Source organism: Sphaerodactylus townsendi, linkage group LG17, assembly GCF_021028975.2.
Source record: "Sphaerodactylus townsendi isolate TG3544 linkage group LG17, MPM_Stown_v2.3, whole genome shotgun sequence".
NCBI classification, from domain to species: Eukaryota; Metazoa; Chordata; class Lepidosauria; order Squamata; family Sphaerodactylidae; genus Sphaerodactylus; species Sphaerodactylus townsendi.
In genome coordinates this window covers 2,722,841-2,792,973 of record NC_059441.1, presented here as the reverse complement: position 1 = coordinate 2,792,973, position 70,133 = coordinate 2,722,841, and the positions used below count along the sequence as shown (strand labels likewise).

Here is a 70,133-nt window from a genome sequence, read left to right as displayed (position 1 = left end):
CCCCCACCCCCCCCCCCCCCCACCCCCCCCCCCCCCCACCCCCCCCCCCCCCCACCCCCCCCCCCCCCCACCCCCCCCCCCCCCCACCCCCCCCCCCCCCCACCCCCCCCCCCCCCCACCCCCCCCCCCCCCCACCCCCCCCCCCCCCCACCCCCCCCCCCCCCCACCCCCCCCCCCCCCCACCCCCCCCCCCCCCCACCCCCCCCCCCCCCCACCCCCCCCCCCCCCCACCCCCCCCCCCCCCCACCCCCCCCCCCCCCCACCCCCCCCCCCCCCCACCCCCCCCCCCCCCCACCCCCCCCCCCCCCCACCCCCCCCCCCCCCCACCCCCCCCCCCCCCCACCCCCCCCCCCCCCCACCCCCCCCCCCCCCCACCCCCCCCCCCCCCCACCCCCCCCCCCCCCCACCCCCCCCCCCCCCCACCCCCCCCCCCCCCCACCCCCCCCCCCCCCCACCCCCCCCCCCCCCCACCCCCCCCCCCCCCCACCCCCCCCCCCCCCCACCCCCCCCCCCCCCCACCCCCCCCCCCCCCCACCCCCCCCCCCCCCCACCCCCCCCCCCCCCCACCCCCCCCCCCCCCCACCCCCCCCCCCCCCCACCCCCCCCCCCCCCCACCCCCCCCCCCCCCCACCCCCCCCCCCCCCCACCCCCCCCCCCCCCCACCCCCCCCCCCCCCCACCCCCCCCCCCCCCCACCCCCCCCCCCCCCCACCCCCCCCCCCCCCCACCCCCCCCCCCCCCCACCCCCCCCCCCCCCCACCCCCCCCCCCCCCCACCCCCCCCCCCCCCCACCCCCCCCCCCCCCCACCCCCCCCCCCCCCCACCCCCCCCCCCCCCCACCCCCCCCCCCCCCCACCCCCCCCCCCCCCCACCCCCCCCCCCCCCCACCCCCCCCCCCCCCCACCCCCCCCCCCCCCCACCCCCCCCCCCCCCCACCCCCCCCCCCCCCCACCCCCCCCCCCCCCCACCCCCCCCCCCCCCCACCCCCCCCCCCCCCCACCCCCCCCCCCCCCCACCCCCCCCCCCCCCCACCCCCCCCCCCCCCCACCCCCCCCCCCCCCCACCCCCCCCCCCCCCCACCCCCCCCCCCCCCCACCCCCCCCCCCCCCCACCCCCCCCCCCCCCCACCCCCCCCCCCCCCCACCCCCCCCCCCCCCCACCCCCCCCCCCCCCCACCCCCCCCCCCCCCCACCCCCCCCCCCCCCCACCCCCCCCCCCCCCCACCCCCCCCCCCCCCCACCCCCCCCCCCCCCCACCCCCCCCCCCCCCCACCCCCCCCCCCCCCCACCCCCCCCCCCCCCCACCCCCCCCCCCCCCCACCCCCCCCCCCCCCCACCCCCCCCCCCCCCCACCCCCCCCCCCCCCCACCCCCCCCCCCCCCCACCCCCCCCCCCCCCCACCCCCCCCCCCCCCCACCCCCCCCCCCCCCCACCCCCCCCCCCCCCCACCCCCCCCCCCCCCCACCCCCCCCCCCCCCCACCCCCCCCCCCCCCCACCCCCCCCCCCCCCCACCCCCCCCCCCCCCCACCCCCCCCCCCCCCCACCCCCCCCCCCCCCCACCCCCCCCCCCCCCCACCCCCCCCCCCCCCCACCCCCCCCCCCCCCCACCCCCCCCCCCCCCCACCCCCCCCCCCCCCCACCCCCCCCCCCCCCCACCCCCCCCCCCCCCCACCCCCCCCCCCCCCCACCCCCCCCCCCCCCCACCCCCCCCCCCCCCCACCCCCCCCCCCCCCCACCCCCCCCCCCCCCCACCCCCCCCCCCCCCCACCCCCCCCCCCCCCCACCCCCCCCCCCCCCCACCCCCCCCCCCCCCCACCCCCCCCCCCCCCCACCCCCCCCCCCCCCCACCCCCCCCCCCCCCCACCCCCCCCCCCCCCCACCCCCCCCCCCCCCCACCCCCCCCCCCCCCCACCCCCCCCCCCCCCCACCCCCCCCCCCCCCCACCCCCCCCCCCCCCCACCCCCCCCCCCCCCCACCCCCCCCCCCCCCCACCCCCCCCCCCCCCCACCCCCCCCCCCCCCCACCCCCCCCCCCCCCCACCCCCCCCCCCCCCCACCCCCCCCCCCCCCCACCCCCCCCCCCCCCCACCCCCCCCCCCCCCCACCCCCCCCCCCCCCCACCCCCCCCCCCCCCCACCCCCCCCCCCCCCCACCCCCCCCCCCCCCCACCCCCCCCCCCCCCCACCCCCCCCCCCCCCCACCCCCCCCCCCCCCCACCCCCCCCCCCCCCCACCCCCCCCCCCCCCCACCCCCCCCCCCCCCCACCCCCCCCCCCCCCCACCCCCCCCCCCCCCCACCCCCCCCCCCCCCCACCCCCCCCCCCCCCCACCCCCCCCCCCCCCCACCCCCCCCCCCCCCCACCCCCCCCCCCCCCCACCCCCCCCCCCCCCCACCCCCCCCCCCCCCCACCCCCCCCCCCCCCCACCCCCCCCCCCCCCCACCCCCCCCCCCCCCCACCCCCCCCCCCCCCCACCCCCCCCCCCCCCCACCCCCCCCCCCCCCCACCCCCCCCCCCCCCCACCCCCCCCCCCCCCCACCCCCCCCCCCCCCCACCCCCCCCCCCCCCCACCCCCCCCCCCCCCCACCCCCCCCCCCCCCCACCCCCCCCCCCCCCCACCCCCCCCCCCCCCCACCCCCCCCCCCCCCCACCCCCCCCCCCCCCCACCCCCCCCCCCCCCCACCCCCCCCCCCCCCCACCCCCCCCCCCCCCCACCCCCCCCCCCCCCCACCCCCCCCCCCCCCCACCCCCCCCCCCCCCCACCCCCCCCCCCCCCCACCCCCCCCCCCCCCCACCCCCCCCCCCCCCCACCCCCCCCCCCCCCCACCCCCCCCCCCCCCCACCCCCCCCCCCCCCCACCCCCCCCCCCCCCCACCCCCCCCCCCCCCCACCCCCCCCCCCCCCCACCCCCCCCCCCCCCCACCCCCCCCCCCCCCCACCCCCCCCCCCCCCCACCCCCCCCCCCCCCCACCCCCCCCCCCCCCCACCCCCCCCCCCCCCCACCCCCCCCCCCCCCCACCCCCCCCCCCCCCCACCCCCCCCCCCCCCCACCCCCCCCCCCCCCCACCCCCCCCCCCCCCCACCCCCCCCCCCCCCCACCCCCCCCCCCCCCCACCCCCCCCCCCCCCCACCCCCCCCCCCCCCCACCCCCCCCCCCCCCCACCCCCCCCCCCCCCCACCCCCCCCCCCCCCCACCCCCCCCCCCCCCCACCCCCCCCCCCCCCCACCCCCCCCCCCCCCCACCCCCCCCCCCCCCCACCCCCCCCCCCCCCCACCCCCCCCCCCCCCCACCCCCCCCCCCCCCCACCCCCCCCCCCCCCCACCCCCCCCCCCCCCCACCCCCCCCCCCCCCCACCCCCCCCCCCCCCCACCCCCCCCCCCCCCCACCCCCCCCCCCCCCCACCCCCCCCCCCCCCCACCCCCCCCCCCCCCCACCCCCCCCCCCCCCCACCCCCCCCCCCCCCCACCCCCCCCCCCCCCCACCCCCCCCCCCCCCCACCCCCCCCCCCCCCCACCCCCCCCCCCCCCCACCCCCCCCCCCCCCCACCCCCCCCCCCCCCCACCCCCCCCCCCCCCCACCCCCCCCCCCCCCCACCCCCCCCCCCCCCCACCCCCCCCCCCCCCCACCCCCCCCCCCCCCCACCCCCCCCCCCCCCCACCCCCCCCCCCCCCCACCCCCCCCCCCCCCCACCCCCCCCCCCCCCCACCCCCCCCCCCCCCCACCCCCCCCCCCCCCCACCCCCCCCCCCCCCCACCCCCCCCCCCCCCCACCCCCCCCCCCCCCCACCCCCCCCCCCCCCCACCCCCCCCCCCCCCCACCCCCCCCCCCCCCCACCCCCCCCCCCCCCCACCCCCCCCCCCCCCCACCCCCCCCCCCCCCCACCCCCCCCCCCCCCCACCCCCCCCCCCCCCCACCCCCCCCCCCCCCCACCCCCCCCCCCCCCCACCCCCCCCCCCCCCCACCCCCCCCCCCCCCCACCCCCCCCCCCCCCCACCCCCCCCCCCCCCCACCCCCCCCCCCCCCCACCCCCCCCCCCCCCCACCCCCCCCCCCCCCCACCCCCCCCCCCCCCCACCCCCCCCCCCCCCCACCCCCCCCCCCCCCCACCCCCCCCCCCCCCCACCCCCCCCCCCCCCCACCCCCCCCCCCCCCCACCCCCCCCCCCCCCCACCCCCCCCCCCCCCCACCCCCCCCCCCCCCCACCCCCCCCCCCCCCCACCCCCCCCCCCCCCCACCCCCCCCCCCCCCCACCCCCCCCCCCCCCCACCCCCCCCCCCCCCCACCCCCCCCCCCCCCCACCCCCCCCCCCCCCCACCCCCCCCCCCCCCCACCCCCCCCCCCCCCCACCCCCCCCCCCCCCCACCCCCCCCCCCCCCCACCCCCCCCCCCCCCCACCCCCCCCCCCCCCCACCCCCCCCCCCCCCCACCCCCCCCCCCCCCCACCCCCCCCCCCCCCCACCCCCCCCCCCCCCCACCCCCCCCCCCCCCCACCCCCCCCCCCCCCCACCCCCCCCCCCCCCCACCCCCCCCCCCCCCCACCCCCCCCCCCCCCCACCCCCCCCCCCCCCCACCCCCCCCCCCCCCCACCCCCCCCCCCCCCCACCCCCCCCCCCCCCCACCCCCCCCCCCCCCCACCCCCCCCCCCCCCCACCCCCCCCCCCCCCCACCCCCCCCCCCCCCCACCCCCCCCCCCCCCCACCCCCCCCCCCCCCCACCCCCCCCCCCCCCCACCCCCCCCCCCCCCCACCCCCCCCCCCCCCCACCCCCCCCCCCCCCCACCCCCCCCCCCCCCCACCCCCCCCCCCCCCCACCCCCCCCCCCCCCCACCCCCCCCCCCCCCCACCCCCCCCCCCCCCCACCCCCCCCCCCCCCCACCCCCCCCCCCCCCCACCCCCCCCCCCCCCCACCCCCCCCCCCCCCCACCCCCCCCCCCCCCCACCCCCCCCCCCCCCCACCCCCCCCCCCCCCCACCCCCCCCCCCCCCCACCCCCCCCCCCCCCCACCCCCCCCCCCCCCCACCCCCCCCCCCCCCCACCCCCCCCCCCCCCCACCCCCCCCCCCCCCCACCCCCCCCCCCCCCCACCCCCCCCCCCCCCCACCCCCCCCCCCCCCCACCCCCCCCCCCCCCCACCCCCCCCCCCCCCCACCCCCCCCCCCCCCCACCCCCCCCCCCCCCCACCCCCCCCCCCCCCCACCCCCCCCCCCCCCCACCCCCCCCCCCCCCCACCCCCCCCCCCCCCCACCCCCCCCCCCCCCCACCCCCCCCCCCCCCCACCCCCCCCCCCCCCCACCCCCCCCCCCCCCCACCCCCCCCCCCCCCCACCCCCCCCCCCCCCCACCCCCCCCCCCCCCCACCCCCCCCCCCCCCCACCCCCCCCCCCCCCCACCCCCCCCCCCCCCCACCCCCCCCCCCCCCCACCCCCCCCCCCCCCCACCCCCCCCCCCCCCCACCCCCCCCCCCCCCCACCCCCCCCCCCCCCCACCCCCCCCCCCCCCCACCCCCCCCCCCCCCCACCCCCCCCCCCCCCCACCCCCCCCCCCCCCCACCCCCCCCCCCCCCCACCCCCCCCCCCCCCCACCCCCCCCCCCCCCCACCCCCCCCCCCCCCCACCCCCCCCCCCCCCCACCCCCCCCCCCCCCCACCCCCCCCCCCCCCCACCCCCCCCCCCCCCCACCCCCCCCCCCCCCCACCCCCCCCCCCCCCCACCCCCCCCCCCCCCCACCCCCCCCCCCCCCCACCCCCCCCCCCCCCCACCCCCCCCCCCCCCCACCCCCCCCCCCCCCCACCCCCCCCCCCCCCCACCCCCCCCCCCCCCCACCCCCCCCCCCCCCCACCCCCCCCCCCCCCCACCCCCCCCCCCCCCCACCCCCCCCCCCCCCCACCCCCCCCCCCCCCCACCCCCCCCCCCCCCCACCCCCCCCCCCCCCCACCCCCCCCCCCCCCCACCCCCCCCCCCCCCCACCCCCCCCCCCCCCCACCCCCCCCCCCCCCCACCCCCCCCCCCCCCCACCCCCCCCCCCCCCCACCCCCCCCCCCCCCCACCCCCCCCCCCCCCCACCCCCCCCCCCCCCCACCCCCCCCCCCCCCCACCCCCCCCCCCCCCCACCCCCCCCCCCCCCCACCCCCCCCCCCCCCCACCCCCCCCCCCCCCCACCCCCCCCCCCCCCCACCCCCCCCCCCCCCCACCCCCCCCCCCCCCCACCCCCCCCCCCCCCCACCCCCCCCCCCCCCCACCCCCCCCCCCCCCCACCCCCCCCCCCCCCCACCCCCCCCCCCCCCCACCCCCCCCCCCCCCCACCCCCCCCCCCCCCCACCCCCCCCCCCCCCCACCCCCCCCCCCCCCCACCCCCCCCCCCCCCCACCCCCCCCCCCCCCCACCCCCCCCCCCCCCCACCCCCCCCCCCCCCCACCCCCCCCCCCCCCCACCCCCCCCCCCCCCCACCCCCCCCCCCCCCCACCCCCCCCCCCCCCCACCCCCCCCCCCCCCCACCCCCCCCCCCCCCCACCCCCCCCCCCCCCCACCCCCCCCCCCCCCCACCCCCCCCCCCCCCCACCCCCCCCCCCCCCCACCCCCCCCCCCCCCCACCCCCCCCCCCCCCCACCCCCCCCCCCCCCCACCCCCCCCCCCCCCCACCCCCCCCCCCCCCCACCCCCCCCCCCCCCCACCCCCCCCCCCCCCCACCCCCCCCCCCCCCCACCCCCCCCCCCCCCCACCCCCCCCCCCCCCCACCCCCCCCCCCCCCCACCCCCCCCCCCCCCCACCCCCCCCCCCCCCCACCCCCCCCCCCCCCCACCCCCCCCCCCCCCCACCCCCCCCCCCCCCCACCCCCCCCCCCCCCCACCCCCCCCCCCCCCCACCCCCCCCCCCCCCCACCCCCCCCCCCCCCCACCCCCCCCCCCCCCCACCCCCCCCCCCCCCCACCCCCCCCCCCCCCCACCCCCCCCCCCCCCCACCCCCCCCCCCCCCCACCCCCCCCCCCCCCCACCCCCCCCCCCCCCCACCCCCCCCCCCCCCCACCCCCCCCCCCCCCCACCCCCCCCCCCCCCCACCCCCCCCCCCCCCCACCCCCCCCCCCCCCCACCCCCCCCCCCCCCCACCCCCCCCCCCCCCCACCCCCCCCCCCCCCCACCCCCCCCCCCCCCCACCCCCCCCCCCCCCCACCCCCCCCCCCCCCCACCCCCCCCCCCCCCCACCCCCCCCCCCCCCCACCCCCCCCCCCCCCCACCCCCCCCCCCCCCCACCCCCCCCCCCCCCCACCCCCCCCCCCCCCCACCCCCCCCCCCCCCCACCCCCCCCCCCCCCCACCCCCCCCCCCCCCCACCCCCCCCCCCCCCCACCCCCCCCCCCCCCCACCCCCCCCCCCCCCCACCCCCCCCCCCCCCCACCCCCCCCCCCCCCCACCCCCCCCCCCCCCCACCCCCCCCCCCCCCCACCCCCCCCCCCCCCCACCCCCCCCCCCCCCCACCCCCCCCCCCCCCCACCCCCCCCCCCCCCCACCCCCCCCCCCCCCCACCCCCCCCCCCCCCCACCCCCCCCCCCCCCCACCCCCCCCCCCCCCCACCCCCCCCCCCCCCCACCCCCCCCCCCCCCCACCCCCCCCCCCCCCCACCCCCCCCCCCCCCCACCCCCCCCCCCCCCCACCCCCCCCCCCCCCCACCCCCCCCCCCCCCCACCCCCCCCCCCCCCCACCCCCCCCCCCCCCCACCCCCCCCCCCCCCCACCCCCCCCCCCCCCCACCCCCCCCCCCCCCCACCCCCCCCCCCCCCCACCCCCCCCCCCCCCCACCCCCCCCCCCCCCCACCCCCCCCCCCCCCCACCCCCCCCCCCCCCCACCCCCCCCCCCCCCCACCCCCCCCCCCCCCCACCCCCCCCCCCCCCCACCCCCCCCCCCCCCCACCCCCCCCCCCCCCCACCCCCCCCCCCCCCCACCCCCCCCCCCCCCCACCCCCCCCCCCCCCCACCCCCCCCCCCCCCCACCCCCCCCCCCCCCCACCCCCCCCCCCCCCCACCCCCCCCCCCCCCCACCCCCCCCCCCCCCCACCCCCCCCCCCCCCCACCCCCCCCCCCCCCCACCCCCCCCCCCCCCCACCCCCCCCCCCCCCCACCCCCCCCCCCCCCCACCCCCCCCCCCCCCCACCCCCCCCCCCCCCCACCCCCCCCCCCCCCCACCCCCCCCCCCCCCCACCCCCCCCCCCCCCCACCCCCCCCCCCCCCCACCCCCCCCCCCCCCCACCCCCCCCCCCCCCCACCCCCCCCCCCCCCCACCCCCCCCCCCCCCCACCCCCCCCCCCCCCCACCCCCCCCCCCCCCCACCCCCCCCCCCCCCCACCCCCCCCCCCCCCCACCCCCCCCCCCCCCCACCCCCCCCCCCCCCCACCCCCCCCCCCCCCCACCCCCCCCCCCCCCCACCCCCCCCCCCCCCCACCCCCCCCCCCCCCCACCCCCCCCCCCCCCCACCCCCCCCCCCCCCCACCCCCCCCCCCCCCCACCCCCCCCCCCCCCCACCCCCCCCCCCCCCCACCCCCCCCCCCCCCCACCCCCCCCCCCCCCCACCCCCCCCCCCCCCCACCCCCCCCCCCCCCCACCCCCCCCCCCCCCCACCCCCCCCCCCCCCCACCCCCCCCCCCCCCCACCCCCCCCCCCCCCCACCCCCCCCCCCCCCCACCCCCCCCCCCCCCCACCCCCCCCCCCCCCCACCCCCCCCCCCCCCCACCCCCCCCCCCCCCCACCCCCCCCCCCCCCCACCCCCCCCCCCCCCCACCCCCCCCCCCCCCCACCCCCCCCCCCCCCCACCCCCCCCCCCCCCCACCCCCCCCCCCCCCCACCCCCCCCCCCCCCCACCCCCCCCCCCCCCCACCCCCCCCCCCCCCCACCCCCCCCCCCCCCCACCCCCCCCCCCCCCCACCCCCCCCCCCCCCCACCCCCCCCCCCCCCCACCCCCCCCCCCCCCCACCCCCCCCCCCCCCCACCCCCCCCCCCCCCCACCCCCCCCCCCCCCCACCCCCCCCCCCCCCCACCCCCCCCCCCCCCCACCCCCCCCCCCCCCCACCCCCCCCCCCCCCCACCCCCCCCCCCCCCCACCCCCCCCCCCCCCCACCCCCCCCCCCCCCCACCCCCCCCCCCCCCCACCCCCCCCCCCCCCCACCCCCCCCCCCCCCCACCCCCCCCCCCCCCCACCCCCCCCCCCCCCCACCCCCCCCCCCCCCCACCCCCCCCCCCCCCCACCCCCCCCCCCCCCCACCCCCCCCCCCCCCCACCCCCCCCCCCCCCCACCCCCCCCCCCCCCCACCCCCCCCCCCCCCCACCCCCCCCCCCCCCCACCCCCCCCCCCCCCCACCCCCCCCCCCCCCCACCCCCCCCCCCCCCCACCCCCCCCCCCCCCCACCCCCCCCCCCCCCCACCCCCCCCCCCCCCCACCCCCCCCCCCCCCCACCCCCCCCCCCCCCCACCCCCCCCCCCCCCCACCCCCCCCCCCCCCCACCCCCCCCCCCCCCCACCCCCCCCCCCCCCCACCCCCCCCCCCCCCCACCCCCCCCCCCCCCCACCCCCCCCCCCCCCCACCCCCCCCCCCCCCCACCCCCCCCCCCCCCCACCCCCCCCCCCCCCCACCCCCCCCCCCCCCCACCCCCCCCCCCCCCCACCCCCCCCCCCCCCCACCCCCCCCCCCCCCCACCCCCCCCCCCCCCCACCCCCCCCCCCCCCCACCCCCCCCCCCCCCCACCCCCCCCCCCCCCCACCCCCCCCCCCCCCCACCCCCCCCCCCCCCCACCCCCCCCCCCCCCCACCCCCCCCCCCCCCCACCCCCCCCCCCCCCCACCCCCCCCCCCCCCCACCCCCCCCCCCCCCCACCCCCCCCCCCCCCCACCCCCCCCCCCCCCCACCCCCCCCCCCCCCCACCCCCCCCCCCCCCCACCCCCCCCCCCCCCCACCCCCCCCCCCCCCCACCCCCCCCCCCCCCCACCCCCCCCCCCCCCCACCCCCCCCCCCCCCCACCCCCCCCCCCCCCCACCCCCCCCCCCCCCCACCCCCCCCCCCCCCCACCCCCCCCCCCCCCCACCCCCCCCCCCCCCCACCCCCCCCCCCCCCCACCCCCCCCCCCCCCCACCCCCCCCCCCCCCCACCCCCCCCCCCCCCCACCCCCCCCCCCCCCCACCCCCCCCCCCCCCCACCCCCCCCCCCCCCCACCCCCCCCCCCCCCCACCCCCCCCCCCCCCCACCCCCCCCCCCCCCCACCCCCCCCCCCCCCCACCCCCCCCCCCCCCCACCCCCCCCCCCCCCCACCCCCCCCCCCCCCCACCCCCCCCCCCCCCCACCCCCCCCCCCCCCCACCCCCCCCCCCCCCCACCCCCCCCCCCCCCCACCCCCCCCCCCCCCCACCCCCCCCCCCCCCCACCCCCCCCCCCCCCCACCCCCCCCCCCCCCCACCCCCCCCCCCCCCCACCCCCCCCCCCCCCCACCCCCCCCCCCCCCCACCCCCCCCCCCCCCCACCCCCCCCCCCCCCCACCCCCCCCCCCCCCCACCCCCCCCCCCCCCCACCCCCCCCCCCCCCCACCCCCCCCCCCCCCCACCCCCCCCCCCCCCCACCCCCCCCCCCCCCCACCCCCCCCCCCCCCCACCCCCCCCCCCCCCCACCCCCCCCCCCCCCCACCCCCCCCCCCCCCCACCCCCCCCCCCCCCCACCCCCCCCCCCCCCCACCCCCCCCCCCCCCCACCCCCCCCCCCCCCCACCCCCCCCCCCCCCCACCCCCCCCCCCCCCCACCCCCCCCCCCCCCCACCCCCCCCCCCCCCCACCCCCCCCCCCCCCCACCCCCCCCCCCCCCCACCCCCCCCCCCCCCCACCCCCCCCCCCCCCCACCCCCCCCCCCCCCCACCCCCCCCCCCCCCCACCCCCCCCCCCCCCCACCCCCCCCCCCCCCCACCCCCCCCCCCCCCCACCCCCCCCCCCCCCCACCCCCCCCCCCCCCCACCCCCCCCCCCCCCCACCCCCCCCCCCCCCCACCCCCCCCCCCCCCCACCCCCCCCCCCCCCCACCCCCCCCCCCCCCCACCCCCCCCCCCCCCCACCCCCCCCCCCCCCCACCCCCCCCCCCCCCCACCCCCCCCCCCCCCCACCCCCCCCCCCCCCCACCCCCCCCCCCCCCCACCCCCCCCCCCCCCCACCCCCCCCCCCCCCCACCCCCCCCCCCCCCCACCCCCCCCCCCCCCCACCCCCCCCCCCCCCCACCCCCCCCCCCCCCCACCCCCCCCCCCCCCCACCCCCCCCCCCCCCCACCCCCCCCCCCCCCCACCCCCCCCCCCCCCCACCCCCCCCCCCCCCCACCCCCCCCCCCCCCCACCCCCCCCCCCCCCCACCCCCCCCCCCCCCCACCCCCCCCCCCCCCCACCCCCCCCCCCCCCCACCCCCCCCCCCCCCCACCCCCCCCCCCCCCCACCCCCCCCCCCCCCCACCCCCCCCCCCCCCCACCCCCCCCCCCCCCCACCCCCCCCCCCCCCCACCCCCCCCCCCCCCCACCCCCCCCCCCCCCCACCCCCCCCCCCCCCCACCCCCCCCCCCCCCCACCCCCCCCCCCCCCCACCCCCCCCCCCCCCCACCCCCCCCCCCCCCCACCCCCCCCCCCCCCCACCCCCCCCCCCCCCCACCCCCCCCCCCCCCCACCCCCCCCCCCCCCCACCCCCCCCCCCCCCCACCCCCCCCCCCCCCCACCCCCCCCCCCCCCCACCCCCCCCCCCCCCCACCCCCCCCCCCCCCCACCCCCCCCCCCCCCCACCCCCCCCCCCCCCCACCCCCCCCCCCCCCCACCCCCCCCCCCCCCCACCCCCCCCCCCCCCCACCCCCCCCCCCCCCCACCCCCCCCCCCCCCCACCCCCCCCCCCCCCCACCCCCCCCCCCCCCCACCCCCCCCCCCCCCCACCCCCCCCCCCCCCCACCCCCCCCCCCCCCCACCCCCCCCCCCCCCCACCCCCCCCCCCCCCCACCCCCCCCCCCCCCCACCCCCCCCCCCCCCCACCCCCCCCCCCCCCCACCCCCCCCCCCCCCCACCCCCCCCCCCCCCCACCCCCCCCCCCCCCCACCCCCCCCCCCCCCCACCCCCCCCCCCCCCCACCCCCCCCCCCCCCCACCCCCCCCCCCCCCCACCCCCCCCCCCCCCCACCCCCCCCCCCCCCCACCCCCCCCCCCCCCCACCCCCCCCCCCCCCCACCCCCCCCCCCCCCCACCCCCCCCCCCCCCCACCCCCCCCCCCCCCCACCCCCCCCCCCCCCCACCCCCCCCCCCCCCCACCCCCCCCCCCCCCCACCCCCCCCCCCCCCCACCCCCCCCCCCCCCCACCCCCCCCCCCCCCCACCCCCCCCCCCCCCCACCCCCCCCCCCCCCCACCCCCCCCCCCCCCCACCCCCCCCCCCCCCCACCCCCCCCCCCCCCCACCCCCCCCCCCCCCCACCCCCCCCCCCCCCCACCCCCCCCCCCCCCCACCCCCCCCCCCCCCCACCCCCCCCCCCCCCCACCCCCCCCCCCCCCCACCCCCCCCCCCCCCCACCCCCCCCCCCCCCCACCCCCCCCCCCCCCCACCCCCCCCCCCCCCCACCCCCCCCCCCCCCCACCCCCCCCCCCCCCCACCCCCCCCCCCCCCCACCCCCCCCCCCCCCCACCCCCCCCCCCCCCCACCCCCCCCCCCCCCCACCCCCCCCCCCCCCCACCCCCCCCCCCCCCCACCCCCCCCCCCCCCCACCCCCCCCCCCCCCCACCCCCCCCCCCCCCCACCCCCCCCCCCCCCCACCCCCCCCCCCCCCCACCCCCCCCCCCCCCCACCCCCCCCCCCCCCCACCCCCCCCCCCCCCCACCCCCCCCCCCCCCCACCCCCCCCCCCCCCCACCCCCCCCCCCCCCCACCCCCCCCCCCCCCCACCCCCCCCCCCCCCCACCCCCCCCCCCCCCCACCCCCCCCCCCCCCCACCCCCCCCCCCCCCCACCCCCCCCCCCCCCCACCCCCCCCCCCCCCCACCCCCCCCCCCCCCCACCCCCCCCCCCCCCCACCCCCCCCCCCCCCCACCCCCCCCCCCCCCCACCCCCCCCCCCCCCCACCCCCCCCCCCCCCCACCCCCCCCCCCCCCCACCCCCCCCCCCCCCCACCCCCCCCCCCCCCCACCCCCCCCCCCCCCCACCCCCCCCCCCCCCCACCCCCCCCCCCCCCCACCCCCCCCCCCCCCCACCCCCCCCCCCCCCCACCCCCCCCCCCCCCCACCCCCCCCCCCCCCCACCCCCCCCCCCCCCCACCCCCCCCCCCCCCCACCCCCCCCCCCCCCCACCCCCCCCCCCCCCCACCCCCCCCCCCCCCCACCCCCCCCCCCCCCCACCCCCCCCCCCCCCCACCCCCCCCCCCCCCCACCCCCCCCCCCCCCCACCCCCCCCCCCCCCCACCCCCCCCCCCCCCCACCCCCCCCCCCCCCCACCCCCCCCCCCCCCCACCCCCCCCCCCCCCCACCCCCCCCCCCCCCCACCCCCCCCCCCCCCCACCCCCCCCCCCCCCCACCCCCCCCCCCCCCCACCCCCCCCCCCCCCCACCCCCCCCCCCCCCCACCCCCCCCCCCCCCCACCCCCCCCCCCCCCCACCCCCCCCCCCCCCCACCCCCCCCCCCCCCCACCCCCCCCCCCCCCCACCCCCCCCCCCCCCCACCCCCCCCCCCCCCCACCCCCCCCCCCCCCCACCCCCCCCCCCCCCCACCCCCCCCCCCCCCCACCCCCCCCCCCCCCCACCCCCCCCCCCCCCCACCCCCCCCCCCCCCCACCCCCCCCCCCCCCCACCCCCCCCCCCCCCCACCCCCCCCCCCCCCCACCCCCCCCCCCCCCCACCCCCCCCCCCCCCCACCCCCCCCCCCCCCCACCCCCCCCCCCCCCCACCCCCCCCCCCCCCCACCCCCCCCCCCCCCCACCCCCCCCCCCCCCCACCCCCCCCCCCCCCCACCCCCCCCCCCCCCCACCCCCCCCCCCCCCCACCCCCCCCCCCCCCCACCCCCCCCCCCCCCCACCCCCCCCCCCCCCCACCCCCCCCCCCCCCCACCCCCCCCCCCCCCCACCCCCCCCCCCCCCCACCCCCCCCCCCCCCCACCCCCCCCCCCCCCCACCCCCCCCCCCCCCCACCCCCCCCCCCCCCCACCCCCCCCCCCCCCCACCCCCCCCCCCCCCCACCCCCCCCCCCCCCCACCCCCCCCCCCCCCCACCCCCCCCCCCCCCCACCCCCCCCCCCCCCCACCCCCCCCCCCCCCCACCCCCCCCCCCCCCCACCCCCCCCCCCCCCCACCCCCCCCCCCCCCCACCCCCCCCCCCCCCCACCCCCCCCCCCCCCCACCCCCCCCCCCCCCCACCCCCCCCCCCCCCCACCCCCCCCCCCCCCCACCCCCCCCCCCCCCCACCCCCCCCCCCCCCCACCCCCCCCCCCCCCCACCCCCCCCCCCCCCCACCCCCCCCCCCCCCCACCCCCCCCCCCCCCCACCCCCCCCCCCCCCCACCCCCCCCCCCCCCCACCCCCCCCCCCCCCCACCCCCCCCCCCCCCCACCCCCCCCCCCCCCCACCCCCCCCCCCCCCCACCCCCCCCCCCCCCCACCCCCCCCCCCCCCCACCCCCCCCCCCCCCCACCCCCCCCCCCCCCCACCCCCCCCCCCCCCCACCCCCCCCCCCCCCCACCCCCCCCCCCCCCCACCCCCCCCCCCCCCCACCCCCCCCCCCCCCCACCCCCCCCCCCCCCCACCCCCCCCCCCCCCCACCCCCCCCCCCCCCCACCCCCCCCCCCCCCCACCCCCCCCCCCCCCCACCCCCCCCCCCCCCCACCCCCCCCCCCCCCCACCCCCCCCCCCCCCCACCCCCCCCCCCCCCCACCCCCCCCCCCCCCCACCCCCCCCCCCCCCCACCCCCCCCCCCCCCCACCCCCCCCCCCCCCCACCCCCCCCCCCCCCCACCCCCCCCCCCCCCCACCCCCCCCCCCCCCCACCCCCCCCCCCCCCCACCCCCCCCCCCCCCCACCCCCCCCCCCCCCCACCCCCCCCCCCCCCCACCCCCCCCCCCCCCCACCCCCCCCCCCCCCCACCCCCCCCCCCCCCCACCCCCCCCCCCCCCCACCCCCCCCCCCCCCCACCCCCCCCCCCCCCCACCCCCCCCCCCCCCCACCCCCCCCCCCCCCCACCCCCCCCCCCCCCCACCCCCCCCCCCCCCCACCCCCCCCCCCCCCCACCCCCCCCCCCCCCCACCCCCCCCCCCCCCCACCCCCCCCCCCCCCCACCCCCCCCCCCCCCCACCCCCCCCCCCCCCCACCCCCCCCCCCCCCCACCCCCCCCCCCCCCCACCCCCCCCCCCCCCCACCCCCCCCCCCCCCCACCCCCCCCCCCCCCCACCCCCCCCCCCCCCCACCCCCCCCCCCCCCCACCCCCCCCCCCCCCCACCCCCCCCCCCCCCCACCCCCCCCCCCCCCCACCCCCCCCCCCCCCCACCCCCCCCCCCCCCCACCCCCCCCCCCCCCCACCCCCCCCCCCCCCCACCCCCCCCCCCCCCCACCCCCCCCCCCCCCCACCCCCCCCCCCCCCCACCCCCCCCCCCCCCCACCCCCCCCCCCCCCCACCCCCCCCCCCCCCCACCCCCCCCCCCCCCCACCCCCCCCCCCCCCCACCCCCCCCCCCCCCCACCCCCCCCCCCCCCCACCCCCCCCCCCCCCCACCCCCCCCCCCCCCCACCCCCCCCCCCCCCCACCCCCCCCCCCCCCCACCCCCCCCCCCCCCCACCCCCCCCCCCCCCCACCCCCCCCCCCCCCCACCCCCCCCCCCCCCCACCCCCCCCCCCCCCCACCCCCCCCCCCCCCCACCCCCCCCCCCCCCCACCCCCCCCCCCCCCCACCCCCCCCCCCCCCCACCCCCCCCCCCCCCCACCCCCCCCCCCCCCCACCCCCCCCCCCCCCCACCCCCCCCCCCCCCCACCCCCCCCCCCCCCCACCCCCCCCCCCCCCCACCCCCCCCCCCCCCCACCCCCCCCCCCCCCCACCCCCCCCCCCCCCCACCCCCCCCCCCCCCCACCCCCCCCCCCCCCCACCCCCCCCCCCCCCCACCCCCCCCCCCCCCCACCCCCCCCCCCCCCCACCCCCCCCCCCCCCCACCCCCCCCCCCCCCCACCCCCCCCCCCCCCCACCCCCCCCCCCCCCCACCCCCCCCCCCCCCCACCCCCCCCCCCCCCCACCCCCCCCCCCCCCCACCCCCCCCCCCCCCCACCCCCCCCCCCCCCCACCCCCCCCCCCCCCCACCCCCCCCCCCCCCCACCCCCCCCCCCCCCCACCCCCCCCCCCCCCCACCCCCCCCCCCCCCCACCCCCCCCCCCCCCCACCCCCCCCCCCCCCCACCCCCCCCCCCCCCCACCCCCCCCCCCCCCCACCCCCCCCCCCCCCCACCCCCCCCCCCCCCCACCCCCCCCCCCCCCCACCCCCCCCCCCCCCCACCCCCCCCCCCCCCCACCCCCCCCCCCCCCCACCCCCCCCCCCCCCCACCCCCCCCCCCCCCCACCCCCCCCCCCCCCCACCCCCCCCCCCCCCCACCCCCCCCCCCCCCCACCCCCCCCCCCCCCCACCCCCCCCCCCCCCCACCCCCCCCCCCCCCCACCCCCCCCCCCCCCCACCCCCCCCCCCCCCCACCCCCCCCCCCCCCCACCCCCCCCCCCCCCCACCCCCCCCCCCCCCCACCCCCCCCCCCCCCCACCCCCCCCCCCCCCCACCCCCCCCCCCCCCCACCCCCCCCCCCCCCCACCCCCCCCCCCCCCCACCCCCCCCCCCCCCCACCCCCCCCCCCCCCCACCCCCCCCCCCCCCCACCCCCCCCCCCCCCCACCCCCCCCCCCCCCCACCCCCCCCCCCCCCCACCCCCCCCCCCCCCCACCCCCCCCCCCCCCCACCCCCCCCCCCCCCCACCCCCCCCCCCCCCCACCCCCCCCCCCCCCCACCCCCCCCCCCCCCCACCCCCCCCCCCCCCCACCCCCCCCCCCCCCCACCCCCCCCCCCCCCCACCCCCCCCCCCCCCCACCCCCCCCCCCCCCCACCCCCCCCCCCCCCCACCCCCCCCCCCCCCCACCCCCCCCCCCCCCCACCCCCCCCCCCCCCCACCCCCCCCCCCCCCCACCCCCCCCCCCCCCCACCCCCCCCCCCCCCCACCCCCCCCCCCCCCCACCCCCCCCCCCCCCCACCCCCCCCCCCCCCCACCCCCCCCCCCCCCCACCCCCCCCCCCCCCCACCCCCCCCCCCCCCCACCCCCCCCCCCCCCCACCCCCCCCCCCCCCCACCCCCCCCCCCCCCCACCCCCCCCCCCCCCCACCCCCCCCCCCCCCCACCCCCCCCCCCCCCCACCCCCCCCCCCCCCCACCCCCCCCCCCCCCCACCCCCCCCCCCCCCCACCCCCCCCCCCCCCCACCCCCCCCCCCCCCCACCCCCCCCCCCCCCCACCCCCCCCCCCCCCCACCCCCCCCCCCCCCCACCCCCCCCCCCCCCCACCCCCCCCCCCCCCCACCCCCCCCCCCCCCCACCCCCCCCCCCCCCCACCCCCCCCCCCCCCCACCCCCCCCCCCCCCCACCCCCCCCCCCCCCCACCCCCCCCCCCCCCCACCCCCCCCCCCCCCCACCCCCCCCCCCCCCCACCCCCCCCCCCCCCCACCCCCCCCCCCCCCCACCCCCCCCCCCCCCCACCCCCCCCCCCCCCCACCCCCCCCCCCCCCCACCCCCCCCCCCCCCCACCCCCCCCCCCCCCCACCCCCCCCCCCCCCCACCCCCCCCCCCCCCCACCCCCCCCCCCCCCCACCCCCCCCCCCCCCCACCCCCCCCCCCCCCCACCCCCCCCCCCCCCCACCCCCCCCCCCCCCCACCCCCCCCCCCCCCCACCCCCCCCCCCCCCCACCCCCCCCCCCCCCCACCCCCCCCCCCCCCCACCCCCCCCCCCCCCCACCCCCCCCCCCCCCCACCCCCCCCCCCCCCCACCCCCCCCCCCCCCCACCCCCCCCCCCCCCCACCCCCCCCCCCCCCCACCCCCCCCCCCCCCCACCCCCCCCCCCCCCCACCCCCCCCCCCCCCCACCCCCCCCCCCCCCCACCCCCCCCCCCCCCCACCCCCCCCCCCCCCCACCCCCCCCCCCCCCCACCCCCCCCCCCCCCCACCCCCCCCCCCCCCCACCCCCCCCCCCCCCCACCCCCCCCCCCCCCCACCCCCCCCCCCCCCCACCCCCCCCCCCCCCCACCCCCCCCCCCCCCCACCCCCCCCCCCCCCCACCCCCCCCCCCCCCCACCCCCCCCCCCCCCCACCCCCCCCCCCCCCCACCCCCCCCCCCCCCCACCCCCCCCCCCCCCCACCCCCCCCCCCCCCCACCCCCCCCCCCCCCCACCCCCCCCCCCCCCCACCCCCCCCCCCCCCCACCCCCCCCCCCCCCCACCCCCCCCCCCCCCCACCCCCCCCCCCCCCCACCCCCCCCCCCCCCCACCCCCCCCCCCCCCCACCCCCCCCCCCCCCCACCCCCCCCCCCCCCCACCCCCCCCCCCCCCCACCCCCCCCCCCCCCCACCCCCCCCCCCCCCCACCCCCCCCCCCCCCCACCCCCCCCCCCCCCCACCCCCCCCCCCCCCCACCCCCCCCCCCCCCCACCCCCCCCCCCCCCCACCCCCCCCCCCCCCCACCCCCCCCCCCCCCCACCCCCCCCCCCCCCCACCCCCCCCCCCCCCCACCCCCCCCCCCCCCCACCCCCCCCATCTTTCTTTCTTTCTTTCTTTCTTTCTTTCTTTCTTTCTTGTGACTTTACATAGTTTTAGATGTTGGTTTTATATGTCTTTTAAAAAATTATAATTTTTTTAAAAAGAAAGCACCTCCTGGCCCCAGGCCGGCCATTCATAATGCCCCCCCCAACAGGAGAAATTCGACTTTGAACCACTGGTGGAATTTTCAGTTTACCGTTGGATTTTACCGAACCCTGGCGCTTCTTCTGCACCTGTGCTCTTTGGGACTGGCACCGAAAACCCTTCCATTTTCATTCTGGGGGGGGGGGGGGTTGTCTCTTCATTTGCAAACATGTTGGTATTCCGCCTTTACATTCCTTTGCCTCGCTCGTTTCTCCCCGGGCGAGAATTCGGTCTTACATCCCTCTTAAAGTCTATTTCCAGGCCTGTTGGAACCACGGCCATCTTCACTTGCTTGGCCCAGGGGGAGCCGACGCCGCAGATAACGTGGCTGAAGAATGGGCAGATTTTGGAACCAACGGACCACATTAAGTTGAAGAACAACAACAGGTAAATGGAGGCCTTGCGGAGGTTGAGAGCCGCTCAGAGTGTTCTGGGGGGGGGGAGGGTAGGATTTCATAAAAGAGGCAACAGAACTGAAGGCCTGTTTGCATGGGACTGAAATATAAGGTTATCATAACTCATTTCTATCCCACTCTTCCCAAAAGGAGCTCAGGAAGGCTTTTGTTCAACCCTAAGAACATAAGAACATAAGAACAAGCCAGCTGGATCAGACCAGAGTCCATCTAGTCCAGCTCTCTGCTACTCGCAGTGGCCCACCAGGTGCCTTTGGGAGCTCACAGGCAGGATGTGAACGCAATGGCTCTCTATACAGTTGTTCCGGATCACCTATTCTGCATATGGCATTTGTAATCTCTTGTGATCAAGGATGATCAAGATTGGCAGCCATAAACCGACTCTTTACTCCATAAATCTGTCCAAGCCCCTTTTGGGCTTAAGCTATCCAGGTTCAGGTGGCTACTTCACGGCAAATTCTCCTGTGGTATAGCATATTCCAAACAATTAATCACACGTTGCGTGAAGAAGTGTTTCCTTTTATTAGTCCTAATTCTTCCCCCCAGCATTTTCAATGAATGCCCCCTGGTTCTAGTATTGTGAGAAAGAGAGAACAATTTCTCTCTGTCAACATTTTTTACCCCCTGCATAATTTTATAGACTTCAATCATATCCCCCCTCAGCCGTCTCCTCTCCAAACTAAAGAGTCCCAAACGCTGCAGCCTCTCCTCATAAGGAAGGTGCTCCAGTCCCTCAATCATCCTTGTTGCCCTTCTCTGCACTTTTTCTATCTCCTCAATATCCTTTTTGAGATGCGGCGACCAGAACTGGACACAGTACTCCAAGTGCGGTCGCACCATGGCTTTATATAAGGGCATGACAACCCTCTGTACAATGACCCTGTGAAGTAGGCTTGGTTGAGCAACAGAATCTGACTCTGGTGACATTCAAGGGCAAGTGGGAATTTGAACCAAAATCTCCCTTGTCATGTTCGGATTCACTAGCCATGATGTCATATGGGTTATGAGTCCAGCATACTGTTTTATATTTCCACTGATGCAGCCAACTTAGAAGAAGAAGAGTTTGGATTTATACCCTGCTTTTCTCTCCTGTAAGGAGGCTCAAAGCAGCTTACGATCTCCTTTCTTTCCTCTCCCCACAACAGACATCTTGTGCTATCGCTAAGAGAGATCTGACAGAAACCACCACTGTATGCTGGCTGAAATGTGACAAATGGGTTCCGACCAGAGGCGTAGCTGGGCCGTACTGCGGCCGGTGGGCATTTTGTGTTTTCTGCCCCCTCCCCCCCCACACACACTTACCTTAGTTCAGCCTGAAAGTGCAGGCTGGAAAAAGCGGCCTGTTCACTTGAGGCTGAAAACGGCTTGGTGGGAACTTCACTTCCCAGGAGATCTTGGGGCTTGCAAGATCTCTTGGGAAGTGTCATTCCCACCAGGCCTTTTTCAGTCTCAAGCGAACAGGCTGCTTTTCCAACCTGTACTTTCAGGCTGGAAAAAGGTAAGTGTGGGGGGGCAAGGGGTGGGGGAGCTGTGGCCCCCCTCCGGCAGCTCCACCTCTGGTTCCGACCAGATCCAACCCAGCAAAAAATGCATTTCTACATTAATCTGTGCTGGAGGCAGAACTGCAGACTGTGCCCGCATCAGTTCCCCCCACGTTTGTTTTCCATAGCAAGTCCGTGTTTTTTCTTGTGTCTTGTTTTGGTTCCCTGCAGAGTACAAATGGATTCAATTCCCTCCACCCTTGTAGATAATGGCGCTCTTGCTGCTGACTTGCTCACAGTGCTGTCTGTTTTTTTTTTCCAGAGGGGGACAAATAACTGTGTTTTCACGGTAGAGGGCGGTGATATTTGTCCTGTGGAAATAGCAGGGTGGGATAAGCGTAGGGTGAAAATCACTGGTTGGCAGGCTTAGTTTCTGTGGAAATTAGAACAGCAAGGCTAGATATAGCAGATATAGATATATAACCTCCTAGATATAGATATATAACCTCCTAGCAGTGTCGTAGGAGGTTAAGAGCTCGTGTATCTAATCTGGAGGAACCGGGTTTGATTCCCAGCTCTGCCGCCTGAGCTGTGGAGGCTTATCTGGGGAATTCAGATTAGCCTTTACACTCCCACACATGCCAGATGGGTGACCTTGGGCTAGTCACAGCTTCACAGAGCTCTCTCAGCCCCACCCACCTCACAGGGTGTTTGTTGTGAGGGGGGAAGGGCAAGGAGATTGTCAGCCCCTTTGAGTCTCCTGCAGGAGAGAAAGGGGGAATATAAATCCAAACTCCTCCTCCTCCTCCTCCTCCTCCTCCTCCTCCTCCTCCTCCTCCTCCTCCTCCTCCTCTTCTTCTTCTTCTTCTTCTTCTTCTTCTTCTTCTTCTTCTTCTTCTTCTTCTTCTTCTTCCTGAGCTATAAATCTGCAGGTTACTGTAAGCCCCAACACAATATCTAAATGTGGTCTAGTGGGGTAGTGAAGAAGATTTCTATCCCGCTTTTATCGACTGTAAGACTTCTCAAGTGATTTATAAACTCCTTCCCTTCCCCTCCCCATGCCTTGTGAGGTAGGTGGGGCTGAGAGAGTTCAGAGAGAACTGTGACCAGCCCAAGGTCACCCAGCAGGCTTCATGTGTAGAAGTGGGGAAGCAACTCCAGTTCACCAGATAAGAGTCCACAACTCATGTGGAGGAGTGGGGAATTGAACCCAGGTCCTCCAGATTAGAGCTTACCACTTTTAACTAGGCTTGGTCAATAACCTGGAAATTTGGTAAAATTCAGATTCGGATTTATTCAGGCATAAAATTATCTGTATGTCCGAATAAGACAAATAACATATTCGGATATACCTGAATATTCGGGTATACCCAAACATTTGGGGTTTTTTTTGTATTTTTGGTGGGGTTTTTGCATTTTGGCCTGCAGGGGTGGATGTTTAAAGCTAGTGGCACCGTAATTTCTGGGTATCATCCGGAGACTGTCCTGACGATACCCACCGAGTTTGATGGAATTTGGTTCAGGGGGTCCAAACTTATGGACCCCCAAAAGGGGTGCCCCATCCTCCATTGTTTCCAATGGGAACTAGCAGGAGATGAGGCTACCCCAGGGGTCTGCAACCTGCGGCTCTCCAGATGTTCATGGACTACAATTCCCATCAGCCCCTGCCAGCATGGCCAATTGGGATTTGTAGTCCATGAACATCTGGAGAGCCGCAGGTTGCAGATCCCTGGGCTACCCCTTTGAGGGCCCATAACCTTGGCCCCCCTGAAGCAAACTTCACCAAAACCAGGTGGTATCATCAGGACAGTCTCCAAATGAGGCCCTGAAATGTTGGTGCTGCTAGCTTTAAAAATGCACCCCTGACAGGCACCCCAAGAAATTGTCCAAGATTCTCTGCTCTGCAGTGCCTTGGCACCATTGTAGCCAATGGGGAATTTCTGTGCAGGCTGCACATTTTTGAAGATAGAGGCACCAGACTTTCAGGGTGGCTCCAGGAGGCCCTCCTGGTAATAGCATCCAGGCTTGGTGAACTTTTCTTGGTAAACAAATTCCCGCTTGCCCTTGAATGTCACCAACGTTGTGGACCCTCAAAAGGGTAGCCCCCATCTCCTGTTAGCTCCCATTGGAAACAATGGGGGGATGGGGCATCCCCTTTGGGAGTCCATAACTTTAGACCCCCTTAACCTAATTTCGCCAAACTTGGGTGACATCTTCAGGACAGTCCCCAGATGATACCCTGATATCTTGGTGCTGCTAGCTCTAAAAACACGCCGCTGCAGGCCGAAACGCGAAAAAACACCAAAAAATACCCCCAAACGCCCAAATGCCTTGCTTTCGGATTTGCAAATATTCAGGCAGGACATATTCGGGCCGATTTTCACCCGAATGCGCCCAGATTCAGGCCGAATCTGGGATTTGGTGCACCCAAATCTCCAAGCCTACTTTTAACCACTACATCATGCTGATGTACTTCAGAGAAGGCTTTAATTGTTTCCCTCAGCCTCTCTTTTTCTTCCTTATAATCCTGTATTCATGTCTAAAGGCCATGAGATATGGTACTTCGTTTTGGGCTGAATCAGTTTGTAAAACGCCCTCCAGAGACATATCAGCCAATTGCATCTAGGAAAAATGTTTGCCTGTGTAATGAGGGATCTCTTATCTTCCAGTAATGAGGCCAATGAAACTATAGCAGGAGCTTCTTAATTAGATTACACGCTTTCCCCCAGCCCCGTAGGTTTCGCATGGATTGAAAGACCCCCATCGTACAGTCATAAAAAGACAGAATGCCCCCAAAGGATTTTTTTGTTGTTCATAAAGAGAAAGAGCGAGCGAGGTGGCTCAGGATGAATAGTTTGTTAATTGATTGCGGTAGTATGTGTGTGATAATTTATTTTTTCTTTTGCAGCAAAGGTAGAGCCGTTGGCTTAGTAGCCATCAAATTACCCCTCCCCGAATCGGTCACTTTCCTTGTTCTGTCCCTTCTGTGCCCATGGTGGGGTTATGGGTTCGGGGCTTGAATAGTAAGGTGGGGAGTAGAGAATATTCTGTGGGCCAGAAATAAATTGCGTTGCAGGGATCGCGTTGCTGACGTGCGTTTACCTCAGCTAGGAATAGCAGAAACCTGCCACCTAAGCGCAAAAGCCTAATATTGATTTCTCATTGGGTTTGTAGTATGGTTGTATTTCGAGAATAGTAATTACGGGGCCTCCTCACTGACTTCTGCTACAAAGCTGTCCTGCGCCAAAGGCCACGCTCACTTTCCTCTGGATTTACACCTTCTGGTGCTCTTCTTTCAATCCTAGGCTGCTTCCTGTTTTCCAAGTACTTCTGGTTTGTGTATAAAGTCTAGGTATTTATTTAACTTCATTTGTATCCCACCTTGCTCCACTATGGGGACCCAAAGCAGCTCAGATAGCTCTCCTCTCCTTTGTTTTATCTTCACAACAACCCTGTGAGGTAGATTATTATTATTATTATTATTATTATTATTATTATTATTATTATTATTATTATTATTATTATTAATTCTTTCGTTCGTTCGTTCGTTCGTTTGTTCATTCATTCAATTTGGTATACCGCCCCATCTTTGGAGGGCTCTGGGCGGTGTACAACATGATCAGCATAAAATGCAAATAGCAAGAGGAGCGAGTAAATAACAACCAATAAAGAACACCTAACATTAAGAACTCAGTCCCATAAACTCTAAAATATTAATTTAAAACAGCGATTGCTACATTAAATTGGCGTCCCGCAAAAAACTTTTACTTAAAAATCCTCCTAACAAGGAGGAGGGGGCACGGTGGGTCCCAAAGATTTGAAGGGACCCTCAAACAGGAGAACAGAGGGGGCACAATTCAGCGACTGGTCTCTCCAAAGGCCCGGTGGAACAACTCAGTCTTACAGGCCCTGCAGAAATCACCGAGGTCCCGCAGGGCCTGGACAGGTGGAGGAGGAGTGTTTTATCAGGCCGGGGCCAGAGCCGTAAAGGGGCCAGGGACTTCCAGTAGGTTGGCCTCAGCCGAACACAGAGGCCAAGTAAGGACATATGGGGTAATGCGGTCCCGAAGGTATGAAGGTCCCAGGCCGCATAAGGCCTTGAAGGTCAACACCCACACCTCGAAGATGATTCGGAATTCAACTGGGAGCCAATGCAGGCAGCGCAGCACAGGCTGAATGTGATCTCGAAAAGCGCCCCCTGTAAACAGGCTAGCCGCCGCATGTTGGACCAGTTTTAACTTCCGGAGTCTGAGAGTGTTTGACTGTTTCAAGGTCACCCCGCAAGTTTCCATGGCAAAGTGGGAACTTGAATCTGACTCTCCTACCCTGTTTCTCCAAAAATAAGACCTACCCCAAAAATAAGCCCTAGCACGATTTTTCGGGATTTTCGGAGGATGCTTGAAATATAAGCCCTTCTCCAAAAATAAGCCCTAGTTACAGATTCCCCGGCGCAGCTGATCTGGTCACGTGGGGGGCGCAAAATCAAGGGATAAAATTAGGCATCCCTGAAATAAGCCCAAACTCATCTTTTGGAGCAAAAATTAATATAAGACCCTGTCTTATTTTCGGGGAAACACGGAAGATCTTAGGCTGACAGTTTAACCACTGCACCATACAGTCTTGTTGGGTGACTTGTCAAGGAAACACGGTTTCCACCAGAGACAGCTCATTTCCTCCGTGAGCTTGCACGTTTGCTGCTGGAACTCTACCAGAGGGTAGACTGCTGCGGAACTTGAAGGTTCCTTTTATCTTTTGTAGCTAATTACGTCTGTGCTACATGAGCGTGTTTAAGCCTTTGAGGAAGAACTGGGGGCAGGATTTCACCCCTGATTCTCAAATCACAGGTTTTTAGCCGCTCTGGTCTCTCGTGCCATCTTACACATTGTGGAAATATAACGATAAATCAACCGGAGAGGACTTTTTTCTCAGTATGCATGCATGCCAAAGGAACAGAAATCCCCCCCCCCCAGCTTAACAAATGCAGCGGGTGACTGATTGAGCCAAATTGAGATCCTCCTCTTCCGTAATCTTCAGTGTGACTGAGGACAGGCCTCTGACTCTCGCAAGGGATCTTGGCTCCTGGTGATTACAATCTCCCCGCAACGCAAAATGGCTGACATATGCCAAGCAGCTCCCTGCGAAGTCACAGTCTCACCCTTCCAAGCAACGTGGCCATGTGCCAAGAACAAGAGTGGCGAGAATGGCTTTTTGCTGAATCAGGCCAAGCTGTGGTTAGTAAGGGTATGCATCATTTTTTTTTGGCCAAATAGGAAACCTCCAACCAGCTCCCCTATTTGTCCCTTCAAGATTTCTCTCCCCCTCCTCTCTGTTATCATGGAAACCAGCCGCAAGGCATTAAAAGGGCAACGGAATATTGTTCCTTCCAGAGCAATCCAGCAAGGGGGGGGCACCTTTGCCAGCCAACAGAACCCACCTGGAAGCCCAGCAAACCACCAGTCAAGGCCGGTTTAACAGGGAGGGTTAAAGTCCAAAGCTCAATCACCAACCTTGTGAATGAGTTTTAATTTTTTTAATTAAAAAAAAATCCCCAGTGCCTTTAGAACGTAAGAACTTAAGAAAGAGCCTGCTGGATCAGACCGGAGTCCATCTAGTCCAGCTCTCTGCTATTCGCAGTGGCCCACCAGGTGCCTTTGGGAGCTCACAGGCAGGATGTGAAAGCAATGGCCTGCTGCTGCTGCTGCTACCGAGCACCTGGTCTGTTAAGGCATTTGCAACCTCAGACAGGCAAACTGCTGCCCGGGCATTTGCAACCTCAGACAGGCAAACTGCTGCCCGGGGACAAAACCTGAGTTTGGTGCCCCCCCCCCACCTGGCGTATGGGCGGCCGCCCTTCCCCACCATGACCAAACAATGATTTTTTTTGTACCAGCTCACAAAACACCTCCCACTCCCATCAAAACATACATGGCTCTCTCCCCACCAACTCTTTTCCTAATTTCCTAATCACAACAACCCTATGAGGTAGGTTGTTAGCCTGAGAAACAACTCCAAGTCAGTGCAATTCGATTCCCTGCTCCTCCACATGAAGCCTGCTGGCTGACTTTGGGCCAATCACATTTTTCTCAGAACTCTCTCAGCCCATGTGGAGGCAGGCAATGGCAAACCATCTCTGAGCACCTCTTGCCTTCAAAACCCTGTGGGCTGGCCATAAGTCATCTGACTTTATGCACACACAGAGAGAGACTTCTGCTTAATGAAGCTTAAAGCAAAAGTAGTCCAGGGAACCTCAACTGCAAGGCCTTCATTTTCTGGACTGAAACCAGTGGCGTAGTGGTTAAGAGCAGGTGTACTCAAATCTGGAGGAACCGGGTTTGATTCCCCACTCTGCTGCTGGAGCTGTGGAGGCTCATCTGGGGAATTCAGATTAGCCTGGGCACTCCCACACACGCCAGCTGGGTGACCTTGGGCTAGTCACAGCTTCTCGGAGCTCTCTCAGCCCCACCCACCTCACAGGGTGTTTGTTGTGAGGGGGGAAGGGCAAGGAGATCGTAAGCCCCTTTGAGTCTCCTACAGGAGAGAAAGGGGGGATATAAATCCAAACTCCTCCTCCTCGTCGTCCTCCTCCTCCTCTTCTTCTTCTTCTTCTTCTTCTTCTTCTTCTTCTTCTTCTTCTTCTTCTTCTTCTTCTTCTTCTTCTTCTTCTTCTTCTTCTTCTTCTTCTTCTTCATCATCATCTTAAGAACTGCACGACCCCTTGAATTTTGGCAAACCTGAGCCAGATCTTGCTATTTTGAAGCTATGCTTCTGCGCTTCTTCAGTATCTGTTCCCTTGTAACATGCGAGGTATCAAATATATTCCCTTCTGGGGGGGGGGGAAGCAGCTGGCAAGCCCTCCCTTTGTTGCAATGAAAGAGAAGGTCGCTCCTTTCCCAAGATGGCCTAAGGGGGGGAGGGCGGGTCGCCTCATTGCGATGTTGTGTCTATCACTCACAGCCCCTCGAAGGCCGGGGGTCTTTAAACGGAGAGCGTTTCACACACTTGACAGATGGCCCCTCGGCATAAATTAGAACCTTGCTGATTGCAAAAGCCCCCGAATAATATCTGCAATCCCATCCTCTCCCCCCACCCTACCCTCCATTCCAACCCTCTCCGGTCCTCAGGAGAGAATTAATGTGTTCTGCTGGGAGGGGCACCTGATCCCTGCCGAGTAGGGGGCACCAGACACATATCTTGCATAGTTTTCCTGAGCGTTGTGAGGCCATACAGGGACCAACTCTGGGCGGAGTTTTGGGCTTCTGCTTCTCTTTGAGGATAACTGGAGGCTGGGGGTCACGGGTGTTTGCGTTGGTCACCGGAGGAGCGTCCAGCGTGGGAATCCCAAGCTCACAGTTTGTTCTCCCAAACGGTCAAACCAAGAGGATGTCGCTGCTTGTCCTAAAATTTGCAGATGAACTAGGCTAGGGAGTAAATTGATGTGTGCCAGTGCTCAAATGTTTTGAGGCGGATGTATGGGGGGCGGGGGGCAAGGGAGAAAAGACAGCCACGAGACCCCTTCCGCCTCACACGTGCTTTTGGCCTTTCGGGTTCTCCATTGTTGTGTGTGTCAGCACAGATTTAACTGCCGTTTTATCATCGCAGTCTTACTGCCTTGCTTAGCCCAGCTCCTTGTATGGGAGGTTCGGCGCCTATGTCAAAACCTCTTGGAACAGCAGTGGCGCAGTGGTTAAGAGCAGGCGCGCTCTAATCTGGAGGAACCGGGTTTGATTCCCCGCTCTGCCGCCTGAGCTGTGGAGGCTTATCTGGGGAATTCAGATTAGGCTGTACACTTCCACACATGCCAGCTGGGTGACCTTGAGCTAGTCACAGCTCTACGGAGCTCTCTCAGCCCCACCCACCTCACAGGGTGTTTGTTGTGAGGGGAGAAAGGAAAGGAGTTTGTAAGCCCCTTGAGTCTCCTTACAGGAGAGAAAGGGGGAATGAACATCCAACTCTTCTTCTTCTTCTTCTGAAGGCGCTGTAAGGCCAGGTGGCAGAACAGGTGAGGGCGGGCATCCCGGCCTGCATTGGCATCTCCCGAGGGATACTGTGAATTTTGCCATGAACACGTACCACCGTTGAACTTACCCTGCCCTAGGGCCGTGGTGGCGAACCTTTGGCACTCCAGATGTTATGGACTACAATTCCCATCAGCCCCTGCCAGTATGGCCAAATGGTGCCCTGAGAGAATTTTGACTCTCATGGTGACTGAGAGAATTTTGAGAGAACTGTGACTAGCCCAAGGTCACCCAGCTGGCGTGTGCTGGAGGGCACAGGCTAATCTGAATTCCCCAGATAAGCCTTTACAGCTCAGGCTGCAGAGCGGGGAATCAAAGTTGGTTCCTCCAGATTAGGGTACACCTGTCCTTAACCAGTATGCCGCTGCTGCACATGAGAACCCCCGTGTGCAAAAATCCAGTGGCTGTCCCCTTCTCCTCATGCGTTCAGTTTGCTCCCGTATTTCCAGCCATACGAACACCCGGTTTCTCTTTTCTCCATGTGCTGGAAATGTGCTTTCCTGTGGTGTCTTTAATTACTGGAGCTGGCCCTCTTTAATTCCGACCAGAGCTAAGCCATCTGCTTTCAAGAGCTCAATAATCATCTCCCCTCCAGATACGGATGTTATGAAACTCTCTAGAGCAGGGGTCTGCAACCTGAGGCTCTCCAGATGTTCATGGACTACAAATCCCATCAGCCCCTGCCAGCATGGCCAATTGACCTTTTTTAAACATCAAATTTAAAATCAATCACATGGCAGATTATTTGAGTTTACTTCAGGAGCCCAAGCATAGATGGATAATCACTAGGGCTCGATGTAACTCCTTCCCTTGCTCTATGCCAGTGATGGCGAACCTTTTCGAGACCCAAAAGTGCCCAAACTGCAACCCAAAACCCACTTATGTATCGCAAAGTGCCAACGCGGCAATTTAACCTGAATACTGAGGTTTGTTAAGAAAAAGTGGTTGGCTCTGAGGCGTGCGTTACTTGGGAGTAAGCTTGGTGGTAGTTGTTGGCTTTGCTTTGAAGCAACCATGCAACTCTTCGAACGGGTGAATCACGACCCTAGGAGGGTTTACTCAGAAGCAAGCCACATTGCCAGCAACCGAGCTTACTCCCAGGTAAAGGATCGCGCTTTAGTTCTTTGCATGAAAATCAGTGGGGTTTAACAGCGCTTAAAGGGTTACCTACACTGCTTCCCCAAAACAAGGTCTTAGGTTTAATGCTAATAATCGAGCCCAGTGGCCCAGGCCAGCCTAGATGTGGGAGGGGGGCGATTTCCCCTCCACATGACGAACTCTGTTTGCACGTGCCCACAGAGAGGGCTCTGAGTGCCACCTCTGGCACCCATGCCATAGGTTCGCCATCACTGCTCTATGCTACAAGGAAAGTTCTGAAAAATCGACCTGCAAGAGCGGAAATGTCCTCATTGTATCACAGCGATTCAAACCGTGTAACATATATTGCTCGACTGCCTCAAACACGAGGGATCTAGGACCAGACTTTTTGCTCTTTGTCCTGTAATCTTTAATGAATACTCTACTGTGGGGGAAGATTACGTTTCTACTAAACAATTCCGCCTCCGAGATTTTAACTTTTGTAGCTAGGTTCCTTGTAGAAACTTTGAAATGATTACCTGCGATGGTTCTCATGTAGGGGATACTTGTTTGGACAGTGTTGGCTGTTATATGGATTCTATGCCTAATAAAGGTTTATATATATACTAGCGGGCCCGGCCACGCTTCACTGTGGCATACGGTGGCAAGGGAGGAGGAAGGGGAGAGGCGTAACGGGTTTTTCCAACCGCTTTGGTGGTAACGTTTCCTCTCCCTGTGTCTCGTGGGCGAGTCAGGCAGCAGGCAGTTTTGCCTGCCGTGAATGCACATGCCGCAGTGAAGGCGGGCAAGCCAGGCCCCCCCCCGGTATTGTGGCCCCTCTTTGGTCTGGCGGGGGGTTGCTGGTAACGCTCCTCCTTCCTCTTCCTGTGTCTCGTGGGCGAGTCACACAGCAGGCAGTTTCGTGCGGCATGAACGCGCACGCCGCAGAGAAGGTGGGCAAGCCACACCCCCTGGTCCCGCAGCCCCTCATTGTTCCAGTGCGGGGTTTAGGGGAAAGTACGGTTTACCGGGATCAGGTACTAAAGGCCAGCAATCTGAAGGTCTGAAAACCTGACCACAATGGAAAGCCACATTGTGTGAAAATTTGGGAGCAATCGGTCCAGGCGTTTTGGCGTTAGAACATCAGTAACAAATACACGGTTAACTTTATATAGAGAGAGATATATGGCCTGCTGAGGCAGAGGAGGAAGAATTGGAGAACCGCCAGCCACTTCTAGGATCATTGCTAGAAAGGACTCACAAATCGTCTGTCCATTTGTTTGTTTTTCTCCGCCTGCCCATGCAGTTCGCTGACGATCTCTGGCATCAGCCAAGGAGACGAGGCCATCTACCAGTGCATCGCGGAAAACAGCGCCGGCTCCACGCAAGCCAGCGCCAGGCTGACGGTGCTTTGGGCCGATGGCCTGCCCGGCCCGCCCCAGAAGGTGAAAGCCACAACTGTCTCGGCGACCACCATCCAGGTGTCCTGGAGTGAGCCGCTGCAGGACACCAAGGAGATCATCGGCTACGTCTTGCACATAAGGAGAGTGACAGGTAGAGGAGGGAAACAACGGCGGCTATTTCTGTGTCGTGTTTTGCACCCAGTTTGATCCAAGGAGGAACATGAGCCATATCAATCACAATCACAATCAATCGCAATCACCTTTATTGGCATTAGGTATTAGACAGTGGTTATACACTATTATTAAATTATGAAATTTACTATTTATTTATTTATTTCCTTAAGCTTTTATACCGCCCCGTCCCCGAGGGGCTCTGGGCGGTGTACAACATAGAAATAACAATGTAAGATAACTAAAACATTTTAAAAGCAGCGATAAAACCATAAACTATTTCTAATAGATGTACCATAAACCCAATAAAGTAGATGGCATTCAACAATCTAATTTTAAAAGCTCCCTCCCCTCCCGTAAAAGGGGAGGGGTGGCGTCCAGCATTCTGATTATAAGTTCCCTCCCCCCCGCAAAAGGGAGGAATGGCGAGTCTCATTAGATGGCAGTTGGCCCAGATGTCAAGGGCCAAAGGAGGGGGGCACCATCAGCGGCTGGATCCTCCGAAGGCCCGGCGGAACATCTCTGTCTTACAGGCCCTGCGGAACTCACTAAGGTCCCGCAGGGCCTGGACAGTTGGAGGAAGAGCGTTCCACCAGGCCGGGGCCAGAGCCGTAAAGGCCCTGGCCCGTGTGGAGGCCAGCCGCATCGCCGAGGGGCCAGGGACCACTAGTAAATTGGCCTCAACTGATCGAAGAGGCCGTGTAGGGACATATGGGATTTAAAATCATATGTTACATCTATGGATTTTGCTTTCCAACTTGACAGTTCATTTGTAAAAATATAAAATGGATTAAAAGGGTTTAGCCATTCAATTCAAAGACAAATTTGTAAAACAGATCCCATTTGACTATATTTAAGATCCAACGCCAGGACATATCTGGCACTTCCCGATTTAGTTCTATTTGCTAAAAGGATATATCCACTCCTCACGCTCCGGAGAACTACTAATTAAAACAACAGGATAATTAAATGTTCCTAATATTAAAATAAGTAAATAAATAACATTGAGCCTTTACATATGCATTTATGAGCCATATCAAGGTAATCTTGGAATGGGGGCAGTGGTAGGATTCAAACAATTTAACAACCGGTTCCGAAATAACTCAGTGGTGGGATTACAACCAGGTCCCTGAACGAGACGAGAAATTAGCTACCGGTTCTACCGAATCGGTGCGAATAGGCGGAATCCCACCTCTGAATGGGGGTCTTTGGGGGATTCCTTAATGGCCGAAAGCAGCAGTATGGAAACGTCGTAAACCCTTTTACACAGTTTTGAACCATTTAACACCGTTTTCACACCGCTGTTTTTGGCCCGTGCGGAATTTGCCTAAGTCAGGGGTCTGCAACCTGCGGCTCTTTAGATGTTCATGGTCTACAAATCCCATCAGCCCCTTCTTCTTCATTATCTCGGGACCATAGCGGGATTCTTACAATGGCTACAGTGCTTTTTCCTTGGATTTCAGACCCCGTGAAGATGGAGTACCAAGAGGCTGTCAGCAAAAACACTTTCCAACAACTCGTGACAGACCTCGAACCCTCGACAAACTACAGCTTCTACATTAAGGCGTATACCTCTCGGGGTGCGAGCAGGGCCTCGGACGTCATGGTGGTGAGCACGCTGGGGGAAGGTAAGTGAGAGGGGCCGTTGCTCCAGAGAAGAGCCCCTGTTTTGCACGCTGTAGGTCCTGGGTTCGATTTTTGCCATGTCCCGTTAAAAAGATCTTGAGTAACCCTTGGGCAGACACTGCCAGTCAGGGAAGGCTGTATGTTTCTAATAGTACAAGGAAACTTTGCCGTGTAACTCCCCATGCCCCTTTGTAAATTCTGTGCAAGGAAACACGTAATTCTTTTCCATATATATATGTCAGTCTTGCCCAGGGGTAGGGAACCTGCGGCTCTCCAGATGTTCAGGAACTACAATTCCCATCAGCCCCTACCAGCATGGCCAATTGGCCATGATGACAGAGGCTGATGGGAATTGTAGTTCCTGAACATCTGGAGAGCCGCAGGGAACATGAGTCAACAGTGTGATGCGGCAGCCGCAAAGCCAATGCAATTCTGAGCTGCATCAGTAGAAGTCTAGTGTCTAGATCTGGAGTTGTAATGGTATCACTCTATTCTGCTTTCGGTCCTTGAAGGTATTTTTGAGGAGAAATGGAGCGGTTATTTGTCAGGGATGAACCGGTTATTAGATCGAGGTCTCCAAACCTTTTGAGCGGTGGGTACTTTGGCGTTCCCCAACCAATAACCATTACATTGGGGTGCTGTATGGACACGGGCTGTATGGCCGTGTTTGGCGACATTCTCTCTGGCCCCGTTTCCTTACCATCTGTGGCTGGCATCTTCAGAGGAGATGCTCCACTTACTTTCCCTTTCCCTACTATCAGATCCTCTGAAGTGCAATACAGATGCAGGTGAAGCGTCGGAGAGAGAATGCTGCTAGAACATGGCCATGCAGCCGAACCACACAGCACTGGTGATTCCGGTACGTGAAAGCCTTTCCGACAAACCATTACATAGTTTTCAATTCTGATGATCCTTTTCCTTGGGAGAAAGGGGCCTTCCATCCCCTCCCTATGTCTGTATATAGAGCAGCAGTGGTAGGAGGTTAAGAGCTTCGTGTATCTAATCTGGAGGAACGGGTTTGATTCCCCAGCTCTGCCGCCCTGAGCTGTGGAGGCTTATCTGGGGAATTCAGATTAGCCTGTGCACTCCCACACACCAGCTGGGTGACCTTGGGCTAGTCACAGCTTCGCCAGGGCTCTCTCTCAATTACCCACCTCACAGGGTGTTTGTTGTGGGGGAGAACGGAGATTGGCCTTGGAGTCTCCGGGAGAGGGGATCTCAAATCAAGCCTCCTCCTCCTCCTCCTCCTCCTCCTCCTCCTCCTCCTCTTCTTCTTGTTCTTCTTCTTCTTGTTGTTCTTGTTCTTCTTGTTCTTCTTGTTCTTCTTGTTCTTTCTTTTTTCATCTTTCTTCTTTCTTCTTCTTGTTTTTGTTCTTGTTCTTCTTGTTCTTCTTGTTCTTTCTTCTTCTTCTTCTTCTTGTTCTTCTTCTTCTTGTTCTTCTTCTTCTTGTTCTTGTTCTTATTTCTTCTTGTTGTTCTTGTTCTTGTTCTTCTTGTTCTTTCTTCTTTCATCTTTCTTCTTCTTCTTTTTTCTTTCTTCTTCTTCTTGTTCTTGTTCTTCTTGTTCTTTCTTCTTCTTCTTCTTCTTCTTCTTCTTCTTCTTCTTCTTCTTCTTCTTCTTCTTCTTCTTGTTCTTGTTCTTCTTGTTGTTGTTGTTGTTGTTGTTCTTCTTGTTGTTGTTGTTGTTGTTGTTGTTGTTGTTGTTCTTCTTCTTCTTCTTCTTCTTCTTCTTCTTCTTCTTCTTCTTCTTCTTCTTCTTCTTCTTCTTCTTTATGCGCGATCCTAGCAGTGTTTCAAGGCAGGCTGGCACAGATGGATGGCAGTGTTCCCACAGACATCTGGCACCGCATTTCCTGCTGCCATTGACGTAACTCCCCACCGCTCCAGACTGCCCATCAAGCCAAGCTGTTGCTTCGAATCCACGTCCTTCCGATTTTTTGGTCTCTGCTGTGTTTGGCTGGTTAGGTTATGCTAAGGAAATGAGTGATGGACTTAATCTCTGATCCCCTGCTGGTCCCCGGGGCGAGCGGCTGCTTTCGACCGCTTGATAACTCCGATTCCTCATCTGCCAGGGGGGGCCTGCAGGCATCCCATTAGCAGCTCAAAAGTCGATCTGAGAGCGTCAAATGGGACGGGCAGGACGGGAAGGGCAGCGGGATGTGGTGGGTTGGACAGCAATGGGCAGGGGTGGGGTGGGGAGGAGGAGGAGGAGGGAGGAAGGAGGGAGCAGGGAGAAAGGGAGCAGGGAGGGAGGGAGCAGGGAGGGAGGGAGCAGGGAGGGAGGGAGGGAGCAGGGAGGGAGGGAGGGAGGGAGGGAGCAGGGAGGGAAGGAGGGAGCAGGGAGGGAGCAGGGAGCAGGGAGGGAGCAGGGAGGAGGAGGAGGAGGAGGAGCAGGAGGAGAAGAAGAAGAAGAAGAAGAAGAAGAAGAAGAAGAAGAAGAAGAAGAAGAAGAAGAAGGAAAAAAAAAAAGGAGTTTGGATTTATATCCCCCCATTTCTCTCCTGCAGGAGACTCAAAGGGGCTTACAATCTCCTTGCCCTTCCCTACAGTGACACCCACTGTAGGTGGGTGGGCTGAGAGCTCAAGAAGCTGGCGGTATTGGAGTCCACCCAAAGCTGCGTGTGTGGGAGTGTACAGGCTAACCAGGGGGTAGGGGCCTGCAGCTCTCAGATGCCAGGGTTACAATTCCCATCAGCCTCTGTCAGCATGGCCAATTGGAATCAAACCCGGTTCCTCCACATTAGATACACAAGCTCTTAACCTCCTACGCCACTGGTTCTGATGCGGCGGCCAAGAAAGCCAGCATGATTCTGAGCTGTATCAATAGTGTCTAGAGGCAGGGGGGTGAGAACCTTTTACCTCAAAAGAGCCATTTTGGACCCATTTTACCCGGAAGGAAGACTCATGGAGCCATGGTGCACGGTTTAAAATAGAGATAGCACTATGTATTTTGGTTTTACCTTTAAAACTGTATAAAGCAATTATGGTGTGTTGCTTATAAGAATCCAGTGCTACTGAGAGAAAAAAATATGGGGCCTCTTCCACTCCCCTGCAGCTCACCCACCCACCCACCCACCCAGCACCGGCCAAGAAGCTGGGAACAATCTGCCCCTCCAGCTTGCTTGCTTGGCCCCTCTGCTGCCTCCTGGGGGGCTTCAGGAGCCACAGGCAGGGGCACCAGCGGAGCCTCTTCCCTCCCCCCCCTCGCTCACTTACCCACCCACCTTTCACCGACGAAGCTGGGAGACAATCTGCCCTCCCAGCTTGCTTGCTTGTGGCCCCTCTGCTCGCCTCCTGGGGCTTCAAGACCACAGGCAGAACCCTGCGCCGGGGAGCCCCCCCCTCCTCTTCCTTCCTTTCGCCTTGCATCTTCCTACCCTCACCTCGTCTCTGCTGAGGTCCTTCTCTGCCTCCGTTTAAATTGTGACTCAGCTGTTCATTCTGGGCGAGGGACTTCTGGCACTCCCGGACAAACCAATTGGAGCTTCGAAGGCCACGGAAAGTGTTAGCCGCCAGACCTCTCCACCCATCCCGCTTGCACATAGGATGGAGTGTCCCGGCCGCTGACAGAGGTGTGGGAGCCTTTCATTAAGGCAAAGACAGGAAGGGCAACCATGTGGGGAACCCACTTGCAAACCGGGGGGGGAAGAGCCCATGCAGCTTCGAGAACCCTTGGCGGGTTCCCGACCCCTGGTCTAGAAGGAAGGGATGTTATCATGCCTCTCGGTTCTGCATTGGTTAGACCTCACCTGGAATATTGTGTCCCGTTCTGGGAATACAAGTGAAAGACCAAGTGACAAACAGGAACAAGGTCAGAGGAGGCGTGAAATGGTCAAAGGTCTGAATGCATGGCCTTTGAGAGGGACTCAGAGAGCTAGGTATGTTTGGTTAGATTGAAGAGAAGATTTAGAGGGTGACACGATAGCCATGTTGAGATATTTGAAGGGATGTCATGATGGTGGGGAGCAAGCTTGTTTCCCTGCGGCTCAGAGGCAGGGATATTAGAGGTCATGGAGTTCGAGGTGAAAGGAAAGAGATTCCACCTAAACATCAGGAAAAACTTCCTGACCATCAGGGCTGTTGGACAGTGGAATGCACTGCCTCAGAGTGTGGTGGAGTCTCCTTCTTTTGAGGTTTTTCAAGAGAGGCTGGATGGCCATCTGTCAGGAGTGCTACAGTTGTGTGTCCCTGCACGGAAGGGGGTTGGACTGGATGGCCCTTGGGGTCTCTTCCAGCTCTATGATTTTATGATTCTATTAAGTTAAAAGGCAGCATAAGCGGCGCTGGCAAGCTAAATGTTCCCTAACATAGGATAACTTCCGCTCTGCTCCATCTTAGTGCTCTTCCATCTGCATTTTTAGAGGTGAGATTACTTGGTTTGCAAGTATGGACATAGTTATGCTCTTACACTACTGGGGAATTTGAAATTGCTGGACATATAATGCTGTGCTGACCTGCCTATAGTTACCTTAGATCTATATCTAATACACCTGTCCTCCAAAGAATCCCAGGAAGGTGCGAAAGCAATCCGGATTGTTTCTGTGGCCTCCAATTGGTCGCCACATCTCAAAAAGGATATTGAAGAGACAGAAAAAGTGCAGAGAAGGGCAACGAGGATGATTGAGGGACTGGAGCACCTTCCTTATGAGGAGAGGCTGCAGCGTTTGGGACTCTTTAGTTTGGAGAGGAGACGTCTGAGGGGGGATATGATTGAAGTCTATAAAATTATGCATGGGGTAGAAAATGTTGACAAGGAGAAATTTTTCTCTCTTTCTCACAATACTAGAACCAGGGGCATCCACCATTGTTAAAATGCTGGGGGGGGAAGAGTGGGACTAATAGAAGGAAACACTTCTTCATAGCGTGTGATTGATGTTTGGAATATGCTGCCACAGGAGGTGGTGACCCAATAACCTGGATAGCTTTAAAAGGGGCTTGAACAGATTTATGGAGAGAGTCGATTTATATGGCTACCAATCTTGATCCTCTTGTAGTCTGAGGATTGCAAGTCTGCTCACAGTCAGGGTGCTCGGGGAGACAACAGCCTTGAGAGACCCCTTGCTTTCACCTCCTGCACGTGAGCTCCCAAAGGCACCTGGTGGGCCACTGCGAGTGGCAGAGAGCTGGACTAGATGGACTCTGGTCTGATCCAGCTGGCTTGTTCTTATGTTCTTATGTTCTTAATTTCTGCCTTTGCAGAATGCATGTCAATGGGAAAACAGGAAAACTGGTTCCTTTATCATGACTGCAACCCATTATACATTTGCTGTGTGGAAGGGTTTGTTTGTTTGTTTGTTTCAGCTTGGCAGGCAGTTTCGATTAGCAGAACCATGTAAAAATTGAAAACCCTGGCCTGACCTTCATTCTCTGGGATTGTGGATTGCCTTTTAAAGGGTAATGGTTATACGGTCCCCACCTTTTCCTTTTTGGAAGAAATGTTTCCAAGAATGTCCTGGTGAATTTTCTGCATTTCCAGAAGATCCTTTTGCCATTTAGTATTAATTAAATGGGCTTCTACGGACACTATAGACGTGCCATCCACCTCAAATTATTTTCTGTCATTGGGTTGCAATGACATCACTTCCTGTTTTCTTGCTGAATTTGCAGGTTGAACAAGACATTACACACCTGTTTCACAGCCTTTATCTCAGACAGTGAAGTGGAACAGTTACAAGACGCGATTAATGGCTTTTTAAGAGTTGTGATTGGCCTTCCCATCTTTCTGTATCAGATAATCGTATATGCCCCTTTTAAGTGGTTATTGACACTCACGTTGCTTACCTCTTAGGTAGTGGGAGCCAATCAGATATCAAGATATAACTGCATGATTGTGAGAAAGCAGACATTAAAGATAAGATTGACATTTTTCTATCAATAAGCATTCCTGGGACAAGCAAATCAGATTTCTCTGGCTGGAAGTCTCAGAAGAAGAAGAGGTGAGATCAATAGACACCTTGTGAGGTAGGAGGGGCTGAGAGAGTTCCAGAGAACTGTGACTAACTCAAAGTCACCCAGCAGGAATGTAGGAGTAGGGAAACGAATCTGGTTCACCAGATAAAACTCCGCCACTCAGGTGGAGGATTGGGGAATCAAACCTGCTTCTCCAGATTAGAGTCCACCTGCTCTTAACCACTGCACCATTATCGTTAGCTATAATATGATATAGCAGTGATAGCAAACCTTTTCGAGATCGAGTGCTCAAATTGCAACCCAAAACCCACTTATTTATCGCAAAGTGCTGACATGGCAATTTAACCTGAATATTGAGGCTTTAGTTTAGAAAAAACGGTTGGCTCCAAGGCGTGCGTTACTCAGGTGGTAGTCGGTGACTTTGCTTCGAAGCAACTATTAAGCTCTTAGCGGGTGAATCCACTGAGCCTAGGAGGGGCTTACTCAGAAGCAAGCCCGTTTATGTAGCAAACTTACTCCCAGGTAAAGGATTGTGCTTTAGTTCTTCACATGAAAATCAGTGGGGTTTAACAGCGCTTAACAGGGTTACCTACACTGCTTTCCCAAAACTAGGTCTTAGGTTTTAATGCTAATAATCGAGCTCAGCAGCCCAGGCCAGCCTAGATGTGTGTGTGGGGAGGGGACTCTGTTTGCATGTGCCCACAGAGAGGACTCTGAGTGCCACCTCTGGCACCCGTGCCATAGGTTCACCACCACTGTGATATAGCAATGCTAGTTACAGTGCTAGTTTTAGCATTCATTTCAACATTAACTGGGGTAATTCTGTTTTGCTTTTATACTTTTTCAGTCTTGGTCAATAAAAAGAATATTTTCTTTGTCTGATAAAATGGTAAAAGTTTATGCAGAGGTCTTCTTTGGTTTGCTAATAGTTCTAATCATGGCGATGTCACTTACATTGCTGTTTCAGTTCTGGGTAAAAGCTGGAAATGACAAAGTGTAGCTCTAGGAATTACCATAGAGGTAAAGCATAGAGTTTCCAGTAATTCCTAGAGCTACCATTATGACACTTCGGTCAATTACCCAGAGGTGATGCAGAAATGTCATCGACATTTTAAAAAATAATCTTCCACACGCCAGTGGTGGGATTCAAAAATTTTAGTAACAGGTTCCCGTGGTGGTGGGATTCAAACTGTGGCATAGTGCCAATGGGGCTGGGCGGGACACGACGGGGGGGTGTGGCAGACATTCTGGGCTGGGGGGCATTTCCACAGGCAGGGCTGTGGCAAAGGGCCTTTGGCCTTCGCCATGGTGCACCTCTATAGACTGCTTCGAAGTTCACCTACTGCTGAGAGGAGGGGCGTAACTAAGGCAAAAATCACGTGGCAAAATCACCAATTAGTAACCCCCCCTCGGCACACACAAATAATTAGTAACCTACTCTCAGGAACCTGTGAGAACCTGCTGGATCCCACCTCTGGTTCTAATAAACAAGAGCAAACTCGTTCAAAATTATTTTTGTGTTATCAGAGGGGGAGGCAGAAATATCTTTCTAACGTGATGAATCCTGGAAACTTCTGTTGCAAACCACTTCTTACACAAGCAAAGCCTGGAGATTATCTGCCGCGCGGGGCTGCTGCACAGCGTTCAGGGATAATCGAGAACTACACTAGTAGTAGATGTTTTTCGTTATCCTCAACAGATTCGCGGCTTGAAGGAGGAGGAGGAAGATAACATAACCCCTCCCTCCAATTTTATTCGTGCTGGATTACTGTATTTTTCCCCCCCTTTCCCACGACTGCTTTTACCTTTCAACTTTAGGCGAGTTCAGTGAAGATGGAAGTCCCATGGAACAGAAGAAGGGGAGGGGAACCGCTTTGATTTTTTCAATCGATAGAAAGCATGAAAGAGGAGGCTTATGAAGAAAGCCAGGAGCAAAATGTTTCTCGATGCTACGCAGAGAAGTAGTCTAGGGGACTCCTCCCAGAGATGAGCTCAGGGCTGTATCTGTTTCGAGATCAGTTGTTGCAAGCACGATACAGAGTTAAGTTGAAATTTTTTTTTTAATCAGGGCATGTCTGCAGCCCTCCTGATTTTTTTAGCAGGAGATAACGGGAAGCACAAAATAAAGAAGGAGAAGAGTTTGGATTTATATCCCCCACTTCTCTCCTGCAAGGAGAGTCAAAGGGGCTGACAATCTCCTTTCCTCCTCCCCAACAGCAAACACCCTCTGAGGTGGTTGAGGCTGAGAGAGCTCGGAAGAATTGTGATTAGCCCAAGATCACCCAGCAGGAATGTGTTGGAGTGCACAAGCTAACCGAGCTCTCCAGATAAGCCTCCACAGCTCAAGTGGCAGAGCGGGGGAATCAAACCCAGTTCTCCGGATTAGAGTGCACCTGCTCTTAACTACGACACCGCACTGGTTTCTGTGATCACACAACAAAAGCAAAGGACGATGCAGTTCCGCAGTCAAACTAGAACAGTGGTGGCGAACCTTTGGCACTCCAGATGTTATGGACTACAATTCCCATCAGCCCCTGCCAGCACTTAAATTGGCAACTGGCAGGGGCTGGTAGGGTATGAATCTAACAATATCACCGGTCTGGGACCCTAGGTACTGCCGGGACCGCATCACCCCGCCTCCCCTACACTGCGGCCTCTGCAATCAGCAGGGAATGAGGCCCCTAGTGGTCCCCAGCCCCTCAATGCGGCCCCAAGCTCCCACGCGGGCCAGGGACTTTCACAGCTGGCCCGGCCTGAGTGGAACACCCCTCCACCAACTATCCGAGACCCAGCCGGGACCCCTTGAGTGAGTTCCACTTGGGGGGGGGAGCCTGTAAGACATGTTGTTCCACCGGGGCCTTTGGGGTGTCCAGCCAGCTTATATGGGTGCCCCCCCCCGCCGCCTGCTCTGGCACTGGGTACAACAGGACTCCCTCATTATTAGGGGCCTACCGTCCCCTTCTTGGGGTGGGTTTTTTAAATTGAGAACCTGGGCGCCCTCTTGTTTAATTTGCTAATTGTTAGCCGCTGTTTATGTATTTTGAATGTTTGTGTGAACCTATATTTTGTATTTTACCGGTTGCTCCTGCTTATTGTTTATATATTATGTTGTTCACCTTGAATTACTTTGGGGATGAGGCGGTATAGAAAACCAAGATAAATAATAATAACAACAACAACAACAACAACAACAACAACAACATCTGGAGTGCCAAAGGTTCGCCACCACGGAACTAGAACATAAGAACATAAGAACATAAGAACATAAGAACAAGCCAGCTGGATCAGACCAGAGTCCATCTAGTCCAGCATTCTGCTACTACGCGGTATTACCAGTGCCTTTAGAACTCTACATGCAGGAGGTGAAAGCAATGGCCTTAAAGAACATGAACAAGCCAGCTGGATCAGACCAAGAGTCATCTAGTCCAGCTCTGCTACTACTTGAGGTAGCCCTGGAGTGCCAGACTCACATGCAGGAGGTGAAACAAAGAACCCCTTGGAATATGACCATTAGTCCCGTTTTTGTTGGGACCTTCTGGCACACAACAATTAGATCCCTCCTCCGGGGGGTTTAGAAAAGTCCAGCTTTTGGAGGCTGTAACAATCATTTGTTGTTACATTTTCTTCAGTTCGAGAACCCGGTTGTTAAAGATTAACTTCAAGCACCTTTGATGACTCTCACTTAGTTCTGCAAACTGCGGTTGTGAGTGCTTCACCTTCCTTGTTAGCATGTCTGGTGTGATTAATCCCCCTCCCCCTCCATGGGAGTTAGTGTTGAGGCTGTTTTAAAAGTGTCCAAGGTAGCCCGGCTGGGCGCCCTGCAAACCAGCGGGCGAACGGGGCAAAAGCCAGCGGCACGTCTGGCAGGCAGCGAGGATCGCCCGGCCCTACTGCTTGCAGGGCAGGCGGCGTCGTCAATGGCTCGGCCTGGCGGCCGCTGAGCCCGCCGCAACCAGAGGCGAGCAGGAGGCAAAGCCGGTAACGCGGTATTGGGCGAAGCTGCGAACGGGGATCACGCCAGCCCTGCTGCTTTAGCAGAAGATGGGTCGGCACCGGCCGCAGCCGGCCGCCCGAGCGCCAACCACCGCCAACCAGGCGGGCGGTAAAACCCGTGAAAGCGCGTGGGCGAAGCTGCGAAGACGGGGATCGCCCGCCCTGCTGCGCAGAGGCGGAAAAGTCGGCGGCACCGGCCTGGCGGCAGCGGAAAGCGCCACGCCACCATGACAGCGAGGCGGGCAGGAAGCTGAGCCAGCGCTAGGCGGCTACCCGAAGCAAAGGATCACGCCCGCCCTGCTGCGCAGGGCGGTAATGAGTCGGCTGACTCGGCCTGGCGGCAGCTGGGAAGCCGCCTACCGCAACCAGCAGCGAGGCGGGCGAAAAACAGGCAGCGAGCGCATTCAGGCCGGCTTCGCGAACAAGGGATACGCCCGCCCTGCTGCTGCAGGCGGGCGAAAATAGGTCCAGCACCGGCCTGGCGGCCGCCGGAAAGCGCCATACCGCAACCAGCGAAGCGGGCGGAGGCTAGGCAGCGGTCAAGGCGGCTGGCGGAGCTGAGGAATCGCCCGCTTATGCAGAGGCAGAGGCCGTCGGCGGCACCGGCCTGGCGGCACAATCAGCGCCGCCTGCGCAACCAGCAAAGCGAACGGGGCGGAAGCTGGAAGCGCCAGCGGTGCGGCGCTAATGACGCGCGGGCAACGAGGATACACCCGCCCTGCTCCCTTGCAGAAGCGGCGGGCAAAATGAGTCAGCGGCACCGGCTCGGCCTGGCGGCCGAGCTTGAGAAAGCACCAGCCACCACGCAACCGAATTGGGCAGAGCCGGCAAAACCACCAGGAAAGCGCCCACCTTAGTAGGAAAGGGAGGGTCATGGCAGAAACGCAGGAGATTATTGGGCTTGTTCCTCCCTGGCTATTAAAGTAAGTGACTGGAAGAGTTTTGTTAAGCGTTCTGCCTAATGGTGGCATAGGGGATGGAGAGGAGGCACAGTTTGCCCGCGCGCACCTGGTTTCTGCTGGCAAAGGCTTTCTGCCCTGGTGGCATGGGGATGGGAGAGGGCACAGTTTGCCCATGCCTGAAGTTTCTGCTGGCAAAGCTTTTCTGCACTGGTTTCCATAGGGATGGGAGGGCAGGGGATTTGGCCCGTGCACCGTTCTGCTGGCAAAGAGCTACCCTGTTGGCATGGGGACAGAGAGGGGCACAGTTTGCCCATGCCGGTTTCTGGTGGCAAAACTTTCTGCCCTGGTGCCATGGGGATGGGAGGGCAGGAGTTTGGCCAAGCGCCACGGTTTCTGCTGGCAAAACCTTCTGCCCTGGTGCCATGGGGATGGGAGGGGCAGAGTTTGTGAATGCCTGGGTTCCTATTGCCAAAACTTTCTATCCCTGGTGCCATGGGAGGGAGATTTTTGCTATAATCTGGCAGAAAAAAATAGTGAGGATCTGTAATTTGGAACTCCACATTTTTGTACTGTAGGTAGCACCAAAAGCATAGGATCCCATATTTGGGGGGTGTGGGGTGGGGTAGTCTGTGCATATAGACATAATGTGTGATGTGAAGGTGAATTTAGGGTTACCCAGTGCAAAATCACGAAAGAGTCCATGGGGATCTGACTTTGAAGCTTCCTTGGTGCCATAGGAGCACGGCATGGGGAATATTATGTTCAGACATGTGCCAATATCTGGTATGAGCTGTGATATTCTGAGTGATTTTGGGGTGACCAAAAGTGGAAGAATCCATGAGGGATCCATGTTTTTCAAGTAGGTTTTTGCACCACTACTGGCACCATGGAAGCGCGGGACTGTGTGATTGTTGTGATGTTTATACATGTGGCTAATGAGCTGGAGTTGTGATGTTCTGGTCCAGATTTTGGGATGATTTAGTTTGCAAAAATCATGAGGATCCATATGTTTTCAAGCAGGTTTTAGTGCCACTTTCTGCAGCACCACAGAGCATGGGATGCGTGATTGTTTTTGGTACTTCCCCCGCAGAATAAGACATAATTCCTACTAGTAATTCTTATGGTGATTTCATTTCATTCCAGTGTCGCAAAAATCTCATGAATTCATGATGATCTGTTTAAAATCAATCTGCATCTGGTTTTACCCTGATTTGTGAGTTTGGGCATGTTCTATAATGTGAGTGGCCACTTTAGAGATGACCTGGTGCAAAAAAAAAACTTTTTTTGTCATGGTGGAGAGGAGGCCGGGCGCAAGTTGCCGGGCGGGACGGGGACCTATGTGCTTTGCCCCAGGCTCACTTTTCCCTAGCTAAAGCCTCCTGGCCCAGTGCGGCCAGCCTCCTAGCAGCTGCGGCACTGCCTTTCAGCCTGCGGGCACTCCTCCCTGTTTCCTCGCCCTGTGCTCTTTCGCCAGCCCAACCCCGTCCAATGGTGTCCCCACTTTACCAATGTTAAAATCTGGTCACCTTACCTTAAGAAACATAAAAGAGCGAGGCCAGCTGGGATCCAGACCAGAGTCCATCTAGGTCCAGCTCTCTGCTACTCGCAGTGGCCCACCAGGTGCCTTTGGGAGCTCACCTGCAGGAGGTGAAAGCAATGGCCTTAAGAACATAAGAACAAGCCAGCTGGATCAGACCAGAGTCCATCTAGTCCAGCTCTCTGCTACTCGCAGTGGCCCACCAGGTGCCTTTGGGAGCTCACGTGCAGGAGGTGAAAGCAATGGCCTTAAGAACATAAGAACAAGCCAGCTGGATCAGACCAGAGTCCATCTAGTCCAGCACTCTCACTGCTACTTCGCAGTGGCCCACCAGGTGCCTTTGGGAGCTCAATGGCAGGGAGGGTGAGAAGCAATGGCCTTAAGAACATAAGAGCGAGCCTGCTGGATCAGACCAGAGTCCATCTTAGGTCCAGCACTCTGCTACACTGCACAGTGGCCCACCAGATGCCTTTGGGGAGCTCACAGGCAGGAGGGTGAAAGCAATGGCCTTAACAATATAAGAACAAGCCAGCTGGATCAGACCAGAGTCCATCTAGTCCAGCTCTCTGCTACTCACTTGAAAGTGGCCCACCAAGGTGCCTTTGGGAGCTCACCTGCAGGAGGTGAAAGCAATGGCCTTAAGAACATAAGAACGAGCCTGCTGGATCGGACCAGAGTCCATCTAGTCCAGCTCTCTGCTACTCAGAAAGTGGCCCCACCAGGAATGCCTTTTGGGAGCTTAGCCTGCAGTGAGGTGAAAGCAATGGCCTTAAGAACATAAGAGCGAGCCTGCTGGATCAGACCAGAGTCCCATCTAGTCCAGCACTCTGCTACTCGCGAGTGGGCTGGGCCCACCAGGTGCCTTTGGGAGCTCACTCCTGCAGGAGGGTGAAAGCAATGGCCTTAAGAACATAAGAGCGAGCCTGCTGGATCAGACCAGAGTCCATCTAGTCCCAGCTCTCTGCTGTCACTGTAGTGGCCCACCAGGTGCCTTTTGGGAGCTCACGTGCAGGAGGGTGCTAACGGCCTTCTGCTGCTGCTGCTCCTGAGCACCTGGTCTGCTAAGGCATTTGCAATCTGAGAAGTAAGGTATGAGGGGTCATCAGGATTTCTGCTGGTAGCTTTTAATCAGGACTTTACCACCAGAGGAGTGTATTGTCCTCTGGGGGCAATATGGGGAGAGGCAGTCCTGTAGGGACGCTGGTCCCAGATGGCTCCAGACCTTGAAGGTTAACACCAGAACCGTGAACATGATACAGAATTGAACTGATAGATAGCCGGCAGTGGCATATTTGCCATGGGGTACCCTATGTCCCCAGGCGCCCCCTAGTGGAGGGCGCAAAAATGTCAGGTTCTTTTGTGTGTGTTTTCTTTTTAGTGTTTTTTCAGTTTCCGGCCTGCAGGGGGCGCAGGTTTTAGTCTAGCAGCACCAAATTTTCAGTGATTTTTCAGTAGACTCTCCTGATTATACCACCCAAGTTAGGTGAGGTTTGGTTCAGGGGATCCAAAGTGATGGACTCCCCAAAAGGGGTGCCCCATCCCCCATTGTTTCCAATGGGAGCTAATAAGAGATGGGGGTTACACCTTTGAGGGTCCATAACTGTGGACCCCTTGAACCAAACTTCACTAAACCGGGGTGCTATCATCAGGAGAGTCTCCTAAAGATACCCTGAAATTTTTGAGGTACCTGCTAACGAACTAATTGCACCTCTCTGACAGCAGGGGCACCCTCAAATTTCCCCAGATTCTTCTTTTAGGGAATTCACCCCTTCAAAGCATAGGACTTAAAGGGAAAATGGCCAGGGTCCCCCAATTAAAGCAATTTAGAAGAGTGATGCTTTCGGTTTTCAGGGAGTTGGGGAGGAATTCCACTTCAAGAAACAAGCATCACTTTCAAAGGTTGTTTTAACTAGAGGACCCCAGATTCTCCCTTTAAGGTGGATTTAAAAGAAAAATCTGGGTTCCCTAGTTTAAACACCATTGAAAGTGATGCTGTTTGGGGGTGGATTCCACTGGAGGTGTTTTGTGAGAGATCATACTGACATTTGTTTGGTAATGTTTTGCTGGGGGTGATTTGTGAGAGATTTACATGCTTAATACCCTCTTGCGCTGGCTTGGAGCTGTTTCTCAGGCTAACAACCTACCTCATAGGGTTGGTGTGAGGACAACATTAGAAAAGAGAGTTGGTGGGGAGAGGGACATGTATGTTTTGCTGGGGGTGGGAGGTGTGTTTGTGAACTGGTGCAAAAAATCATTGTTTGGTCGTGGTGGAAGAGGGTTTGTGCGTTTCGCCCGGGGGGGGGGGGGCAAACTCAGGTTTTGTCCCTGGGCTCCAGTTTGCCTAGATATGCCCCTGTGTGTGTGTGTTATCTGCCATCAGGTCACTTCTGACTTACAACAAACCAAAGCATTATCATTATCAGTCTCTCTTGTGTTGGATGCTCCTTTTTTCCTAACGGCTGGCCTCGACCCGGGCCAGGGCCTTTACGGCTCTGGCCCCTGCCTGGTGGAACGCTCTCCCTCCAGCTGTTCTAATTCTGGAGCCCTCTTGGGACCTTGGTGAGTTCCACTTGGGAGGCCTGTAAGATGGAGCTATTCCACCCGAGGCTTTTTTGGAGGGTCGGCCAGCCGTTCTACTCAGCCTCACTGGGAAAAAAACTAAAGCTGCCTGTTTTTTTCCTTCTTGGTAGGGCCCTGACTCCATCTTGGGCCCTGCCTATTCCCTCCCCTTTCTTTTGGCCTTTAGATCGGGCGCCTGCGGGTGTGTTTTTACACAACCTTTGTTGTTTTCATCTATATTTATTGTTTTAATCTATATTTATTTTAATCTATATTTAATCTATATTTATTGAGCCCTTCGGGGGAGGGTGGTTTATAAATAATAATAATAATAATAATAATAATAATAATAATAATAATAATAATAGTAGTAGTAGTAGTAGTAGTAGTAGTAGTAGTAGTAGTAGTAGTAGTAATAATAATAATAATAATAATAATAATAATAATAATAATAATAATAATAATTGCTGCTTGAGTTTTAATGGGTTTAGGTTTTATGTTGTATTGATTTGCTGTTTTGGAAAACAGCCGTGTTGCATAGGAGTCACTCGCTGAGTTCTCTGAGGGATAGAGGCATGACTATAAATGTAACCAATTAATAAATAAATAAAATAACGCCTTCCACTTTTCCTAGCATTATTGTCTTTTCCAGTGGTGTGTAGCTATTTTAAACATAAACTCTACCTAGTTTGAGGGGCAAGGAAAGGAAAGTCAAGGAAGCAGTCATAGTTTCCGGTAAGGGCTATACCGTTTTCCAATTTCCAGCATTTGTTTTTGCTTTGTTGTCTTTGGGAGCCTTTCCCTTCTACCCATCTGCGTTGCTAGTGCTTATGATTCATGTTTTGCCTTTTGCCACTTATAGGCTATTTATATGCAACTGGCACACATATAACAATGAAAATGCACATATTTAACAGTAGGAAAAACCCACCGAAAAACACCATTTGCACAAAGGTTTCATTTGCACAAAGAAGCAGCTAAATTGGAGGGGCGGTTCCTGAGGGATGAGAAATTTTTCAAGATCCCCAGCTTCTGGCAGTAATTCCTCATGAGAAATATATGATAGCTTCCCAGCCAATCAGGGTGCCAATCATAGTTTGAGTCAGTTTCTACAATAGCAATGATTGGGTAGATGCAGTGGGGACAGGGATGGGATGTCACGTTATCTCTTGTGCAAGTATATTTCACGGTCACTGGCATGCACCCAGAGCTCGTCCCTTTCTGTACTTGCGGGCACCTCTGGCATGGTGGGCACAATCACAAAATGGCTGCCACAGGAAGTCAAGCCAGTCACAAAGGGGCTGCCACAACTTAACTTCAGTCACAGTTCTCTCAGAACTCTCTCAGCCCCGCCTACCTCACAAGGTGTCTGTTCTGGAGAGAGGAAGGGAAAGGAGCTTGTAAGTCACCTCGAGTCTCCTTACAGGAGAGAAAGGAGGGGTATAAATCCAAACTCTTCTTCTTTCTTCTTTTAAATTTACATTATTATTTTTTAAAAAATATACATTACCCTGTCTTTTCAAGATATCTTCATATCTAATAACATATTTATAATAAATGCCATGGAAACATTCATTCATTCATTCATTCATTCATTCATTCATTCATTCATTCATTCATTCATTCATTCATTCATTCATTCATTCATTCATTTGGTGTACAAGCTAAAACTTCAATTAAAAGACATCATAAAAACCTTACAAAACAGCATAAAACTAAGAAGAAGAAGAGGAGTTTGGATTTATATCCCCCCTTTCTCTCCTGCAGGAGACTCCAAGGGGCTTACAATCTCCTTGCCCTTCCCCCCTCAAAACAAACACCCTGTGAGGTGGGTGGGGCTGAGAGAGTTCTGAAGAACTGTGACTAGCCCAAGGGCACCCAGCTGGCGTGTGTTGGAGTGCACAGGCGAATCTGAATTCCCCAGATAAGCCTTCACAGCTCAGGCAGCAGAGCGGGGAATCAAACCCGGTTCCTCCAGATCAGAATGCACCTGCTCTTAGCCACTGCTCTTAGCCGCTACGCCACTGCTGCTCCCCCAACTGGAACTAAAATTGGAAATCTACTCATAGACTGCTATACCTAACAGATCGGGTAGCTGAAAGATTCTATGGCCCTACAGCATAGGGAATGGCAACTCACATCAGCAGCAGCCTCCCCCAAAGACCCGGTGGAACAACTCTGTTTTGCAGGCCCTGCGGAACTGTCAGGTTTGCAGGACCCCAGATGAACCCAGGCAGAGTGTTCCCGCCATGTTGGAAGGACCCAGCAGTGTGGTGGGATCAGGGAATTTTAGTAACAGGTTCCCAATAGTGGTGGGATTCCAAACTGGCATTAGCGCCAGTGGGGCTAGTGAGGACATGGCAGAACATGGCTGGGCATTCGGGGAAGCGGGGAGCATTCCTAGGCAGGCTTTGGCAAGGCTACGGCCATTTCATGTGCGGTCCTTGGTAGGGAAAGCAGATGCATGAGGCGCCCAGGCTGCCACCTGCCTTGATTGCACCTCCTGCTAGACTGCTTCAAGAGTTCTGCGGCTGCTGCTGGGAGGTAACTAAGGCCAAAAATCACGTGGCAAAATCACCCGTGGTAACCCCTCTCGGCACACACAAATAAATTAGTAACCTACTCCGGGGAACCTGTGAGAACCACCAGGCACTAAGGGCCTAGCCCAGGTGGAGAGCCAGCTGCATCATGGGGGGCGAGGGACCACCAATGGGAGTAGTTAATTACATTTGGCTGGGAGAAGGGAGTCTCAACTGGTAAAAAAACCCCCCCTTCCCCATGGGTAGCTTTGGGGTGTCCTTTACTGTCACATAAATGAATGAATGAATGATGGCAGAATGCCACCTGCCAGAAAGTGTGCCAGAGTGCGTAACCTCCTAGAAGTTCATCTTTGGGTTCCCCCTGGGGCTACGTTAATTAACAGGGATGGAGAAACAAAGAGCTGCTATTGATCCCTTACGCGGCTGGAGCTTGCTGACAGAGATAAACCCGACAGAATGGATCCCCACTTCCAGTCTTTCTGAGGGCTTGGATTGACTCCGCCAGGCAGGCTTATCGAGACCCCAGCAACCTTGCTCGGCAGAATTGTGACTCTGTTTCAGAAATTGATGCAATTAAGATGTTAGAGCAACCGTTTTCCTTGGAAATCTGCCCCAGCCTGAAGGGGACCAAAGCTAAGCTGCTGGTAGAGAGAGAGAGAGAGAGAGAGAGAGAGGTAGTAGTAGTAGTAGTAGTAGTAGTAGTAGTTAAATTTGATAAACTTCCCACCCCCAAAGGGCTCTGGGCAGTGTACAACAAAACCACAACTAAAACAATGTGCACAATAAATACGTGATAAATAGTTAAAATACATAACTCAGAATAAGCAGCATTCTAAAACCCAGTAAAGACAATATTAGTAGTAGTAGTAGTAGTAGTAGTAGTAGTAGTAGTAGTTTGTATTTCTACTCTGTCTTTCTATCCTATAAGGAGACTCAAGGCAACTGACAAACTCCTTTCCCTTCCTCTCCCCATAACACACATCTTATGAATAGCTTTAAAAGGGGCTTGGACAGATTTATGGAGGAGGAGATCAGTTGCCAATACCAATCTTGATCACCTCTTTGATCACAAGTTACCGTCACCTTAACAGTCCAGGTGCTCAGAACAGCCATGAAGGCCATTGCTTTCACCACCCTCCTGCAAGTGAGGCTCCCAAAGAGGCACCCTGGTGGGCCCTTTCACGAGTAGCAGAGAGCTGGACTAGATGGACTCTGGTCTGATCCAGCTGGCTTGTTCTTATGTTCTTGTGAAGTCAGTGTCCATTCCCTTCCCACTGGACACAGTGTGTAGCAGACTTCCCTCTGTGATACACCTCTGAAGATGCCAGCCACAGATGCAGGCAAAACGTTAGGAACAAGATCCACCAGACCATGACCTCCTGGCCAGGAAGCCCACCACAACCAAGTAAATAAATGGCTTGCCACCTAATGGCACTTTCCACCTCAGAACAGATTATGCCATTTGAAATATTATCTTCTTTTCTGATGATTTCTTTTTCTGATGCTAGGGGCCTTCATGGGTGGCTCTTGCAAGTATGCACATTGTACATGGAATTTGGAGTAAATATATATATATATAAATATACCTGAGCCCCTTGGCCATTTTCTTCCTTCCTGAAAATTGCTTGCTGATCTCCCATGTCCCGATCTGAGATATTCCTAGTGATTAAAATGGAGACATGCCTCTCTTGACAAATGGGAAAACCTGTTTCTGTTAGCATGGTTAGCAAACCACAGACCCGTAGTGCAAGGAATTAGCTGACCCCTGGATCCCCTGCTTGCTCAGAGAGCAAATATCCTTTCTCCTTGGCTGAGATTTGGTTCTGGTGTCTGGTTTTCTGTTCATTTTAATTTCCTTTTCACTGCTAGGGGCAAAAGCCATGCATCAGTGTCTTAGTGGGTCTGTCATTCCAACTGTGACAGACCGAGGGGAAAGTGAACACCATCTTACAGCAGGTTAAGGAACAATGTAGTCACCGCCTGGCTTAATTCCATTTCCAAAATAATTTGTCAGTTGAAAATTTTTTGGAATATATTTGAAAATAGTGGGGAATTTGTAGGAAGGGCACATACCAGCATATGATGTGATTTCCAGCTAAAACCTGAAGTGATGTCTTGGGCACCCTAGGACTGTTTCCGCATGGCGCCATCATACCTGGTTACAACCAGTTTCTTATCATCCAGCTCAGCTTTATTCTGGTTTCTCCCTTTGCACACTGCCCGTTTTATGAAGCATTCCAGTGAAGACTGGGAGGAAATACTCTAGTTTATTTTGCATGAACCTGGGACTTCTGTATTTACATTGAAAGCGTATCTGGGCATGCCCAGTGTCCCACGTTCTGATTGGCCGTTGCTTTTGAGTGGCAGCTTGAATGAACGCCAGGTGGGGAGATCAGGTGGCTGGGCGGGAAAAACAAACTTGTTCTGCTCCCATGGTGCTTGCATGGTAGCAGGCTCACCCCGGGGAGTTTGGAAAATAATCGCCAATTTGGCAATTTTTGAATATTTGGCAATTTTTTGAATAGGGAAATATCGCAGGGCAAACCCACTTTAGGACTGGGAACCGTGCAGGGTATTTCTCTTGCTCAACCCAGGATATTTAGACTGCGTGGAAATGGTCTAGGCTTTGCAAATTTTTACCACAGAGTTTTTGTGAATCCTTCAGCTTCCCATGATAGTACTTTTGTCAAAAGTGACATCAACATGATGCCGCGATGTCTCTCACTCGGGTGCTCTCAGTGGTTGCCAAAAGTTGGTTAGCATTTTGAGGAGCAGATGGATTCCACAGGATAAGGGTCACGTGTGGCTGCCCACTCTAGGTCTTCTTGCTGAGCCGTCCAACTGACTAATTTGGGTTGCCATATGACTGCCCAATGTGGGCAAACCCCTGTCCTTGGTCCTGATTCTCCACCTTCAATAATTGATTCTCCACCTTCCAATAATTTGAAGGAGGTCCCTGATCACCATTGTGCTCACAGGGTAAAGGCAACTGCTGTGACAAAGCATGTTCAGGGCTCCTAGCGCTGTGCTGTCAGTGCATTTGACTTGTGGCAGCTTCTGGTGAGTTAGTTGAGAGAAGAATTTGGATTTATATACCCACCTTTCTGTGTCCTCTAAGGAGACTCAGGTGGCTTACAAGCTCTCCTCCCTTCCCTCTCCCCAACACACACACCTTGTGAGGTAGGTGGGGCTGAGAAGTTCCTGAAGAACTGTGATCAGTCCAAGGTCACCCAGCAGAATGTAGGCGTGAGGAAACACATCTGGTTCACCAGATAAGTCTCTGCCCTCTAGGGCAACCCCGCATGGGATTTTCAAGACAGGAGACGGACAGAGGTGGTTTGCCATTTTCTGGCCGCATGTAACGGCCTTGTTCTTCTTCTTGTTCTTCTCCAGTCCCAAGTACTCACCAGATCTGACTTGCTCAGGCTCACCTGGTCCATCCAGGTTAGGGCTTTAGTGATTACTCTTCTGCAAAGATAGTCCGTGGGGTTCTATATGAGTTCTTCCCTGTTTCCCCGAATATAAGACATCCCCGGAAAATAAGACGTAGTAGAGGTTTTGCTGAAGTGCGAAATATAAGGCATCCCCCCAAAAGTAAGACGTAGCAAAGTTTTTGTTTGGAAGCATGCCCGACGAGCAGAATACAGAAATATAAGACATCCCCTGAAAATAAGACATAGCGCATCTTTGGGAGCAAAAATTAATATAAGACACTGTCTTATATTCGGGGAAACACGGTAGCACCATCTCAAAGGGTGTTTTGATTTCTTTGATGCGTCCAGATCGGATTGCTAGTAGATTTGGCGGCGGGTGTCTTGCAAACCAGCTTGCTTTATCTCTTGCTTTGATAACTCTATGAGGTCACGACTTGATAGCCCTTTTCGCCACGATCTTGCCTCTGAAACACGCCGGCTGCCACCGGTTTTTCCTTCTGGCTTTAGCGGCTGGGTCTGGGGGAAGTTGCAAATGCCTCCTGGCTGAGGTTCTGATGGCAGGCAAGCGGCGAGAAATCTCTCCCACCGATCCCCATTCACTGGTCTTGCCGTCCACTGCAGTATTGGAAAGGGTTGGTGCCGCAGAGGCAGATTTCACCACGTTGAAGGAGGTACCAACTTCTGAGGTATGCACATCCTCAAGAGAAATTGACCTGCTCCATGACAGGGGTCTGCAACCTGCGGCTCTCCAGATGTCCATGGACTACAAATCCCATCAGCCCCTGCCAGCATGCAGGGAACGACGGGATTTGTAGTCCATGAACATCTGGACGTTGTAGTCCATGAACATTTGGAGAGCCGCCGGTTGCAGACCCCTGTGCGTGTGTGATTTCTCCAGGGGAGTATCAACAAGTGATATTTTGGAGAGTGGTCTGGTAGCAGATAAGATGATGTGACATGGCGCTTTGGCCAAAAAGAAAATTTAAAGATAGTTCCTTGGGCCTGATATTTACAGCTGGCTGTCACAGTACAGCTGTTGATGGTCAAGACTCCATGTGACCACTTAAACAAGCAAACTGCAACCAGACGTTGATACTCAGATTGTGCGGTTGTGGGTCACGCCTGGGCTTTTTCATCCCTTGCCACAGTTCACGCAAGCACGCGGGTGCTTAAAATGTCATAAGAACATAAGAACATAAGAACTAGCCTGCTGGATCAGACCAGAGTCCATCAAGTCCAGCACTCTGCTACTCGCAGTGGCCCACCAGGTGCCTTTGGGAGCTCACATACAGGAGGTGAAAGCAATGGCCACCTGCTGCTGCTGCTCCTGAGCACCTGGTCTACTAAGGCATTTGCAATCTGAGATCAAGGAGGATCAAGATTGGTAGCCATAGATCGACTTCTCCTCCATAAATCTGTCCAAGCCCCTTTTAAAGCTATCCAGGTTAGTGGCCGTCACCACCTCCTGTGGCAGCATATTCCAAACACCAATCACACGTTGCGTGAAGAAGTGTTTCCTTTTATTAGTCCTAATTCTTCCCCCCAGCATTTTCAATGAATGTCCCCCTGGTTCTAGTTTTGTGAGAAGTCCCTGGACTTTGGCTTCCCTGCTGGGAATCAAATATCCTGGCCAACGAAAACTGTGCCAGTCGTGAGGGGGAGCTGGAACCCTTTCTTCTGACATCTTGCTGTCTATTTTTGGGGTTGCTTTTAAAAAATAGGTAACGGAAGCATTCCGTCACGGATGTTTCGTTGTCGGGTGATCTGGTCCAGAAACAACTTTGGCCACCTCTTCTGTCGCTTCCATGGTGAGGAAGCCGGCAGTTTGCGTGTTTAATAGCCGCTACGTGGAAATTGCAGCTCACGGAAAGGATGTTTCGGTAGCAGCCACTTCACGTTTATTGGACTTGGGAATTCTCTCTGGGAGACCCAGAGGGAGTTTATCTGACACAGCCCTTTCTCTGCACACACATAAAAAAAGATTTGAAACAATTTGGGCAAAACCACCCCTTCTCCATCTTCAGGAAGAACCAATTTGCAAAGCACTTTTCTCCCTTTTATATCCTTAACTTCCTTTTCTTGCTCTTTGAAATCCCACTGAGATCATGATTGTTAGTTCTGTATTTAAAAAGAGGTTTTTTTGGGGGGGAGGGATTCTAGATATTTTGTAGGACGCTCTGTTTAGCTTTTTAGCCTGTGGCTACTTATACGAGACAAAAAAATATACCTAGAATAAACTAGATCTGGTTCTTCACTTGGCGTGTTGCGTCGTTATTTCCTGTCCGAACCCTAAGGTGCCTTTTTGGCAAAGAAGCACCGCAGATTTTCTCTCTTCCGGCAGCCTGTTTTCTTCAGCGGTCCTGCACGTTATGCCCAGGATTCCTTCTTCTGCAATCGCTTCTAAAAATCCACCAGTGGGCTGCGCTGCTCCACTCCTCGGTTCAGTATTTGCGGCTCCTGGATCATTTTTCCTGCTGCCTTGAAGAAGAAGAGTTGGATTTATATCCCTCCTTTCTCTCCTGTAAGGAGACTCAAAGGGGCTGACAATCTCCTTGCCCTTCCCCCCTCACAACAAACACCCTGCGAGGTAGGTGGGGCTGAGAGAGCTCCAAAGAGGAGGGGGAGTTTGGATTTATATCCCCCCTTTCTCTCCTGCAGGAGACTCAAAGGGGCTGACAATCTCCTTGCCCTTCCCCCCACCCACAACAAACACCCTGTGAGGTTAAGATCACCTACAGAGTTTCCAAGAGTAGAGCAGGAATTCAAACCTGGGTCTACCAGATCCTAGTCTGACACTCTAGAAGAAGAGAAGAGTTTGGATTTATATATCTCCCCTTTCTCTCCTGTAGGAGACTCAAAGGGGTTTACAAACTCCTTTCTCTCCCCTCCCCCCCACAACAAACACCCTGTAAGGTAGGTGGGGCTGCGAGAGCTCCGAAGAACTGTGACTAGACCAAGGTCACCCAGCTGGCGTGTGTGGGAGTGCACAGGCTAACCTGAATTCCCCGGATAAGCCTCCACAGCTCAGGCGGCAGAGCTGGGAATCAAACCCGGTTCCTCCAGATTAGATACACGAGCTCTTAACCTCCTACGCCACTGCTGCTCCTCTGAGCTGTGACTAGCCCAAGGTCACCCAGCCCAAAGAGCTGTGACTAGCCCTAGGTCACCCAGCTGGCATGTATGGGAGTGCACAGGCTAATCTGAATTCCCCAGATAAGCCTCCACAGCTCAGGCGGCAGAGAGGGGAATCCAACCCGGTTCTCCAGATTAGAATCCACCTGCTCTTAACCACTACTGCTCCTGAGTCAGTCACTCACTGCCTGGTTCTAACTGGAGATGCTGAGAACTGAACTTGGGCTATTCTGCACGCCAAGCAGATGAGTCACAGCCCCTCCCCCCCGGAACTGGAAGTGTGCAGCCTATAAAATCTCCCTCACATCACTTGGGAAACCCGGTTCCTCCAGATTAGAGTGCACCTGCTCTTAACCACTACGCCACTGGGGGGCACCCCGGTGGGCATAAAAAGGATGTTCTGGAAGTCAGTTCTCAGAACTGGCTTCTTCTACCCTGTTTCCCCGAATATAAGACATCCCCAGAAAATAAGATGTAGTAGAGGTTTTGCTGAAGTGCGAAATATAAGGCATCCCCCGAAAGTAAGACGTAGCAAAGTTTTTGTTTGGAAGCATGCCCGATGAACAGAACACAGAAAAATAAGACATCCCCTGAAAATAAGACATAGCGCATCTTTGGGAGCAAAAATTAATATAAGACACTGTCTTATATTCGGGGAAACACGGTATGGCCATGCTGTCATCTGTCAATAAAGACCTTTGATTGAAATCACTGAGTGCACAGGCTAATCTAGTTCCCCAGATAAGCCTCCACAGCTCAAGCAGCAGAGCGGGGAATCAAACCCGGTTCCTCCAGATTGGAGTACACCTGCTCTTAACCACTACGCCACTGCTGCTCTTGCTGCCTATAGGCTGCTTATCACTAACTTGGAAACTCCAATTGTGGATATAACCAGGACCTCCAATGCCCTCTTTTCCTCCGCCATGGTTCTGACATCTAGTCCAGGTCACCCCGCTGCCCACCTTTGGTTTGCCATTGGGGGAAATGACCACCTGTGTGAGAAACAGAATCCCAGGAGAACTGAAGAAGAAGAAGAAGAGTTTGGATTTGTATCCCCCCTTTCTCTCCTGCAGGAGACTCAAAGGGGCTTACAATCTCCTTGCCCTTCCCCCCTCACAACAAACACCCTGTGAGGTAGGTCGGGCTGAGAGAGCTCCGAGAAGCTGTGACTAGCCCAAGGTCACCCAGCTGGCGTGTGTGGGAGTGTACAGGCTAATCTGAATTCCCCAGAGAAGCCTCCACAGCTCAGGCGGCAGAGCGGAGAATCAAACCCGGTTCCTCCAGATTAGATACACGAGCTCTTAACCTCCTACGCCACTGCTGCTCACTGAGCGCGTTGTCACGTGTTGTGTGAGTTTCCCCCCAAAGCCAGGGCCAGATGAACCGCTGAGCCAACTGAGGCCATCACTAAGGGTGCTAGATTTTAAAAGTTCTTCTCTTGGCTTAAAGAGGAGCCTGCTTTTAAAACCGGCATATCTATCGGCTCTGGTTTTCTAAAGCTGCCATGACGATAGAACGTTGGAGGGCTTCTCTGTTTTAATGTTTGCATTGAAAATGAACCTTCTCGTTTTTCCGTCTGACGGGGAAGCACCAAAGTGATAGTTCTCACAGAGTACCTACAGCCGGCCCTGCCTGCATCTATCTTAGGGATGATTTGAGGAGTGTATTGTCGAAGGCTTTCACACCCAGAGAGATTTTCCAAACCTTGAAAAGTAGACTTCTAGAACAGGAATATCATATCTTGTTGGGGCAAGCAAATAAATCATGCTCACCCCTCTCTGTCAGAATAATACCGGAACAGGGGCACATAGCCAAATATCTTGAATTATGCTGAGCACTGAACTTCGGTGGGGACTTTCGGTAGAACAAGAGCGCTCCATTAAACGGGCGTCGAGAAGTTCTGATTTCTTTCAGAACTCACTGAAACTGGGCTCAAGAGTGGAGGCTACAAGAAAGTTCAAGAGTTCCTTGGGCTTAGAAGAGGCGGTGAAACTCTTGAGGAGAAACTAGGGAGGAACCAAGAGAGGCAGTGAGAGGGCAGTGAGAGCCTTCTCCATTTCTCCATTCTCAACAGAAAAACTTGGGAGGCTGCGCTGCACAAAAAACCGTGAGTCGCCAGCAGCCAGCCAGGAGGCGGGAGTTTGAAACTTGAAGCGTGGCTGATGCGTCTCAACCCTCCCCAGCTTCTGGCTCTTACCAGCATACTGACATACCAACTCAAGTGATTGAAGCAGCTTCGGTTCCCCATCCCAAGGCAGGAAGGCTCAGCAAAACTGCTGCATTGCTTTCCTGATGTGGTGTGGATGTTTTGTGTTTTATGTTTTTTTGTGTTGTGTTTTCCTGCTTCTTTAAACATGCTAGGTGGAGCAAGGGAGTTTTTTATAGTCGGCAAAGTCTTAATGCAAATTGGGCTGAAATGTGAAATGAAGCCGCAGGCGATTTCATGCGCCTTCAATATATACGGCAGGGCAGCTAGGACCCTGGGAACCCCTGGATTACAATTCCTGGTAGGAGGCTGAGACGAAGGCCTTGGACAGAAGGAGAAAGAGAGGGTGCCGGGCTGGTGTTTTACTAAGCTGGGAAGGTATCCAATTCGAGTCTGCGCTTCCAAGCATTTTTGCTTACCCAATGCCGCGATCTCTTAACAACAAAATGGATGAACTGGAGCTGGACTGTGAAGAGCAGGTTGCTTAAAGAACAGCTGTGTTTGTGAGTACAGAAATACGAAGCGCAATCACACATTCCTGATCGGCAGTTGAACTATCTGGCTTCACTTCTTTCCGGCAGGACAGAAGCAGTAAAGATTCACAAAGCAAGCTGAAAGGGGGGTTTAAATCTCTATGTGAACAAAAGCTGGTGCACTAATGCAAAAGCATCACGGTCACTGCTCAAAGGATTTGCAGAAGTATGACTGTTAGATGTAGACCCATATATACTGCCACGGGAGTTCAGTGTGGTTATCATCATTTATTGCCACATTCCACCTGATACCTAATGCTACCATGGCTTTTGAGCTCTCTGTACAACATTGTTGACAACCAGCAGAAAAAAACATCCTGATGCTGTTGTGCTCATTATAGGAGGAGACTTTAATCATACTAATTTAGAAAACAGTGCTCCCTAAACTCCAGCATGTTAGGTGCCCTCTGAGAGGATCAATACATTGGATAAAGTGTATATAACGATGGGATGCCACCACAAGGTACAATTACCACACTTGGGTCAGTCAGACCATTTGTCACTGTTTCACAGCGCCAGCATATATTCCACTTGGGAGGCGGAAGGTGTTACCTGTAATAAAGACTGTGAATCACGGCACCGATGAGTGCCTCGAACTACTTCAAGATTGTTTGAGACAACAAATTGGGATGTTTCACACCACCCAGATCTGGAAGAGTATACCCACTGCTGTTCTGAGTTATATCACCTACTGCACGAACACTCTTACTGTGGATAAAGCATCGGTTTACTCAACCATAAGCCCTGGATGACAACGGAGGTTCAGCGACTTTTGCATGACAGGAATATTGCTTTCAGATCTGGTGATGAGGCAAATACAGTGCGGCTGAGAGCCAGTCTCAAGAATTAGACAAGCCAAGATGAGTTATAAGAGAAAATTGAGGATTATTTTAATAATAATAACAACATGAGGCGGGTGTGGCAGGATTCAACAAATCACCAATCATAAACCAACCAATGACATCTCTGTAGATGGAAGTTCTAACTGTACTATACAGCGAGCAGCTAAATCACTTTTTTTTTGCCCGGCTTTGAAACAGGTTTATCAGAAGGGAGATGACACAACCACCACTAGGTGATTGCAGCTCACACCTCACTCTGTATGGAGGAACATGAGGTGAGGCAAGTTTGAGACTGTAGATCAAAGAACTGCTGGACGGGATGGTATTCGATGCGGTGTTAAAGGAATGCGCTAACCAACTGGCTGGTGTTTTTACTGGGATCTTTAATCGATCTCTATCCCAGTCCACCATCCCATCTTGTTTGAAAGCTTCCACCATTGTTCCACTACCAAAGAGATTTCCTGCTGACAATGCTGGGATTATAGACCAGTGGCACTCATGTAGAGATGACGAAGAGCTAGTCCATAAAATAGTAGTTCTTACCTTCCAGATACATTTGATAAACTTATCCAGTTAAGCATATCGGACCTAATAGATCACGGAGGACGCCATTGCCATTAGCCTCACACTGCTTTGGCCGCGTGGAACATCAAAATTGTAATGCGAAGATGCTGCGGACTTTAGTTCGCATTAGCCTAATCTACGCCACAAAGACTGGTGTGAGCTTCGTGGATCTTGGACTCTCACATTCAATCTGTTTGTGGATTGGGACTTCTTTGTCTGGGCGTTCCCAGAAGGTTAGGCAGGAAATCAGGTTTCCCTCAGTTCTTACTCTAAATATGGGAAGCGCCACAGAATAATGTTGAGTCCTTTACTGTTCACCCTTTATACATATGACTGTACTCCTGTCTATCATGAAGTAACACCATTATCAAATTTGCTGATGACCCTGCTTGGTGGTGGGGGCTCATCTCTGGAGAGGATAAAGTCTGCCTACTTCGGAGATGAAAGTGGACGGCTGCTCTCATGGTGCCAGGAAAATAACCTGGTTCTTAACACTAACAAGACAAAGGAGCTCATAGTGGACTATAGAAGGAATAGCTCCGAAATTCAGCCCTTGACTATAAATGGAGATCAAATTAGGCCCGGGTGGCTAGTTTTAAATTTCACCAAGTTATGATTAGAAGGACGGCCTGGTATTACAGAGACTGCCTTGATGGTTAAGAAAGACCCAGCAAAGGCTGTACTCTGGAACTTTTTTAAGGGAAGCCAACAACTAAGATGGAAAACTTCTGGTGTCCTTTTACAGCTGTGCTATAAGAGTGTCTTAACCCTGCATCTGTGTATGGTTCTCCAGTTGCACAGTGGCGAGAATGGAAAAGCTCCAAGGTGATCACACTGCTGCACAAGGATTATCGGCTGCCCTCTTCCCTCCTTGGAAGAAATCTATAATTCCGAAGCTAAATAAAGCCCAAAAAATATTCTGAGGACCCGTCTCATCAACACACTCTCTTTTCAAACTGTTACCATCTGGCAGACGATACAGGGCTCTCAGAACTAGGACAAAGAGGCTTAGAGACAGCTTCTACTCTAGAGCTGTGGCTATGCTAAACTCCGCTGCTTCATATTGATGTATTTGGGGCTGTGTAGGGATGGGTGGAGGGCAGTGAGGATGATGTATGAGTCTGAAATTGTGTGCATCGAGGAATGCTGCTGTAAATTTCGTTGTGCGTGCACAATGACAATAAAATGCTTATGCTTATGCTTATGCTTATGCTTATGCTTATGCTTATGCTTATGCTTATGCTTAACAGAGATGGATTATCACAAGGGCCAGATCCAATACCTTCCCATCGGCCATTACAAAGGGTCATTACTTATCCATCCCTCTCCAGGATCGGGTCTGTCCACACTGTAGAAATCAAGTGGAGACTCTTGCTCACATTATTCTTGACTGTCCGAGATATGGGGGCATCAGGAATTTCTCTCCCAGGCTGGCCCTAGACAAATCTGAAAGTGACTCTGACTGTTCTGTTGTGGAGCTTCTGTTAAATAACACAGATATCATGCTCTTGGAAAAAGTAGCAAAATGTCTTTTACAAGTGACAGAACTTTCTAAGTAATGTATACTGCTATATACAGTCTTCCTGTCTGTGCTTTGAATGTACTCTTGATTTGTATTTCAAAAATGCTCTAGAACCTATTTTTAAATGCCAAATAAAGGTTGTTGTTGTTGTTGTTGTTGTTGCTTTCACGGCCGGATTCAACTGGTTGTGGTGGGTTTTCCGGGCTGTGTGGCTGTGGTCAGGTGGATCTTGTTCCTAACGTTTCGCCTGCATCTGTGGCTGGCGTCTTCAGAGGTGTATCACAGAGGGGAGTCTGTTACACACTGTGTCCAGAGAGGAGGAAATATTTGGGGTATATATTGTCCATATATACACCCTGGGACATGGACAATATATACCCCATCCTAACAATCACCACTATCTTTAAGAGTGCAATGTCAACATTGGCCCAAATAAACTCAAAAATACACACATTGCACTCTGGCTGTGTCTAATCTTATATATTAATCTTATATATAATTGAACAACTTAACACTTCTATTTGTATTTACATTTCCTTATTTCTCTGACAAAGTTCTTAAAGATACAGCATAAGTCTTCCAAAGAAGACTTAAGTCCAAAGAAGACATAAGTCTTCCAAACGGAAGGCAGCGATGGGAGCGGGCAACTCTTAACAGAGAGCCAATATACCCATTAGAAGCCTCAAAGAACTGATGGAAGTTGTTTGAACATACTGGCATACTGAGGAAGACGCACGAAAAACGTTCTATATGCGCGAGACGTTTCTACGTAGAACCTACAGAATTGATATATGGACTATATGGAACTGAAGCTTTGTTTCTGAACAAAGAATTGAATGGACTAAGTGATTATTTATGTTTAGTTATAAGAGTTGGAAGACTTATGCTGTATCTTTAAGAACTTTGTCAGAGAAATAAGGAAATGTAAATACAAATAGAAGTGTTAAGTTGTTCAATTATATATAAGATTAAGATATAAGATATAAGACACAGCCAGAGTGCAACGTGTGTATTTCAATATATACCCCAAACATTTCCTTCTCTCTGGACTAGAAAAAGGGAGAAAATGCTAGAAAAACAAGTAGGAATCAGGAATAGGACTAGAAGGGAAGGGCTGTGAAATTAATGCTGGAGAGATGCTGGAAATTGCCTACATTTAAAAGGGTGGTGGGGGAGAGACCCCTAAAATGTGTGAAAATAAATTCATCTGGTAGTCAAAAATAACTGCTATAATTTTCTTGAGCGTATATTTTTATGGCCGCCTTGTGGGGCACGTCGTAAAGATGGGAGATTTATAGCTGGCTTGTGAGTAGAAGGAATGAAAGGCCCCGAGGTGGAGCGGCTCCTGTGAATGGCGGTTACTGCGCCTTAAATGGCTTTTAAATGTTTTATGGGAGGTGTCGTGAGACGAAGGAGACCCGGGTGGATCAAAACAGTCAGGTTCAAACGGCCCGTTTGCCACAGGCTCTGCCGTGCTCCTCCGTGATCTCTGAAAGCCCTTCTTAGCCCAGTCCCGCAACAATAAACAGATGTGGAAAAGGGGATCTCACAATCAGAAGCAACGCAGCAATCTGGTGAGAGGGGCCCTTTCCTAAAACTCTGCTCAGAATGAACATAAACAGTGCACCGCTGAATAAGATCACTCATCCGTCTGATCCGAATCCGGGCGCTTTCTGCACGAATCATCTGAAACATTTCTAAAACGTTTTCACTCCCCCTCCTTTACCACGGTGTACGCCAACACTCACACCCTCAAAATGACCCGTGGCCACAGTTAACCTGATTTCTCCTTTGCTTATTTTTTGCTAGTGAGCAGCAGTGGCATAGGAGGTTAAGAGCTCGTGTATCTAATCTGGAGGAACCGGGTTTGATTCCCCGCTCTGCCGCTTGAGCTGTGGAGGCTTATCTGGGGACTTCAGATTAGCCTGTGCACTCCCACACACGCCAGCTGGGTGACCTTGGGCTAGTCACAGTTCTTCGGAGCTCTCTCAGCCCCACCTACCTCACAGGGTGTTTGTTGTGAGGGGGGGAAGGGCAAGGAGATTGTAAGCCCCTTTGAGTCTCCTGCAGGAGAGAAAGGGGGGATATAAATCCAAACTCTTCTTCTTCTTCTCTATGGTGGCCATATTACATCCACCAGCAGGCAGACCAATCTTGCTACAGTGATCCATGCAACGGTCACCTCTAGACTACTGCAACTCGCTCTCTGCAGGGCTACCCTTGGCCCCGCTCTGGAAACTTCAGCTGGTGCATAATGCAGCCATGTTAGATCCTTATTGGGACCCTGTTGTTACCGAAGCGTGGGCAGCAATAACATTGAAGCCACAACATTCAAATTGAAAATAAAAGAAGGTTTTGATGCAGTCGAGCAGAGTTCCACCTTCCCAAATGTCCCAGTGTAACCCCCATGCTCAGAATGGGTTGACCCAGAAAGGGGTGGAGACTCAAAGCTGCAGAGCTCATGTAGTTTGGAGGAGACAAGGCTACCAGACTCGGACCTTGATTTCTATAAGCCCTTAACACCTTGTTAAGGGTTCTTTTTGTGGTTGTAATGGGTGAGAGTTCTCCTGGAAACCTTCATCATGTTGAATCCTGTTCACCAAGCCCTTGGAGTCTTCAGGAGCCAACCCACTTGCAAAGAAGAATTGGACTTGGCAGTATCGGTAGACTGTAAATATAAGGACTTGAAAATGCAACCTGAACAGGACCTTGAAGTGTGATGTTAAATGTTGATGTTATATGTTAAGAAAGTAAACCATTTTGTTTTTAAAAATCGTTGTTGGAAACTCAGTCCAAGTTCTTCCCCACAGAACCCACAAGATAGAGGTTACACCAGCAATTCCAACATCCATGTTGGGAAACCCTGCCTCCTGTGCCAATGTACTGAAGCATCTTCAAAACGGCACAAGTGGCACGTGAGGAAAAGGCTGTACTTAAGAACAGTACTCCAAGTGCGGTCGCACCACTGCTTTATATAAGGGCATGACAATCTTTGCAGTTTTATTATCAATTCCTTTCCTAATGATCCCCAGCATAGAGTTTGCCTCAGGACTGGGTTTATTCCAGAGCCCGAAGGCTGCACATCTATCCATAAAAACATCACTTCTCGACAGCTAATCTATTTTTTGTGTGGCTCAGTTTTAAGTAATTCATGCAGAATTGGGAACGGGAAATGATGGCTCTGCTTGGGACGACATTCCTGTCTCTCGGGCCTGCAGCTGATGCATTAGCGTGAAGGCGAAGTTTCCTTGCAGATGTTTATTCAGCATTAACCACCATCAGAGCAGCCAATCCTACGGGGGCTCCGTTCCTCCTTTTACATCTGCAAATAAGCTCACAGGCTTTCCCTGTCCGACACAAACGATTTTCCATGAGTTCTTCTCGGCTGGGTTAAAAACTGCCTGGATACTTGTGCGTTTTCCAGAAAACGGGCTTGCTGCCACGCTCTGGCAAATGCACAAATCAAGGTGGAGATGCAGATTTTTTAAAAATCAGATATAAAGGGGCAGAGCTGTGCACTAAAAAAATTAAATTCGGAATTGCGACTATCTGTAGGTACAGAATCGCAACTACAGTGGAACCTCGGTTTTCATCGGTTTCGGTTTTCATCGATTTTTTTTCAGTGAAAAATTTGTCTCGCTTTTCATCGATTTGCCTCAGTTTTGATTGATTTGCAGTAAGGTGTAAGGGTTTGTGGAGAAAAATCACCCGGACAAAGCTGTTGCGGGCCGTGTCTGCAACTTGTTTAATGACAACGTCTTGCCCCATTTCAGACAAATCTTAAACAGGCTTCAGAAACAGACCTCTTTGGACAGCTTTCTGGTGCAACATTGGTCCACTGGCTCTAAACCTGGTCCTAGTGTTATTGTTTGTTACTGTTTTCAGCTTTAAACACTTATGTTTATTCACCAAAGATGTGTTTTCGGTATGTTTTTTGGAGTGCCTAGAACGGATTAATTGGATTTACGCTGATTCCTAAGGAGAAGTTTGCCTCGGTTTTCATCGGTTTCGGTTTTCATCGATTCTTTTCGGACGGATTACCAACAGAAACCGAGGTTCCGCTGTATCTTCTGGTTTGTTGAGCAGAGACATGGATTTGAGGGAAGCTTGTGATCCAGAACTCTTGTCGATGCTTTTGCCAAAGTTGGAAACCAAAAGATGGTTTCCCAAGTGATGTGAGGGAGATTTTATAGGCTGCACACTTCCAGTTCCAGGGGGGAGGGGCTGTGACTCATCTGCTTGGCGTGCGGAATAGCCCAAGTTTAGTTCTCAGCATCTCCAGTTAAAACCAGGCAGTAAGTGACTGACTCAGGAGCAGTAGTGGTTAAGAGCAGGTGCATTCTAATCTGGAGAACTGGGTTTGATTCCCCGCTCTGCCGCCTGAGCTGTGGAGGCTTATCTGGGGGATTCAGATTAGCCTGTGCACTCCCACACACGCCAGCTGGGTGACCTTGGGCTAGTCACAGTTCTTCAGAGCTCTCTCAGCCCCACCCACCTCACAGGGTGTTTGTTGTGAGGGGGGAAGGGAAAGGAGTTTGTCAGCCCCTTTGAGTCTCCTACAGGAGAGAAAGGGGGGATATAAATCCAAACTCTTCTTCTTCAGCAGTTATTATGGTCACAGACTAGCACAAGGTAGATAAAATACAACCAATTAAAAGAAGATATATTAAGACTAAATATGTATCTAAAAGAATGTTCTGGGGGAAAATGGAACTCAAGAAAGGTATGGGAACATAAAGGAAATGGGACAAGAAGGTATATATCAAAAGGGGGGGAAAGTTTAAAACTTTTTTAAAAGGGTAGGCAAAAGGGAACAATATAGTTGGCAAATAGAAGACTTTGACTATCCAGTCACAGTGAACTCTAATAAGACAACTTTAATATTTGTTAAGCCTGATTTATAGCACAGGCCATCCCACAACATGCTTCAAAACCTGGCAACACCGTACGTTATATCAGGATTGGTGTCTGTAAGCAGCACAGAAGTACAAAATTGTTCTGTGTGACCTGGAAATCTATACAGCAGCAGTGAGATAAAACTAAGATATTGTCATGCCCAGTCATCATGGTGGTGGTGGTGGTGGCGGCGGCGGCTGTGGTGGTGGTGGTGGACTGTCCCGCCAAAAGCGGGACGTCTGGTCAGCCTGGCATAGGACAGAACTGTCTCTCTCTCTTTCTCCTGCCCTCTATTCAGTGGCATATTTGCCTAGGGACAAGGGGTACCCTCTGTCCCCAGACGCCACTAATCGGGGCACGTGGGTCGTAAAATCTGCCCCCCACGTGACCAGGAAGATGGCAAGGTGGCAGGAAGTCCTGCTGCCTCGTCATCAGGTGGCCTCGACCCCACCCATGTCATCGTCGACATGGGTGAGGCCAAGGTAGCCCAAGGACACCAGCCTCCCTGCTCCCAGCGGGCAGCCGGCAGTCTCTTCTGCCCTCCCCTCTGGGGAGAGTGGGAGTGACTGCCATCCCTATCCTCCAACAGCTGCTTTTATAAGCACTGAGGGGCGGGGCAGGGGCGGGGGACGTGGCCCTGCCCCAAGCCCCACCCCCAGCCTCAGTATTTATAAAAGCAGCTGACAGGGGACAGCAGTCACTTCCGCTCTCCCCAGAGGGGAGGGCAGAAGGGACTGCCGACTGGGAGCTGGGGGGTGGCAGCTGGGCTGAGGGGATGGAGCCCTGCCCCCCAGGCACAGTGGGGGGGCAGTGCCCAAAGAATATGTCTCAGCCACCATTTTCCCCTGATACAACTCTGCCTCTATTAGTTACCAAAACGTAGAAAAGAATAACGAAGGCATGCAGACACGCAGGGCCTCTCTGTTGAAGACACAGTCGGAGGTGCTGCTGTAGCTGCAGCTGCTAATATTGCCAACAAATCTACATTTTATAACTCCCCATAAAAGTCTCCACTACCTGAAAGGTCATTTGGGCTGGCAGGATTGCGCTGGCTGTTAAGGGCTCACTGGCTGACACTTTTATAAATCTATGCTTAATTTCAACTCGGAGGCCATAAAACCGTTTTTTTCCACCCTTTTAATAGGGGATGTTCTTCGTGCTGAAAAACGATCTGTAAAAACCAAGAGCTGGAACGTCTTCATCAGTGAAACGCTCCTCCGCTCCCCTCCTCTGGAAACAGGTGTGGGAAGCAGCCAGATAAGGAAGTTTTCCTCGAGCAAAGTGGGTTTTGTTTGGGGTGGAGGGCAATGCTTCAAATCAAACATCAACAGAGGCTAGGTAGCGAAACCAGCAGCCGCGACAAGCTCTCTACCTTGAGCTGGTTAGTTCCGACTAGCCAGGTTTCCTCAGATTGTGGAAGCTAAGTAGGGTTAGACCTTGAATGGGAAACTACCAAGGATCTCTGTTGCCAAAGAGGAAGAAGAGTTTGGATTGATACCCCACCTTTCTCTCCTGAAAAGAGACCCAAGGTGGCTTCCAAGCTCCTTTCTCTCTCCCCACCACAGACACGTTGTGAGGCAGGTGGGGCTGAGAGAGTTCCGAGAGAACTGTGATTCGCCTAAGGCAGTGATGGCGAACCTATGGCACGGGCATGCACAAACTGAGCCCCCCCCCCCCCAATATATCTAGGCTGGCCTGGGCCGCTGGGCTCGATTATTAGCATTAAACCTAAGACCTAAGCTGATTCTGTATGGGCCAAAAACAGCGGTGTGAAAATAGTGTGAAAACAGTATAAACCCTTTTACACCGTTTTAAACCCTTTTACACCGTTTTCACACCGTTTTCACACTGCTGTTTTTGGCCCATGCAGAATCAACCCTAGTTTTGGGGAGGCAGTGTAGGTAACCCTGTTAAGTGCTGTTAAACCCCACTGATTTTCATGCGAAGAACTAAAGTGTGATCCTTTACCTGGGAGTAATCTCGTTTGCTGACAATGGGGCTTGCTAAGGTCATGATTCACCTGTTGGAAGAGTTGCACGGTTGCTTCAAAGCAAAGCCACCAACTACCACCAAGCTTACTCCCAAGTAACGCATGCCTCAGAGCCAACCGTTTTTCTAAACTAAAACCTCAGTATTCAGGTTAAATTGCCGTGTTGGCACTTTGCGATAAATAAGTGGGTTTTGGGTTGCAATTTGGGCACTCGGTCTCAAAAAGGTTCGCCATCACTGGCCTAAGGTTACCCAGCAGGAATGTAGAAGTGGGGAAACACATCTGGTTCACCAGATAAGCCTCAGCCGCTCAGGTGGAGGAGTGGGGAATCAAACCCGGTTCTCCAGATTAGACTCCATCTGCTCTTAACAACTACACCACGCTGGCAGCCAAAGACAAACCACTTCTGTTCACTTCTTGCCTTGAAAACCTCTTAAGTCAGCTGTGACTTTTCCACCACTACTTTCTTCAGGCCCGAACTGGACGACC

At 60.3% G+C, this 70,133-nt stretch overlaps 2 protein-coding genes across 2 annotated transcripts in view; both read left to right on the top strand.

The window, feature by feature from the left end:
• The first annotated feature begins 19,067 nt into the window (after positions 1-19,067).
• Positions 19,068-56,213, top strand: LOC125424663 (immunoglobulin superfamily DCC subclass member 3-like). The gene is made up of 5 exons (XM_048482077.1): positions 19,068-19,285; positions 31,191-31,438; positions 32,922-33,086; positions 42,453-42,458; positions 55,963-56,213. Exons 1-5 carry the CDS (start codon positions 19,068-19,070, stop codon positions 56,058-56,060), a joined length of 735 nt encoding a protein of 244 aa, XP_048338034.1. The 3' UTR covers positions 56,061-56,213.
• An 11,908-nt stretch (positions 56,214-68,121) lies between these two features.
• Positions 68,122-70,133, top strand: part of LOC125424662 (protein mono-ADP-ribosyltransferase PARP16-like) — an 18,970-nt gene continuing 16,958 nt past the window's right edge. The window contains exons 1-2 of the mRNA XM_048482076.1: positions 68,122-68,125; positions 68,799-68,894. Coding sequence (XP_048338033.1) covers positions 68,122-68,125; positions 68,799-68,894 — 100 coding nt within the window. The remainder of the gene's footprint in view (positions 68,126-68,798; positions 68,895-70,133) is intronic.

Bases quoted from the DNA above. Each gene is read 5' to 3' on its own strand.
- LOC125424663 (XM_048482077.1), top strand. From the start codon at position 19,068: ATGTTGGTATTCCGCCTTTACATTCCTTTGCCTCGCTCGTTTCTCCCC. The intron at 19,286-31,190 runs GTAAATGGAGGC...CTGCCCATGCAG, and splicing joins AAGTTGAAGAACAACAACAG to TTCGCTGACGATCTCTGGCA. The intron at 31,439-32,921 runs GTAGAGGAGGGA...CTTGGATTTCAG, and splicing joins GCACATAAGGAGAGTGACAG to ACCCCGTGAAGATGGAGTAC.